This window comes from Achroia grisella, unplaced genomic scaffold, assembly GCF_030625045.1.
Source record: "Achroia grisella isolate CSIRO2021 unplaced genomic scaffold, CSIRO_AGI_Agris_v1 utg2946, whole genome shotgun sequence".
Taxonomy (NCBI): Eukaryota; Metazoa; Arthropoda; class Insecta; order Lepidoptera; family Pyralidae; genus Achroia; species Achroia grisella.
Window position 1 is genome coordinate 505,983 of NW_026712782.1, and position 54,729 is coordinate 560,711.

General features: G+C 33.2%; 2 protein-coding genes across 18 annotated transcripts; both read left to right on the top strand.

Moving 5' to 3' along the window:
- The first annotated feature begins 753 nt into the window (after nucleotides 1-753).
- LOC131843280 (mortality factor 4-like protein 1) lies at nucleotides 754-4,267 on the top strand. The gene is made up of 6 exons (XM_059191915.1): nucleotides 754-781; nucleotides 877-994; nucleotides 1,763-1,875; nucleotides 2,337-2,411; nucleotides 3,403-3,493; nucleotides 3,631-4,267. Exons 1-6 carry the CDS (start codon nucleotides 754-756, stop codon nucleotides 4,202-4,204), a joined length of 999 nt encoding a protein of 332 aa, XP_059047898.1. The 3' UTR covers nucleotides 4,205-4,267.
- A 7,154-nt stretch (nucleotides 4,268-11,421) lies between these two features.
- Nucleotides 11,422-46,973, top strand: LOC131843250 (tropomyosin-2). Of its 17 annotated transcripts, none has more exons than XM_059191863.1 (10): nucleotides 11,422-11,526; nucleotides 16,708-16,859; nucleotides 18,293-18,418; nucleotides 30,349-30,482; nucleotides 32,108-32,225; nucleotides 34,160-34,230; nucleotides 37,877-37,952; nucleotides 38,338-38,400; nucleotides 40,963-41,032; nucleotides 46,655-46,973. In XM_059191863.1, the coding sequence occupies exons 2-10, from the start codon at nucleotides 16,746-16,748 to the stop codon at nucleotides 46,738-46,740; spliced, it is 858 nt and encodes a 285-aa protein (XP_059047846.1). In that variant the 5' UTR covers nucleotides 11,422-11,526; nucleotides 16,708-16,745; the 3' UTR covers nucleotides 46,741-46,973. The 17 variants fall into 17 exon arrangements, with proteins under 17 accessions (XP_059047846.1, XP_059047847.1, XP_059047848.1 ...); XM_059191864.1 differs by lacking the exon at nucleotides 34,160-34,230 and adding an exon at nucleotides 35,558-35,628; XM_059191865.1 differs by lacking the exons at nucleotides 34,160-34,230; nucleotides 38,338-38,400 and adding exons at nucleotides 35,558-35,628; nucleotides 38,821-38,883.
- Nucleotides 46,974-54,729: the final 7,756 nt, after the last annotated feature.

Sequence of the window (54,729 nt, forward strand, 5' to 3'; positions counted from 1 at the left end):
AGCGACTTGTTATGAACTGTTTTTATACATGACCATAATTATTTAATATGTATAAGGTAAGCGAATACGATAAAAATGCAAATAATAGTGAAGTTCTCTCAGTTCTCTGTCTAAGCCAGGAAGTAAAGGAAATAGTCTAATCCTATACAGCCGTAAAGTTTAGCGTCAGACGTTGGTTGACAGTTCTATCAGCCTGTACTGTCACTAATGTCAGTTATGAAAATCAAATACATAGATCTGTTCATGACACGAAAGCACAGAATAAACCGTACAATATTTTTCTCTCCTGTGTTGCCAGAACTCCATATTTACAGGAGTTATTTCATAAATTTTTTAAATTTTGTAAACCCATTATAAAGAAATTGTGCATTATGGCGGTTTTTATGATGATCGGGATAAGAACATTTTGAGCTAATATGTGAAACAAAGAAATTAAAGTTTCGATATTTTTTGCAGAACACATTACTTTGTACTACACATGCGGATTAGAAGAACAATAACATGTCTTAGGACATCTGCTCATCTTTCTTATGGTCACGCTGTGTTTGGTATGCTAGTGGTACTAGAACAGACTTTTGGGATATTTAAATACAAAAATGTACTTTGGACAAAATTTGGGGAGAAAGAAAACTGTCACTTGGCTACACTAACGTAGTCTCTATTTTCATATTTCTTATTGTAATCTGTGCTGTCCCTCCATCGATGTATTAATTATTTATCATTTTGTTTTGTATCAATATCTAAATAAAAATAATGCCGCCGAAATTAAAGTTTGCTGAAGGTAAATTGTTATTATTATGCAATTATTTATGGGAAGGAATTTCACGTATGAAATTGTAACACTTGTGTAATAAATTATATTAAATCTGTTTACAGGTGAAAAAGTTCTATGCTTCCATGGGCCGTTGATTTATGAGGCAAAATGTCTCAAAAGTTCTGTAACTAAGGATGACCACGTTAGATACCTGATACATTACGCAGGATGGAATAAGAAGTGAGTTTATCGAGATTTTCTAAGCATAATAAACATTTTTTGAGTTAATCCATACAAACACACAATAAATTCAATCTTATTTAAATCTCAAATTCAGGTGTTCATGTAGGACCTTTCGGCGTCTTATGCACGACTTATATTTTATCATTATCCCTATTATCCAGATTGGTTAGCTAGTAATATTAGTGTACATGAGTAATTGAGTAGCTAACATTCTTATCTTTATCGTGTTAAATTCCTGGTGAATTTATCACGATGGGTTAATAATTAGCGCAAAAAAAACAAAAAAAAAAACATTCTTATCTTTATCATAATTATTATATGAGGTATACCACTGGAACCTAATGTAAAGACCACTTTATTTATTATACTTAAGTCATAGGTCAGTCAATAATGAATATACATACAAGCTTATAAGCTATACATATGTCAGTCAATAATGAACATACATATAAGCTTTAATGTGTCATGTTAACTTATTAACATGACACATTAAGCTTTTTGTAGATGATATTTAATATTGTAATCTTGTCGTTATAAAACAACTATACTTTGTAAGTTTTTGCAGTAAAATTAATTTCTTGGAATTTATTCAAAATTGCTTCTGTAAAATATAGTCAGACTTAGTAAATGAATATGTTTTAGTTATTTCTTATTACATTCATAATGCTATGATATGTGGAAAATAATCATGCTAAGATTATAGTCCTCTTGTCATAGTACAATAAAATGATTTGTTGTTATAAGTATTTGTTTGAATCCTTTCAGTTGGGATGAGTGGGTGCCTGAGAGTCGAGTTCTAAAGTACAATGAAGCTAATGTGCAGCGACAGAAGAAAGTGCAAAGGGCACACTCTGCACAGCCTGTTAAAACCAAGAAAAGTAAGTTTAGTTTAATTTTTAATTATTAGTACATCCACAAGAGTCAAAATCTATTTTGACATAACCCTTTATGTCTGGGGGAAGGGGATTGTTAACCCCATTGCTAGCAATGGGGTTATGTCGCATGGAGGTCGACCTGACATGGTATCAGGTCAACCTCCATGTGGTTCCCCTTGGAAACCATAGTGTTAAATTCCTGGCGAATTTGTCACGATGGGCTAACTGACCTGACCTCAAGCTCATCTTATCATCATCCACTGGTGCCCCGCCAGCATAAACCGTTAGCGCAGCCGGGTGCACTACAATTTTTTTTTGAGGGTTGATAATGGAACCTTTATCAACCTTAAAAAAAACCCTTTATGTCTTCTTGCTGCACTGTTTTGCCATTCATGTTATGGTCTGTAGTATGAAAATAATTTCATGACAATTTTAATTCTGATAATATAATATTCTTTTTTCAGCACCTGCTAAAGGGAGAAAGTCAGAGGCAAGCTCAACACCAGCCCGAGAAGAGTCCAGGGCCTCCACACCTGCTGGTAAAACTATTAATCCTTTATGATATTTTTATACTTTGCATACATAATATAATAGTCATGGTTGTAGAATACTCTTTAAGATTATTAGCATTAATAAGAAAAAATTACTTCAATTTGTTATTAACACATATATAACACTGTTCCTGTGTTTAAAAATAAATGACTTTGGACAAACATGTACTTATGGTTAAAGTTGTATGATATTATGCAATTAAAGCAGTCCTTAGGCTGCTGTCTGTTGAAAAAAGAACAAATATATAATTGTCGAAATGTCTTACATCTGTTACATATCTAATTTGTATCATTATTTTGAATATGTGACATCATTGTTGTTGTTCATCTCAATGATATTAAAGTCACTATGTACAAATGTTAGTATGTGCACTGAATTTGCATCAATGCAACAAATATTATTTGCTGCATTGAAGCAAAATTATGATTAGCAAAATGAATATCAACAAAACTAAAAGAAAAAGACAGTAATGAGGATATATTTTTTAAGATAAATAAATGGTTCTAGTCATAAACTTGTCATTTAAAAACCAACTTATTTATATAGAAACTAAATTATTAAATGATAATATATTAGTGTTTTTAAATATGATCTTGGGATCACATTACAACATTGGGATGGTAAGAGTAAAAGATGAAATTATGATGTATGAAGTTATTGCAGATGAGATAGATGGGAGACATTGTCAATTATTAATGTCAATAGTGGACATAACTCTTGATATGCCTATACTTTACTGTATATTTATTAATTGATTCAACACACAGTTATTGTGACTGCTAAAGAACAAATGGCCTTTTGGATGAAATTGTAAAAACGTCATATAATTTAATATTTCATGACCATCTAGATAGATCTAGTGACAAATGCCAGTTAAATATGTATTTTATTATTTATTTGATCTGACTAATTATAATTATGTCTGTCTCATGTCTTAAGTTCTATCTACGCACTTAATGTTGTAATTGATGTTTTTAGGTAAAGAAGCAGATAGTACGCCTGCACCGGCAAAAACTGCAAAGACTCAGAGCAAAGACACGCCAGCTGATTCGGGATCCGATCAACCTAAGTAAGATGATATTTTTATATATATTATACATATTGGTAGTACTTTTTTATATATGAAGTATTATTCTATGTAATGCTTTTAGATATATCCTCCTATGTAGTATAAGAATGTCAGTAAAATTTTATTCTTATTTTCAGGAAAAAACGCGGTCGGCTAGATTTGTCAATAGAGTCGGAAGAACAATACCTAGCAAAGGTAGAAGTTAAAATTAAAATCCCAGAGGAATTGAAAGTATGGTTGGTGGACGACTGGGATGTGATAACGAGACAACAGAAACTCGCCATGCTACCAGCTAAATTGACGGTGGAACAAATTGTAGATAATTATTTAGCATTCAAAAAATCAAGCAAGTCACATAATCAAGCAAAGGAGTCGGTCCTAGTGGACATTACAGAGGGCATAAAAGAGTATTTCAATGCCACATTAGGGTCACAACTGCTGTATAAGTTTGAGAGACCACAGTATAGCGAAATTTTGCAAGACTACCCAGATAAGCCAATGTCTCAAATATATGGTTCAATACATTTATTAAGATTGTTTGCCAAAATGGGCCCAATGTTAGCATACACAGCACTCGATGAGAGATCACTACAGCATGTGTTATCACACATACAAGATTTTCTTAAATATATGGTGACTAATAGATCCACCTTATTCAACCTGCAAGATTATGGGAATGCTACCCCTGAATATCATAGAAAAGTACAATAGAATAAGGTTTTAGGTTTAGGTTTAATTAATTGACTAATTATTGAATAAACATGACTATTACTATGTCTGATTTTTATTTAAATATAAACCTATTATGAAAAGAATAAAACCTTACACAAAGAGGTATAAACACGCTAATATCCGCACTGTTACGTCTTGAAACGCGTACTATTGAGATGGGTGATATGGTTTGTGCTATTAGCAGTAGCTGTGCAAATATTTAGGTACTGATTCGCAGATATACCTTTACCTGGAAATTTACGAAATACGCCTAATTGTCAATCTTCATTCGATTCGAGTTTAAAACTCTTTAAATCGCTCAATTATTTACTTTTTGTTAATGTGCTTTTATAACTATTAAAAACTTATTACCACCTATTTTTTTAAATATATTGAATATGTAGGATTGTAACAATTTCTGTAAAAAATCTACTGGAATGACAGTTAAAAACAGAGACAAAAATGCAATCAAAACGAAAATATATCATATGGTGTATTGGAATATGTTAGTTTAAACTCATCTATAAATAAATCTTTAATAATATAGGCACTTAAATGACAAACAGCAATGAATATAATCCATGTTTATTTCCATCGAAATTGAGTTCTGTTGCAGGTTCGTGCGGATAAAACTGCTGAATAAATTAGTTCCTTCATATCGGATACATTACTAGATGGATGAATAATTGTGTAATTGTAGTCCATAAATATTACTGAACTAGTAGCTTCAAGCTTGGTTGCGCTATTATTATATTATTATATTACCAAGGTATATCTATTTGTCTCTGACTCATACCTACATTATGCGGTACAAACACGACCGCTCCCCGTACATGGGCAATATGGTCACTGCTCAAATACGGAGAGCTCATGATTAACTGTACTCATGAAGCTGTACTGTAGTAACCAAGTAGGCAAATACTATAAATAAGCACTTACTAAAATTATTGTCATCACGCCATTGATTTCTTAATAATTATAGTCATACACTAATTTCCATAATAGAGTGATTGAATGTCACTAAATATGGAAATTACTATATACCTTGATCATGCTTAGTTAGTTATTACTAGTATTTTTTTATGGAAGGTAACGGCATGATGCACCCGCCTGCACTAACGGTTTACGCTGGCGGGGCACCAGTGGAGTATGATAAGATGAACATGACGTCAGGTCAGTTAGCTCATCGTGACAAATTCATTAACAATTTATCACGATGGTTTCCAGGGGGAACCGGGTGGAGGTTAACCTAACATGGTACATTGCTAGCAATAAGATCATTAGTCCACATTACTAACAATCCCTCCAATTACTAGTATTATTTTTAATGAAATGTTGCACCCTCCTGCGCTAACGGTGTACGCCGGCAGGGCACCAGTGGAGGATGATAAGATGAGTATGAAGGTCAGGTCTGTTAGCCCATCGTGACAAATTCACTAGGAATTTATCACGATGGTTTGCAGGGGGAACCGCGTGGAGGTCGACCTAACATGGTACATTGCTAGCAATGGGAATTACTAGTTCCCATTACTAGCAATCCCCTTCCCCCCTATTACTAGTATTTTTTTTTTGTGGATGATAATGGAATGGTGCACCCGACTGCGCTAACGGTTTACGCTGGCGGGGCACCAGTGGAGGATGATAAGATGAGCATGAGGTCAGGTCAGTTAGCCCATCGTGACTAATTCACCATGAATTAAACACGATGGTTTCCAGGGGGAACCGCGTGGAGGTCGACCTGACAAGGTATATTGCTAGCAATGGGGTTATCAATCCACATTACTAACAATCCCCTTCCCTCCCTATTACTAGTATTATGTGGATGATAATGGAATAGTGCACCCGCCTGCGCTAACGGTTTACGCTGGCGGGGCACCAGTGGAGGATGATAAGATGATCATGAGGTCAGGTCAGTTGGCCCATCGTGACAGTATTGCACACTGGCAGTATCCCACTGCTCAGCCTGCGATAAATATACCCTATGTTACACATTGAAAATGTTGCTACCTTGATAGGTGCAAGAATTTTAAAAATGAGTCTAGTATTTTTCCTGCGTTCAGTATATAAATCTAAAAGTAGGACATGTTTTTTTTATTTTTTACTTTGCTAAGCATTGGCAATTCTGTTTTATTTTAGTAACTCGTACAATACTTTCTATCTTGTTTTCTTCTCAGCATGGCGTTATTTTATAATGGATATTAATGTCTCAGATTATAAAAAAACATCAAGTTTTTTTTATAATCTGAGAGATTTTGAGGAATATAATATCCAATTCAAAATCAAAGAAGACGTTTCGGTTACAACTTCCCCGAACATACGTAATATACCCGAAATTATTAAGTTTATTTTGCAGTTGAGTAGGTACTCAGTAAAGTGCATGTAGATAAGTGTTGTGTTCACCATGACATCAACACTTGACAATGCCTCTGTCTACTCTATCTGAAATTACAGTCGCGATGTTTTTTAATAAAATACGTGTACCGTATTTTATAAAAAAACATTGCGATTCCTACGAAATCGTTTTTTCTTGTTATAGTAAGGAAATTTCCTGGAATTGTCTAATCACTTGCTGTCTACCTACGTCATACTAACCACAAACTGTTTAAATCCATAGTTGCTTTAATATTAGCAATTCAATGTTAATATATATATACCATATATAGGCCTATATGTAAATAAAAAAAAACATATTGAGCAGGAATAGATTACTGTTGATGATAAATTGAATTATCCATAAAAAAAGCTTTAGGTTTTTTAAATTCAATGGGAGTAAACATATTAGATATATATATAGGTACCAATATATATATCTTTATGTGACGAAAAATTGTTAGCAAAGTTAATTTAGTTGTTGTATACTAATATTTATGTCGTAGACATTGGTATGTTGTAACCGTTGTCTATGACCATGATTTGCGTCACTCTTCTCCCTAACCAAATCTTACAAAGCAATCTATCTCATGAATTGCCATTCTACTGCAAGCAGATGCTTGGGACACCCATCTGGGTGTGAAACTTTCATACATGTAAGATTGTAATGATTTCGTAAGACACATTTTTTACAAGGAGGTTTCCTAAATAAAGGAAGAATAGAGTTAATAATGAACAGTGCGGTGTAAATATGGAAACGTAATCAGGGTCCACTGGTGCCTTATAAGGTTGGATATTCGCAAGTTGGTGCCGAGGTCGGCGGCGCGCCGGCGCTGCCCTGATGGACTGTAGTTACAACATTACGAGTTATTGTCGAGGTCTGGCGACTGCTGACAGTTGGACCAGCTCAAAGGTGAACAGGTTAATAAAGCAGCGTAATAATAGCATATGTACGTAGTCTGTATCAACTACATTTACCACTAGATATAAAGCTGCACGTCTATCTTGGCATAACGATAGAAAATTAAATATATTGGTAGAGGACTTGAATTGGGTCAACTTTGATTCAACTAACTTCAATTAGGTGTAAAATGCTCTCAACAGGTAAAGTTTGTGAATTTGGATGGTCAGAGTATCTATGTATCTTCCTATCATAAATTAAAACGACTATATGAGTTTTATTGAAAATCCATATAGTCGTTTTAATTTATGAAAAGCCTGTCTGACTGTTTGTGTAAAATATTTGCATTCATGGTATGAAAGTGTCTATTAGTCTTGGTGTTTTCTTTGTATATTGTGTACTTACAATAAAAAAAAAAGTATTTCTATCAGTTGTTACTATCTACCTACTTAAATATATTTAGAGAATCAAACTCGAGATCTACTTAATTTAGCACTAGATGGGATTGTGTAAATGATACTGGTTTATTATTGTTGTAGAAACACTTTATTTGTAAATATAACAAATGTTTCCAATTAATATCTACCTATTATCTGATTTTTACGTTTATTTAATAATTTACTGTATTAATTACAGTCGGTTGCCTATAGACCCTGTAGTAAGATAAACGATTATAACAAGATACGCAGATTACGTATGTCGTTAGTGTGATGAAACGAAACGTTGAAAAAAGTTATTTTGGACACACGAGAATGCCGTTGCGTTGTACTGAAATAGTTCATGCGTCCACTATGCGATTCCCGGAGTTCACGACGTAATGTGGTTATCGTCTTAGATTATTCTAATTTATTATTAAGATTATTATTATTTACTACATTAGCCCGCGGTTTCTCCAGCGTTAAATTTCAATAAAAAATATAACCTATGTGTTATTCTGATGCCTATTACTGCATAGTTTCATCAAAATCCGTTTAGTTAGTTAGTTTTAGATAGTTAGTTAGTTTTTGCGTGAAAGAGTAACAAACGTCCATCCTTACAAACTTTCGTGTTTATCATCATCACTACGTAGCATAAAACAATGTCGCTGTTGCTGTCTTTATGTATGCTTAAACCTTTAAAGCTACGCAACGGATTTTGAAGCGGTTTTTTTAAATAGATAGATTGATTCAAAAGTAAGGTTTATATATATATAGTACAGGTACACCCGTGCGAAGCCGGGGAGAGTAGCTCGTACTGTTAAGTATACCACACAACACACATGGGTTCTATAGGCGCTATTCTCATTAAACCTATTGTCTATTTATAGAAATTCGACATGCTGTTGTGTTTATGTTAAATTCAAATATAGTACTGAAAATAAAATTAGAAATAAATATAATACGTAGTTAACATAGTCTTTATGATATTGAGTTGATTGAATTTACGCTAGCATTATATACACTGACATGAAATTAGGTATCAGAGAATGATTTATAAAAATACGAACACTTGCCTGAATTCACCAGGAAATAATAATTATTTTTCTAGGGAAGACCACATGGTAGGCGACTTAATATAGTAATTACTAGCAGTACTTCCAATTATTCTCATTACTAACATATTAATCCCCCAAAAAGTATGTTATGTAGATACTTACTAAAATGTTCTGAAAAGTTTAATATTGGATCCATTAGTCTATTTCAGTCGCCAAACAGCTTTCTTTGTAAGCTTACGGTTGTAGGGTATAAATTAGGTATTGATTTCTCTGCCAAACCAAGATGTCATGCTTTTATCCTACAATTTTAGAGATTAGCCATGACGTCTTGGTCTTCTGGAATGGCAACGCATGAAAGATATCAGCGGTCCCTAATTGAAATAATTAGAACCGTATCCAAAATAATATGTATTTAGGTACGTTAGAGATAAACTTGTTTGTAATTTTATTTACTTTTTTTGTACAAATGTATGGTACAACTTTATAAAGTAATAATCACGTACTATTTACTTTTGTCGGTGTTGTCACGTTACTCATGTATTTTTATATACATAAAAGTTATATTACTGTCACACAGCAGCTGATTAAATAATGAAGATATTAGTCACCATCAAGCACAAATTTGTTGCGGAATTAAAAGAAAAACGGTAATGTTTTCACGTTTAGTCCTTTGACTGCGACAAGGCAATGTTAAAATAACGACAAGGTAAACGTGATACGATAACAAAAAATATGTAGGTGAGTGCAATAATTCTTTTGGGTTGTATGGAACTTTCCCAAGATAACAATAGTTTAATTCTCACTGCAACATGTATTGCGCGGAACCTAATACGCAATATTATATTGTAATAAGTAATATAATTAAAGTAATTTTTGTTAAAAGATCCGACTTTAAATTCTGATCTGGATTGTTTAATAAAGGTAACAATTGGGTGTAACTCATTCTATTGACAAAGACACATCTAAATGCAATTTATTTTGTCAAAAATTTGCGTACTTAACGCTCGCATACAAAAAGTGGAATTTCATTCCATATTACTTATTCTTGTATATAGGTATTGCAATTATACCTTATTAGAATAAAAGTGTTAATCGCCAGCTATTTATATGAAGGGCACTATAAACATCAACCTCGTTTAATGTGACGGTCATGATATCCCTCTTGCGTTGGTATTCTGGAGGACTAAGGTGTCTTGTTTGGTTATTGTGTAATTTCAATATTGCATCTCACTCTTCAACCGAAATATATTACGTCGCAGCTGAAATAGTAGATAAAGAACTCCTTGCGACTTTGTACCAAATAAGCTCAGCACAGTACAGCTTTATCAACTGTAATATGAAAATGTATTCTGTTAAAGTTACCGTTTTTAGTTTCTTCTTTTTGTTGATAGCGTTGATGTGTTGCATCAAGGAGGCTTGACAAGCCGTTGATTAGACTGGGCAAGGCATTACAGAAGGCCTTAAAATAAATTGTAGGTTAATGTTTTGTTCGACTCATATTGGTCCAAGTGAAATGTGTTGTTTCATTGGCAGTTGAATATCTTTAAGAGGTAAATAGTACAATCAATACGATTGTAGTAATTCTATGGTTGTAGTCTTTGACAGCATATCATACATATCATGTAATCTTCTCTGCGATCCTTCATGGAAACCATGAAATGTAGCGGGACATTTTCCTGGTGACAGATCTGTTCTGAACTTTATTCTCACCCCATCATCAACGGTAGTACTAGACACTAATGTTGATATCATCGACACTGGTGTCTGGTACTACCGTTAGCGCACAAAGGCGGTTGCAACAAGTTGTTAAGTTTAATTTACCTAAAAGGAGGCGTCTTAATCAATTACCATCATATTAGTTTGATAAAAATAACACTACCCAACTAAAATTATGATGCAATGGCCATAAAAACACGAATTAAAAAATGTTGCCATTTATGTGTTTTTATAATATAGACGACTACCTTTCCAAATAGTGACTGATTTATCAGTAAATTTATGATTATAATTATTATCAATAACAAAATACCATCACATTATATACAATAAAAATTCACTTAATTTCCGCCTTGCAATTTAGTTTTAATTTACTTGCATTGTGTTCCAGTTTGAAGTGTGAAATTATGCTATTTTGCTATTCGTACATAGGCATAATACCTATATTAGTTCTTAAGACTATTAATAAGTACCATGGATGGCGCAGTGTATAGTGACGTAGTTGCATACTGCTATTCAAAACAATATTCAAGGGTTACCATTTCTATGGGGTAAACCGTCAGCTTCTTTATCATAGCCTGTTGTGTGTGGTCAGTATACAATTTCATTTTATTTCAAGTAAACTAAATTGAACCGGACTCTTTAACTTAACCTACTTAACAAACGAACAGTCATACATATGGTATGTCTGTCCCATCCTAAAGTTTATACTTCGAAGGCTTTCCCCATGAACTGGTGTGCTATATTCTTGGAGCGGGGTGCGATGACGATGGCCTCATCTCCTTTCGCGGCGGTAAGGCGACACCGAGGCAACTCGCCCGCTGAACGCCAGTCGCACCACAGCACGCGTCGACTCGACATGTAAGTACGACTTGCTCTACCAGTGCTTCAGTGTGTATCAGTGAAATTAAAAAATAAAGTGTTTTTTGTTTGAATTGTATAAGGTGCATTGATCAAAAGTCTTTTCCTTAATCGATCAATTCGGTGAGTAGGTTACAGTGCAGTGATCGCATACGTTATGTGGAATTATGTTGGAAGAAAATAGTTCTTACGACTTTGTAAATAAAGCCTTGACATTAATCGAACATTTCAGTTAATATATAAAATAATTAGCTACATAATTAATTGCTTACATCTATATTTTTTATCAACAATTAGTATAATTCTTTCTTTGTGTTATCTAAAGATTATTTTCATATATCTATACCTAAGCAAATTGGAGACCAATTACAGTTTTAGATTGCCCCTAATTTGTTTATGTATTTATTTATACAAATATTTAAGCTGTATATGTATTATTATCTCTGTACTAATTCATACGGGAGAGATGCCAGCGATTTGTAATAGATGAGTATGCCCTATTTCTATTTTTGAATAACGCGGTGCTCGGTTACGTTTTGTGCCGACCAATAGAGACGGTTCATGTCAAAGTTTTCCCGCGCTTTTGGCAGCTTGCCAGCTCATGACCAATGGCGTTAGAGCAGGAGGCGGGGGCGAGACTTGCGCATCTGAATCTTACTGTCAAAGTTAAACTATTTTTTCAGGGGATTTTAAGTTTAGAATAGACATCTAGAATGAATATAAAGTTTATTGCTCATAGTTAAGTAGAAATAAATATATTTTGACTTTTTGTCAAATTTCAGACATGCAGGAATTAAAACAGATATAATTTCATTAACAATACATTACAATTTTAAAAAGTACTCAAGTAGTTTTAATACTTAATATTTATGTACTTATAAGTAGCAATAAGCACCTTAATAAGTTAAAGTTAGTTAAAAGGAATGTCTATATTTTAAATACCGACTTTGCTTTTAACTAACAACTAAAGTTTTGCTAATTCAGTAATGAAAGGTTTCAATAAAAAAAATTATAATGAAAGTTGATACACATCAGCAAAAATGTCCTTGAAATAAATACGATGAAACTAACATCTCTTAGGTTATGACATGATCTTCTATTGTGCTCCATATTCATCGGGATGGATTAATTAGTTTTTTCAATAATATAGCTGAATTAATACTGAGACTAGTTACTACTACTTACTAGCGGCCTATTTGATTAAAAGTCTTAACCAAATCTTAGTTACAGTCATTTATTAATATTGGGTTGACCATGATTGAGAGCGATAGATATATATATATATATATAGTGTATAAAACTGTATGGTACCTTAGCACCTTAGTCCGCGTGGAATTTAACTTTTTTATTAGGTATCTGCGAGTGAAAGTTCCTTCAAAATCGGTTTCGTCGTTTCAGAAGTTAGCAAGAATATAGTTGTAATAATATATTGTAAGTAGGTCTGAGCCCGGTTAATGAAACATTCCAATCGCTTAAAACAGTGTTTGCTGTTTTATTTTAAGCGATTGGAATGGTTTTACTTGCCCAGAAATCTTGTCTGTACAAAATCTCCGTCTGGTGATCTGCTGTAGGTATAAGTGTTTTCATACTGTATATAGTTGTCTACATATAGTAAATGTATAGTATAGTTACTATACTAGTATACTTATATACAATGAGTATAGCGTATATTTTTGGTGTAGTGCCAAAAACTAAGGGAACGTTTAAAGACATTTGCTCCATATATAGGCATGCAAACAAACCAGTGAAGTTTTAGTAAATTAAAATTTCTACCATATTTTATCATTTAATATGATATCCAATAATGATATATATTTTTTATAATATCTATAAACTATATCTGTAGGTAACTCACGACTCTACAGCTGTACCCTGTGTATTCAAATATAATAAATAAAAATATATATACCCTTACTAATAAAATTTTTAGTTAATAAAACCTTGCTAGTTTCATATTAAATGTGAGAGTACGATATTATCGTACAGATGATAGGCTTATAATAAATGATGTCAGTCATAATCTGACATAATTTATTAAGACATTAAAATGTAACAAAAAAAATTGATCGAATTTAACAGTCCAATTAGTTACTCTCAATATTTTTCAATATATAAAAAATTAGACAGTGAGAGAATCATACATTCCAAATTGTAAACATTGCGTACCTACTCATAAAATATTTAGGGTTAATAAACTCTGAAATTTTAATGAAATCAACATAATTAGTGAATACGACGACGTATACGCATAATAAAATAAAAATATTATTTATTTTTATGCCAGACTCGGAGGATGTAGTCGCGTGACTCGCCAAGTCGCGAATAAGCACTTCATTGGAATCCTGTCCGATGACCATAACTCTTCAGGTTATCGCATTTGCTGATTCAATATAATACAATGGAATGCCTATATTTTGAATCACTCGTGGCTTGTTATTGTATTTACCTAAAGCCGAGAAAGGCAGAATAAGTGCTCGCGTAAAAAGAAATAATAAGATGATTTTGTACTTACATCAAATTTTTTACTAGACTTACATAAACATAAGCGTGTAAATATTTTACGCAATTCAAAAGATTATAGAAATGGATTTGGGTATAAATCAGCTAACCAAATTGGTTTAAAAACACAATTGTATCCATAACTTACAATTGTTTTTTTATTAGCGTTTCATAGAGCGATAATTATTTATAATTGTAATTTATAAATAATTATTTTATTTTACTCAAGTCTTTTCTCTATCGTCTATAAAATGAAGTTGTCTTGTTTTCTTTATGACTTGTAAAACATGATACGCATTTAAATTTTATCAATAAGCAACAATTATACCTTATATATAAGATATTGTATTCACTTTATAGAAAATTCAATAAAAGAGATATCCATTTAACTGTTTATACGTGATATACAAATTAGGCATTCGCTAAAACTAAATCGATTCTCAATAAACTTCTTCAATAGGCTTCTTAATTCGACAGTATTTTTATGTATATGTCCCACAATACGTATCCTCACAATAATTTAATAGGATCATTTTGCTCATGATACAGGTTTTTTCTGTATTGTTTACATATTAATTTTGTAACAATTGAACTTAGGCATTGATTTCTTTAGGCATCAAAATAAAAAACTATTCGTAATAATTCTTTTTTATAATCAATAACGTACATTTCTCTCCGATCTTATTGAAAGATTAATGTGCAAAAAAATTATCCACTTGCTTCTTGATTCTGAAGAGGATTGATGAACATATTATTAAATTGTACGTGATGTCTAAATGAACGAGCTCTACAAGCGAACGGCAGGTAATTGTATGGGAGTAGCCATTACAAATGTAAAACATTATTACTGTTGTTTACTAGTCAGTAGACCACACGAGGTTAGGTTTTTAACATTTAAATTGTCCCTTATAGGAGGTATATGGTGTAGGTTTGGTTTTAGCACCAATTCCGTATGCACCATAGATTCAGGTTAGAACCTAGTATGCATAGATAATATATGGGCAAGTACTTCAAAATTTAACTGTTCATGAAATTCCATTCGGTTTGCTTTATCGTGTGATTGGAATTTTGATCAAATTTATAAAGAAAAGCTTTGTTTTTTCGCTCATTTAATAAGAGAAAGTTCCCTATTAGTTAGCCTGTTTTTTGTTCGATAATATGTAGGTACCTACAGCGATATTGTATCCAATTGTGCGAATATTTTGAAGACTCTTTTTATATTTATTAGAATATATACCTATATGTATAATATAAGTAATATTGCAACATTCGGTTTAATAAAACAACTTATAGTTAGGCTAGTTTATAAAATTGCCGTGAAGTATTACGAGTATAATGTAGAGACACGATTCCAACTACTTTACAAAACTAAACATTTTTCGACCAATGAGGTTATTAACCCATACCCATGTAATTGTTAATAATAACAATTTATTTATTTGCTTGCTAAATGGTACAGCTTTGGATGTCACTGAATGTATAAAAGTAGGTACATGACATACCCCGTAGATGTATACAAGTATTGACGATGAGATCATAATTAATTCAAAATATTATGTCACATGTAATATTTATTTCCATTAAAATATTATAAGTACTAGATACGGTAAGTCAAAATATTGTAAAAAGTCAATCTTGGCTAGCTTTTTATTTTAGTATATAGGCAAGTAGTTTAATTTAGTTCCGACTTTTTTTTAAATAGCAATTTACGTCATATTTAACAATGGAACTGCAAAATGGTTTTAAGTTTACTATCATGAATAACTATTATGGTATTTACATTATTTTTCTTTGTATGTAAATTATGATACGAAACATCATTGTATTTTAAACTAAAAGGAAATACGTACTAAATAAGTTACTATACTAAGCTCACTTAGAAACATGTAAGTTACGCCACGACTGGAACCCAGAAATTCTCCCGCATGCAAGATCAATGCACCTTGACTTCTATAAATAGCGGACATCGTAAGATATTTCAAACATTTCACTTTTTTGAATGACGACATCTACAAACTAAGATTAAGTCGGAGTATTAGAAGTTTGTAATTTGTAAATTATATCAATTTATACCTACTTACATCATACAAATTATTGAGATATATATATATATATTTGTTTTATCTTAATTTTGGTTATCCATAAAAAATGTTAACAAGAATCAGAAATTGCAACTAATACACTGGTAAACACATTCATCAATTCCTTTTTATAAGAGTTGGCACTGCTCCTTATGAGGTTTGAACCATAATTGAATCTATATAACAATCTGTAATTATTCTAAAATACATATAAAAATACTTATTTACAGTTTCCCCACAAAAAAAAAATACGAATTAATTGAGGCCAGGTGCATATGCATAATTTATCAATGCAAACAATATGTTTTTTTTTCAAGAAAACATAGGTATTATTACGTACATACGTAGAGTCATAAAATAATTAATTCGGGTAATTTTGGAAGTGGTGGTAACTCAAAAATACATAACAGAATTTAAAAATTCATACGCCACATTATGAACCAATAAAATGTATATCAAAACACATATTTTGTAAGCCGAAATAATACATTTTTAATTATAAAATAGATATTTTATTATCTTCAGAAATGTTGTATAGTATATTTTTGTTATATTCTAGATAAAAAAAAATTAAAATATTAATTTTGGAATTTCGTTACAGCTTTTCATTAGCGGAGTAGTAACAAAAAAACCGCCAAAATGGACGCGATCAAGAAGAAGATGCAGGCGATGAAGCTGGAGAAGGACAACGCCCTTGACCGCGCCGCTATGTGCGAGCAGCAGGCCAAGGACGCCAACCTTCGTGCTGAGAAGGTATATGATTATAAATTATTCGATTAGATAGTCATAGTCAATTATGAATGATCACATATGTATATCGATGTATAGGATGAGAATACAATGCAAGTTTCAGGCTTACAAGTGATTTACATGATCATACTGATTTTAACGAAGAAAGATTCCTCGTTCAAGTTCTTCAATGTTAGATTTGTAAATCTCATCATCATCACAAGTTATTAATCTACATGATGATAATGAGAAATATGTTAAGGATATATTTTTGTTTTATATTAAATAATTCTCTGTTAAACAATTTTTTATAGTAATTAATGTAATCTACTCGTAGGTACCACTTAATTATTTTTCTATTGTAGATATGTTTTAGTCTAAATCTACCTTATTATTATTATGGACTATTTTACAAGGAACTGAATCATCGATTTACAGTAGGTACTCTTAATCCCACACTTGAGTTATGCATATTGTTAAATATCTCGTACTTTATAAATCGCTATTGGTATCATTGTTTAAGTAAAAGGTATGCACCTGTTATTTTATACAACAATTATTTTCACAACAACCTCATTGTCGTTTAATAACATCTGTGGCAAGGTTACATTTACCATTCCTCATCAGAACAAAACTGTCTTGACTTATCTCTATATTACTGTTTAGTAGTTTAAATGTGCAAACAGATAAACTGAGGTCAAAATCAATGGACAAGTACGTGCACTTTATAATTTCCATTGAAGTCCTATCTATAGATGTCGAATTGTTATTGAATCGAGATATTGCATATGCATTTAATACATATATGTAGATACCTGCCTATGTACCAGTAGGTATATACCTAAAGTGATCCAAGAAATAATGAGATAAATTAATTTACACATACCTATTTTTTTGTCACATAAAAGTGAAAAGTTACTTAAATTGGTTTAAACTAGTTAATAAATTAGTAAAAAACAAATAATATTTTTATACCATTAATTTTATAATTTATTTTTAAATTAAATTGGTATGGTCAATTTAATAATAATAAAAATATTGTTTCAACGTTTGAAGTACAGTCGGAGTTCCCATTTCTATGTCAATTAAGAGAATATAGTTAAAGTTGTATTTCAAATAAGAATAGAAAGGCAAAACAGACCTTAGCTTGAAGACTCATCATTGCTTTGCGTTCATCCCATTATTTGGGGTTCGTCGAAGTATGTTTCCCTCTTGTACTGATTCCTATTGGCCGTCATAACTGAGCTAAGCTTCTTTATGAATATCACCCTTTACATTCATCCGCATTAATATTAAATACTTTCTTTAAGACATGGTCCTTGGTTCCTAGCGGCTCCTCCACATGTCATGCCCATACCAAAACTAAAACATTGGAGATCTAAGTATTTAAAAAGAAAGTCAATTTCAACTTTTAGCAATATATTTTTTGCAATGCTTATATTTTTGTATTCTTCAAGGCTGAAGAGGAAGCCAGACAGCTCCAGAAGAAGATCCAGACCATTGAGAATGATCTCGACCAGACACAAGAGTCCCTGATGCAGGTCAACGGCAAACTGGAAGAAAAGGAGAAGGCTCTTCAGAATGTGAGTACATAGTGCTTACTTATAATGATTATATTATTTATATTAAGTACGTACGTAGGTAGATCTTGTATGACCTGAATTCATAAGGAAAAGCGTTAAGATCAACTCAATACATTTTTATGGCCTTATAAAATGTAAGGACCTTATAAGAGCAGTAAATAAAAAAGTACTTTTCTTTAATAAAAAATATTACTATCTTGGAGTTAACGTTCATCTCACAACTTGCGACTTCGTTTTCCTTTTTTCAGATATAACATAGCTAATGTGTAAGTTGTCGTCATACAATCTACATATCAAATTTCATTAAAATCCGATCTATCATTTCAATCGAACACACTTTCGCATTTATAATTAATTATAAACGTGAACTGTTTACTCCGTTTATTATATATATTATATATACGTTTATTTACGTATACTGTTATACCTATACAAGAGTAAGAATTATTATACGATAATAAAGAGTTATAATTTTTATCCTTTAATAGACCATTAAGTATTTTGAATTAAAAGCAGCTTAATTTTGTGATGTTCAATATTTTAAGGAGTACAGCAAGAGAGTTTCTTATCATTCTCTACTGAGACTAGAGACTACGGTAAATGTGATGATATTATAAAAAAAATACTATTCAAAATAGCATATAATAGGATTATTTAAATGAAGATTATTTCTATTCTATTGTATTTTTATGGATCGCCATTACTAATTAACATATAAATGTTGGATAGGAGTTGAAAGTATCATAAGCTGGTTTGGTATTTTTATGTTGGATATCAATTGATATTTTTAAGTTTAACTTTTACTCTTTTATTATTACTGTACATATCAAAAGTTTCATTGTCATTATGATCTTCCAATTCTTCCAATTCATGCTTGTTGACGTCAAGTCATTTCACCGATGATGCTTTGTTGTGAATTTATTTTTAATTATTTTAAGTTTAATGATCACATGCCGACTAAAGGTTTATAACAATGGGGGTGTAGACACAAATCAAATCATATTTTGTGTGTTTAGATTTAAAGTTCCTTAACAATATTATTCAATATGGATATTAAAAAACTTGCATTTGATTCGCTTATAGCAATGTATATCCTAAATAGATGGGACTGATTTCAATATATCTTTGTTATGTACGGTGGAAACTCGATCTGTTAAATAGATATAGGTAATTATACTTCTAGAAAAAACGTTTTTTTTTCTTATCCTAACAATAATTTATATCTACGTTGTTTAATGTAATTTACCGCATTTCAACAGAGTTCTTTTAGAGAGTTTCATATTTATTGTAATTATTCTTTTTTATCATTTCAACCATCAATTAACATTAATATTTCTGGGACTAGCTTGTTCAACCAAACCAACTCTTCAGCCTTAAAATATTAGTGTAGATTACATCGAATCTATCCTTAGACATAAATTTGACTTACTATAGGTATATAAGTAAGTAGGTAAATGTCCTGTAATCCGTATAGAAATAAACTATACTTACTATGACGTTACGAATACATACCTACGTCAAATATTTTAAGGAACAAGTAATAAACGTAAACACGTCAGTCACATTCTTGAATATTCGTTTTACGTCATACTATGACGACAATTTTTGTGAAGAGAATTACTGAGAGCGGACACACATACGTATGAAAATGCATTAATTCTGTGGCAAGTAGGTATAATGGATTCTTGCGCTCAGGGGGGCTGCGATGTTTAGTTTGCGCCGCTGTGCTATTTTCGACGCTCGACACCTAATATGGGCTCGATGCCCGGTGTTTCAGTAAAAATAGACGGAGTATTCGCCCGCTCGCGTTAGTAGTTTACGCTTTACATACGATTCCATTTGACTGAAGCCATTCTATTATTAAACGATCTGTCAATAAGTTAATATAATAAATCAATACATTTATTTTTTATTACAAAGGAATGTTTTTTAAGATAATTTTAATTAAAACTGATTTAAATTATTTCGATCAAAATTATTTGTAGAACTCAAATATGAAATAACGCACCAAAGTTCAAAAAGTTTTGAATTATCCGCGTTATTAGCATTAAACTAATTGGTTAGAGTGTTGTCGGTAAAACAGTTCGATGAAAACAAAACATGGCAGACGTAAGGTGCTGCGATAGCAGCGCCCTCCTGTTGTTTTTACAAAGCGACAGTCAGTCAACATGGCGGCCGCCGCTGCGCGGCCGGACCGACCGCGCCGCAAGTAGTAATGTCCGCGCCCGCGCCCCACGCCCACGGGCGCACCCCCGTGCGGCGCAGGGGGCATCAACACCACCCGCGACTGAGGGGCGAACGCGTTCCCGCCCCCAGCACCACACCAAACACTGATCCGTCCAAACAAGTGACCTCAGACAATCGAACAAACGATGTTGTGCCTTGTGTCAATAGTGTTAGTGAATCTCGAGAAGTGACAAGGACGAATAGTGACGATGCACTTTCGAATCGAAATACAGAGGACTATGTAAATATCGATGATGAAATTGATTTTGATGATATTAGAATAACGGGAACGGAATCACGCGGAAGTTCAGATGATGATTTCTCGTTTAGAGAAGAACGGTCCGCTGGAGATGGAGCCGAGGCAGCTCCAGTGGCTTCTGATATTTCCGATGAAGATCCCGAAACAGTAGAGCTTGCAAAGTTACGATGCACTAGTGAGTGTACAGAGGTTTTAGCTGAAAGAGAAAGCAGAAGGAGGAGAAGATGTGCAGATTATCCTGGCCTGGCGTTTGGCAGTTCAATTTTCTCTTCGGATACAATGATGAAATTTTCTATAATTAAGAATGAGTTGCAGAATATCAAGAACACTGCATTAAAAAGGGTAATGTCCTATATTATTTGAATGATCTTTTAAACGTGCGAGCCTGGCGTTCTACGAGCGTGGGCTAAATGCGCACAGAACTATTTTTAACACGTTTAGGTTGGGATGATGTGTGTTGTTGGGTCATAGAAAGGGGCAGAAAAAAGGCACATTTCAGTCACCGTGATCAGCTGAGCCATTGTCATTTTAGTTTGACATGTTTACTTGCATGATTGCATTCCTTGTCACTAGATGTCGTTGCGATCGGTAACCTCACGTGGACACTATAGCCTTAATAGATTTTTTGGTTCTATGAAACAAAATTATTTATAATTCCATTACATAGTACTTTCATTTACTTAGTAAAGTAGTTTTGTTGACTTGCACATTTACAAATATCGTTAACTAGATATTATTATCAGCGAGCAAATCAATAGTAGTAGTTCTGATAAGACTAGCCATGTAAATCTAGGTCACTGTACCTACTGATGATATATTTACATTCTAAGTAAATGTTTGCAAAATTCTATTCATTAGTATGGGTGTTTGCATTCGATACGTAAGTTTGAAGTTACCCAAAAACTTTCTAAATTGTTCATTAGGTATGTAAATAGTAAGTACGTAGGTACTATATTAGAGCAATTGAAAGTGAACATGAGCACATTATAACGATTGCGTGCGTTGGTACAGCAACATTTACCAAACAATGTTAAAATAAAGAATTAGAGATTATTCAGTAATTCGAAACGTTTGATAAGAATAGGTGTATATATTTGTTTTACATGTTATACTATAAATATTAGACCAATTGCCTCGGAAAGTAAAGATTACCCAACTATAATTCAGCAATTTACAATTACAACGCTGCACTTATGAATTGAATTCCATGCATGCACACTTTCATGTCCTAGTTTAATAATCAATCGACGTGTTACATAAATTACATTTACAATAAAGAATATACCTATATGTTATAATTTGTATAATACATTCACGTATGTAGGTACATAAATATGCATTCCTTTGCATTTCCGTATCAGAAACGGTAATTATTATACGAAATTCTTATTCTTCTTATTATACGAAATTTAATGCATACGTTCTAAATAAGATCATATTTATTCAATATCATTAAGTAAATACCATTTGGCTATAAACTGTTCTTTTAATTATTTATATTTTGTAGCTACTTACAAGAAAGAAAATCCTTCGCCCTTCGCGTCTAGTAAAATCTATTCATCGTCTATAAAAAAATTCTAACCTTGTTGTTGAGAGATATGATAAAACTTTATTTTTTCAGTACAAATTAGAAGTTGTCTACTATATATGTAGTAGGTATATTATACTTAATAAGGAGGAGGTTGCCGACACTTAACGAAAATTTTATACACAAATGTATTATTCTTATAAGCGTTTTCTCGCAATTTCATCTGCTATAATGGATTTTAAAAGATTCAGCCAATTTTGTTCTTTACATGACATAGTGACCCTTTAGCATTAGTAATTAAATTATCTGTTTTTGTAATAGGTATGATGTCGGTGTCACTCATCTCACTCGTCATTGAAATTATGATTGCATTGAAATGTCTTCATGGTGTGTATTCATTTCATACGCGCAAGTAAGGTCATCTCAAATTTTGATTAATGATCACTGACCATATGGCTTTGAAAGATAATATTATATGTAATCAAGATATATTTATCTGGAATAGAAACTATGCATAGGACAATTAAGAGCGGCAACCATCTTAGTTCAAATGCTTGCATTAAAATACGATTAAACATTCTACAATATTATTGCTAATTATGCCAAACGTATAATTAGCAATAATATTGCAATATATTAGTAAACTACCATGGAATGTTGGATTTGATGGTAAAAACTATACTGAAATTTTAAATTTGATCGTGCGTTCGCATATTATGTGCAACATATTGTGTTATTTTTTTTTAATAATTACTTATAAACATTAATAATATTTATGAACATTGCATGTTATTTGTTTTTGCAAACCGATAAACCAAATATTGCAAGACTTTGGTATGAACGCTCTTGAATAGGTAAGACATACTGATAAAACACAGGATGTACATAGCTGACCTGATAAAGTATAACATATCTGTTTTTTTAACTTTGGATAATAAACATTCCGCTGTTTATTTTGCTCTCACATGCTAGCTGAAGGTCAATAAAATTAGACCTACATGACTATTTCACATTGTATCCGCTTTAAATTTGAATTTGGATATAATAATTTAGTTTTAATATAGGCGACTAAACTTTAAAATAAATTTAGAGTTTATTACTTGTTATAGGAAAGTTTCATACAAACACTTATTGCAAACCGCAGTTTACTTCATATAGGGACAAACGATGGTTCTGTTTACTCACTTACAAATTGCCTGCAAAAAAAGTAGTCAAAACAATATATTTTGACTACTATTGTGTATTGAAAATTTCAGAACCAATTTTAAATCCGACATCACCACCTGACTATCAGTAGAAATACTGGCGCCGATATCTGAATTGAAGTGAACCTAAATCGTTTCATATATTAAACTGTCAATTTCAAAAACTAATCATCATAATCTTAAATAAATTAAATCGTACTCATACTCGTACATCGTACCTAATTTGATTAGATATTTTTCTTCCTATTTATTCGGGTCTTATTCTGTTTTACCAACATCGACTCCATTATCTGCTTCGTCATGTACCTAACGGAATTTTAAATCAGCCACATACTTTCCAAATGACGTCACATGAATTTCGGCTCACTGTATAACGTGTCATGTTGAACATCAAAGAATCAAACTTAAATTTAAAGTGATTTTTAGAATTCACACTAGATGGCGCTGTTAATGGCGTCCTTTTGTATGAATAAAAACAGTAGAATTCCAGCGTATCTCAAATAAAAAATATATTATACATTAATAAATTTTAAATCTAATATCATTTAGTACATATTCTTAATAGTATTACTAGTTTTTAGATTATTAGGTACAGTTTTTGCAGCAAGCAACATTTTTCCCATGACTGATTTCCTATTTACATGTTACTTTTCTATAGCCCTTCATGGCACTGTAATTATCTGTACTTCCGTAATTATTGTTGTGTAGTTGGTCAGGCGTTGCACCTATCCCATATTTTGGCTTTCCCTACCTGTTGTATCGTTTCCTCGCGTAGGGCTTTATTCTCTCACCATTCGTCAACAGGTGGCGCTACTTGTCATTCCACTAACAGTGCGGTTTGGGTCGATCAAGGTGTAATAAAGTGACGTCCAGTCATCATACTGTCAAACTCGTTCCAAGGATGTGTGATTGCTTCAGTTATTGTTGTATTTCAATTAGTTAATAATAGTAGAATTGTGATTTACTAATTGGACATAATTATTAATTTTTACAAACGAACCCCTATTAGTAAAGTGACGATAACGTTGCGGCGTATAGGTTGTTGGCGGCCATTTTATTCGCCGGCTGTGTTCATTCGTGCCGAGCCCATCTCGGCGATACGGGGCATAACGAACGAGGCAGTCGGTTGGCATTTTCGCGAGTAGAGCGGAGGTGTCTTTAGTTTTATAGCTTTTAGGCGTTTAATCAAAACACAAAAGTGCATCAAAATGACGACAAACATGCAGCAAGGAACAATTCTCGACGTTTTAAAGAAGAAAATGCGCCAGACAAAAGAGGAAATGGAGAAATATAAGGACGAATGTGAAGAGTACCACAAAAGACTACAAGTGGAAATAATGCGGAGAGAAGAAGTAAGCAATGTGATATTATATTGTGCGGTGTATCATGTGTATTTTGAGTTTTAGTGTGAAATGAAGTCAAGAACTATTTTTGAGAAAATATGGAAGTTATCAGTATAGTCTTTACCATCTACCTATAGTGAGTAATGTCCGGCCATACATAGGTATATAGGCGACGTACGCATATTTGCTTCTCTTTCAGATTCATCCCAATATTATCATTTAGAAAGAGATAGCATTATAATAATTCTTTTTATCAAGTATGTATTTCTTTCGGTAATTTAGGGCCGTACCGCAGTATAGAATGATTCAGATTTTGGGATTTTTTCTAATTGTAGTTTAAAATTAGGCAATATAATTTTATTGGTACGCGGTTGGGTGTCCTCGGTTTCTGTTACACGTAACAGGTTTGGTGCGTTGGAGGTCGTATACCGGTCTATTGTGGCACATGTAGAGCAAGCCGGCTGGATTAGTGAGGGCTTAGCACCCTGTAAAGCATTCCTGTTCGAACGTCCTCGAAGGACCGCTGACACCGTAAAGGCGTGTCCGAGCTCCTCGCTGTTATCGTTGTAATGACGTAACTCATTATGATTACGATGTTCATATCGATTCTCATGCATATTAGAAACGTTCATCGTTTTTAATACTTTTTCTAATCCACAGAACAACGTTGTTAATTCTTACTAAATTTATAATGTAATTGAAATTCTAACTAAATACACTTCACTTGCTATTTAAATACCACGTGCCTTATCGCTGCTTGTATCAAAGATGATAAGGAATGCAAGAATAAGAAAAAACATGATAAGTACTTACCTAGATTTTTTTTTCATATAGTTACAGATAATTTTCTTATTGGTAAATTAATTACAAAATTTTGTAATTTACATAATATTATACTCATCAAATGTAAGTTTTGTCTCGTTTTCTGTTACTGTAAAGCTGTAGGCGTGTACTAACATTTGAAATAAACCTAAGGCACTTTAAACTGAGGTCAACATTTCGTTTTAAAGGAACAGTTAGAAAGAAATGTGCATCAGTGCCTATTGAGCAGCACACTTAGATGTATGAGTTAGTTTTCATATTTTACTTTACTGAATCTCTTACATATAAGCATAACAATAAGCTTTAGTGTTTTATACTCGTTACTATTTGCCCAGAATGAAAATAGCTTCAAAATAATAACATAATAGCGATATTGCCTGAGTACTTGAAATTTGTTTTTTTATCATAATTCGGAAACGGCTATCCACTTACGTAATATAATAAACAAAAAGCTATCAGTCTTGGCTTAAATACAATATCAGTTCTAATTTTTAAAATATTTTTGTGATCATTCATCTGGCGGCTTTATGGCGTCGGAATTCGACTCTTTTTTTTCACTGGTCGTTTACGTGACCGTGCTGCATTACAATTTATTGGTGTGGCCATTGTAGGTGGTCATTACAATGGATGCACCGTTGACTAACCTAACCGATCCCACATTTTAAACAATATGTTTTGACTACTTTGGGTATTCATAAAGTTACAACATTACTCGACTGAGTGTGACCTATACAGCGTTTCATTGATTGTTCACAACACCAGTGCACATAAATTGTGGAATTTTTTCGGTGTAAATCTTAATCATATTTAAATGTTAGTCATCAACTGGAGGTCTTTGGCCTTTGATATGAGATGAGGCTACTACTTTGTAGTTACGTAGGTACAAAGCAAATAGCTGTAGATGTCGATTTAGGCAGACATGTTTTTCTATTTCAAGGTGACCAAACCGAAGCACTAGTGATATAATTCTACTTAGCATGAGCTAATAAAGTTTAGTGTGAATTATATATAAAATATCTAATATAATAACGTAATGAGTATTTTTGAAAATGTCCGTAGCAACAAGCCAATTAGTACTAATTATGTAGATATCTATTAGTAATATTATATATTCGGAAATGTGTCTGTCTGTATATCTGTTTGTTATATACTTAAACAGCTGAATGAATCTTATTTAAATTTCGTATGAATGGTAGTGTTTTGAAGTTCATATGCTATCTTTTATCTCGAATAAAAATCAGACAGAGTCGCCGGTAACAGCTAGTATTTTATAATTACAATAAACGTTACTTATTGGTGGAAATTAAAAATAAAAATAAAAGTTAATTGCCGAATTTATATACACAAAGAACGCATTAAGCTTAAGGCGATGCTATTACGATAATATAGTAGTATAAATAGGTCCCGTCACTACTATTATTAGCACAGATGACGACACAGGATAATAGGAGTAGAAACTGGGACTCGTTCTAGCTTCCTCGCGACAAGGACACGTGATGTCATGAGCATGTGGAACTCGTTGAATATAAATAAAGCGACGCGAAATGCCGAGCACGTAATTCTTGTTTTAAACGTTGAACAATGTTACTTATATGTTCTTACAGAAATTGTATTTGGAATACGTAGGTAATTATTATAATATAAACTTAAAGCATATAGTGAGTCTATTTTATATATTTTTTTGGTCTTTTTTGTAAGTAATATACCTAAGTACAGATATAGGTCACATTATGTTGTAATTCGTTGAAAGGTATTATTATATTGTAAGCTGTTGCTGTCAGGTGAAGCAGTCTAGTGTATGATTAGTACAGATGCAGTACAACTGGTAATGCTGCAAACTTTATTGTTATGGCACTATCTTTGAAATCAAAACTGAATTCATTTCGAAGTAACCACAAATATTGCCTGCAGTCGCATTTGCTGCTGGCGTTATATAGCACCCTAGCCGTAATTATGATTATGATTGATGTAATTATGATTGACACACAAGGCGATGAAATGATTCAGATTTTAGAGCCATGTGTAGACGCTTTATTGTGTGTTGCCAAAATAGCTCTTTAAAACGTAATTTCAATTTTTTAAATGCAATATTTCAGTGAATAGATATGTAAAGGTAAAGATTACTCACACTTGAATAAAATTGTCAGTAGAAGTGGATCTTCTCACTTCCTATTGTTGATTATGGTATAATCGTGGTAAACATTTATTCACTTTATCGGTGGTAGAAGTTATCTTTTAAGGTTATATTATACTTATTATCAAATAAAATATACTTTGGTTCGATAAACAGACCAGAGAATGCATAATTATTCTTTTTAGAAATATAAAATATAGGTTTTAATTAAGATATGTACTTATACCCTGATAACTATATAATTAAACATATTATCTATATGTCGTCATGCCAGGTTTTTTCGAGGTAGACAGTAAGAATCAGTTGCCATTCATTGCAACAAGCTCATCTCTTGGTTAATTTGACTTTTAACTGCATTCTTTCACTATCACATTATATGTGTTTCGTGAAATTAAATCGCTAAGTTTAAAATAGGTAGATACTTTGTAGTTAAAAATTCAATTGTTCTATGAATATAAGAATCTTATAAATATAACCAGCAAAAAGTATTATACCTCAACAAATAACATTAACATTTCTATACTTAATCATTGGTCTTTAATACAAAAATCAATGTAAAATATTAATAGCTTGCAGGAAGTTTTATATTCATCCTGTTTCAATTTCATAAAAGTTTGCAACCTAGATAGTATATCAGTGTTGGAACATTTAATTTTGTTGTCTATATTTAAATGAGGCTAAAGTGTATAACACAATTAATATTAATTCACGGGATTAATTCTATACGTCATTACAATATGTCGCTGAGGTCACATTAATTTGCAGAGAGGTATTTATTATTTTCATATCGTATCCACTTGACAGGTGAACTTTTAAAAGCATTTCTCACTGCGGAATATTTTAAAAATGATACTTAGTTATTTTTATAATGATTCAAAACATCGTTCAACATTTACCAAATGTTATTTCAAGCAAGCAGTATATCCTGTCTCTGTGATACCGTGTCACTTCCATGACAGACTTTACTTCTGTATTGTTATTAAAAAGAGTTGCCATCTCCTTGAAAAGTCGCAAGTCGCAGATATTTTTCTATCAGTATATTAAGTTTTGTGTACGTCAATTTTTACTTTTCCAAACTTTGACTAAAATAGGCTATCACTAGCCTTAAATCAACCCAAATTGAAGTGGTTATATGCATTTTTTAAAGTTCTTTTATGATTTAGTACTTGGGATGCGCATCTAAATTTTTATTACCGTAGTTTTTTACGAAATAACATTGTCAACAGCCGTAACTCGACAACATTTACTTCAGTGAGCCTAGGTTGTTGTATTTGCTCAGATGTTACGACATTAACTTTCTTTTTGAGTGCTTCAGTGCAAAAACATTTATTTTTTATGTCTGTAATAAACTGTTGATACTTTGTTTTGCTTTACTTAAGCTGATATTAGTCTAGCGTATGTGTAGTCCTATATTTAATATTTAACTATAGCTACCATAGATATAAGTTTACACTACTGTGAAGCTTCATTTTGCTATTCCTCGTGTAGTTATTCTGTATAGTGACTAAATATAGAATCAGTTTCATTTATTAAAATGGTGTAGAAAAATATTTAGACAATTTATATACACAGCACAACAATTAGCAGTTTTGAAAGAACATTTTATGGAAGGTCTGCTGAAAGTCTCATGACTTTGTGCAAGTAAAACAATACAGTACGTATATTAAAGTATGTATATTAAATGACGACGGTACTATTTCAATATTATCACGTGCGTGTATAACTGGATTTACATCAATATTTAAACTCTGTATAGCTAATTCTAAGTTACGCCATGACCGTTGTAATCACCTACCTGCAACTGTTTGGTGTTTTGAATAGGGCACCGTTAAAATGTAGTACGTTTTAGAATTGTGAAGGATATGGTACTTTTAAACATATTGTTATGAAATATTAGTAGTAGTAATTTTGCGAAATAAAGAAATGATTGAAACGAAGTTACACAAACATGTATTGTACTCTAATAATAATATAATTTTGTATTTTTGTAAGAGTTGTCTAATCCTTAAATTTGATAAGTATATAATTTCATTCTATGTATGGACGTACTAACTAATCTGTTTCGTTAAGTATTCAATATTTTTTAAAATTTGTTTCGAATACCATTCAAACTTTCTTCAGAATTTCTATTTGTTTTGTATTGTTAATATAGGTAATTACGTAGACATCTAATTTTAATTTTTGTTTACTATTAGTCTGTCTGTGTGCACTTTACGCAAAAAGTGTTGATTACTTTTTAAATTGAATGAGAACTGTAGTATTAAATTTTTCCAAGGCGCGAATAGGAAATAGTTGTCATTGGAAAATAATGAAAGTAGTTCATGTTAGATTTAGAACAACGCAATGAATGAAGTCGAGGCTGAGCATTAAATAAAATAGTGTAAATATTGACTGGACTTTATGTTCTGTTCAGGCGGAATCCGAAGTGGCTGCACTCAACCGACGTATCCAACTGCTGGAGGAGGATTTGGAGAGGTCCGAGGAGCGTCTTGCCACCGCCACAGCCAAATTGGCTGAGGCTAGCCAAGCTGCTGATGAGTCTGAACGGTGAGTTCAAGCCAGTACTGCACACTACACATATGGAATAAGTGTAGTTTTCAAATCTACAATATTGTTTAAATTCATTATTGTGAAGGTGAAGTTAAACCAAACGAACATTTATTTACTCCCTATAGTATACCCATTAGTTTAGAATAAAGAGTAATGATTTAAAACTTTGGCTAAAAATATTCTGATCTTACTCAAAGGTACGCTACCTTTGATATCAACTTTAATGTTAAAATTGTTAAGCCGGAGGCCCTTTCTTGTGTTAATTAATTTGATTATCTGATGATATGTTCTTGTACGATTATAGATTATATTCTGTTCTCTTGAGTTGAGTTCTTTTTGTTCTAACTTCACCAATCATAATATATAATAATAAATACCGCATTCGAAGGTTGACTGGCTTAGAATGCTATTGTCATTAAAAATACGTCTTTTTGTAAACAAACTAAAATTAGTTAACATTAGAATATATTTATGATGTGGATACTTACATGAAAAATATAGTATTTTATCATTTATAAGTAGTTTTTTATAACATGAAGCTGTTTTCAATTTTTATTAAAGTAATAGAAAATTCACGTCAATTTATGAATATATGGCAGTGGACTTTACCTGACTGGTCCTAAAGTGCTGTAAATAGATAAAGAATATGTTCACGTAATTTTAGTGCTATTGAGCAAATAGACTCTTATCGGACTTCAAGATACTGCCCTGTATGATGTGTGAGTCTGGTTGAATTAGACCGAGATCTTATCTCTAAATATTCTATATCTACAGAGTTATAGGTACCTTTACGTGGTCTTACGATACGCAAGGGAACAAATACATCACACAGAAAATAGCTTGTACATTGTGTAAATATTTTTATACGCCAGTCAACCATCTCATACGAATGTGATTACGATAACGCTGAGACAGAATAATATGGTTTTACATAATTTATTGCATTACGAAAAGTATTATTAAACGGTTTCCACACGACCCTAAAATAAGGAGCACTATCGGAGCCTCGTGTGTAGCGAAATTGTCGTATAGTGGACACACTGAGTCTTCACCCCCTGCTACGAAATTGCCTTAGATTTTAGTGCCGTGTGTAGATCATTTTATAAGCAGTTGAAAATAAAACTGGTATTATATATGTAACTATAGTTAGTATATAATTTAGTATATTTACGATGTTTTATACTTGTATGCATGAGTGTTCTTTTTATTTTTGCCCTTAACCACACCATTCTTATTTCCTTGAGCGTGTCGAACTGCCACCTAAATTTTATTTGAATTTTAATAATTTGTCGACTATTTAGAGTTTATAAACTAGCACAATGTGTGATTAATATTAAGAATCATTATTAATAAAGTTTATATCATTGACCAAATATTTTAAATTTACATAATGTTTATTAAATGATTTAATAATAGTTGATCACATCTGTGCGTATTTAAGGGAGATAGCTTAACAGAATTTGTATATTTATAACGTTATCTGTTAATAGTTATACCGTTTTTCAATTTAGACTAGAGTAACAATAATAATTGTGTCACCATCAATTTTCAAAACAAATTCCGTAATCTATTTAACAATGATCCATGTTGTAACATGCATGTGTTTGGCCCGCACTAACTAGAATACGCAAGGCGCTAGAGAACCGAACCAACATGGAGGACGACCGTGTGGCCATCCTGGAGACACAGCTCTCACAAGCCAAGCTCATCGCCGAGGAGTCTGACAAGAAATACGAGGAGGTGAACTCTTCACTATGATTTTTGTCATTCGTAAGAAATAGCTAAAACTATTCAACGATTGAAGTAATAATATGAGCCACTTTGGTATGTAATGCGGCTGGCTGCTAACAAAAAATTGTGGCAATTGAAACATAAAATGTACAGTTGTTGTTTTCTATTTGAATTATTTTTATGTTACAGTTAAGAAACATTACATACAAAAACGCAAATGTATAAGTCTGAAATCTATTACAATAGAGAATTCTTTGCAACTGCGTTACATAATAAATCGTCATGTCTTAATGAAATTTGAATATTACGACGGTTGGAAACTTGGAAAAACACTTCATCGATCGTTGAAAGTTTTGGAACATCCCGACTACGAACCAGTCGGCTTGTAACGTTCGGAAACTTGATAATCCAGTTTGTTAATTTTTATTGCAGACTTACTGTTGTCCATAATATAATTTTATACACCTCCTATAGATTTACTTAGAACTGGATTGTTACATCTCCGACGTACATAATATAAGTAATATTGCACATTGATTACTTAATAAGCACCTTTTCATTCATGATTTCAGGTTCATTAGAATCATGGATACATGAACTATATCGATATTTGTAATGAATTTTGGAACCTAATTTGAATTCATATCATGTTTAATTTTCATTATTTTTATACAATGTAATGCAATAATGTGCAATATTCCTTTGTTAAAATGTTTACAATCATTAAATAACAATAATATTTGAATGCAAATTAGAATGCTATTGTAATAGCATTATAGTTTGTTTTATAACAGTAATAATTTACATTTAAAACGAGAATATCTAAAGCCAAACATTGTCTTATTTAATATATCACAGTATAATGAGTTTAGGTTATTATTATATGTTTTTAGTGGTTTATTTCTCGTTTTGAATGCGTTCTCTCCACAGTATTCCAGTGCTGCAGACTGTCTTGCTTTTTATGTTCCTCTTAAAATGCTATCGTTATCGTTTTTGCATGACACCTAATTTTTGGGTTACCCTTGATAATCTAGACATATTCAGTAGGCAAATAAATATCCATGTACTGTTGATGCTGACGGTTTTTGTTATGGGATCCAGTGCCCGAAAGGTCCTCGAGAACAGGTCGTTGGCCGATGAGGAGCGTATGGACGCCCTGGAGAATCAGCTGAAGGAGGCCAGGTTCCTCGCTGAAGAAGCCGACAAGAAATACGATGAGGTCTTTAAATAGGAATTTCGATGTCGTTTGGTTGGTTTGGCTTGTCTTGTTTGCTGCAGTGCAATTGTTATAACACAAGTTCATAAGAATATAATATATTTAGATCCCTCTAAATGAAATATGCACATTACATTCAATATGTGTAATCATAACTGAAAATAAACTAGCGTGTTCATCTCATTTTACAGTTCTAGTGTAAAGTTTTTGTTGTATTTCCTATACTGACCAAAATATAGTCACATTCTTAAAATACTATATGATGTGGCACTAATTCTAGAGTGAAGAATATTTTTAACTAACATTTTATCCATGCATTAACACGTCTCAGCTTAAACAGAGATTTTTATTATAGAACATTAATGTACATTTGACTTGAATATTTAACTTATTTTACAACTGGATAATTTAAAGTTGTAAAAATCTAAACATCTGCTGCCAACAGATGGCGTAGTATATTAATGTCCTAATTCCCCTGACATATGACCCTGCACGGAGAAGGCAGCCGTAAAAGTCAGCGCCCAACATGGAGCCGTGCCTGATCTTGGTTTGTTTACCTTTTATGGGTAGAACAAGCTCCGTCGTATGTCGTTACATAAGCATTACTTCCATATACGAAGGGTGTGCTTACTCAAGACTCACGCTACCTTAGTAATACCTTGATTTTATTCTCTGACATTTGTATGACAGATAAATTGTGATTGTTAATGTGGTATGGTGTGTTCAGGTGGCTCGTAAGCTGGCCATGGTCGAGGCTGACTTGGAGCGCGCGGAGGAGCGTGCCGAATCCGGTGAATCGTAGGTTTCATTCGCTATCGTTGGATGATCATTGCTTCTCTCAAAATTGCCTTTAACTTTATTAAATTAGTGTGACATACTAAATCGCACAAAGACTGATTTACTTATAATTTGAGTGTGTCGGGCAATTTTGAGCATAATGCAAGTGGTCCTACGGCCTTATTTTGTAACTTTCTCCACCGATTTGCATGGTTGTTCATTTGCATTCGTAACATAGCTGCACCGTAACCCGATTTACCTACTTTGGTATTTTTAACATTGGTTCTCGCTGTTTTATTGCATGTCCGATTCTAGGTCGTCCGGCCGACGCGAGCCGAGGAGGAGATAACATTTATTAATTACTTATAATTTTGCATCAACCATAACATTAATTTAGTCAGTGTTACCGGTTCTGTAGATTCTTGAAACGGTATCACCACCTAATTTTAAGGACATACCGGTCGGCGGAGCTTATGCACCGCTGCACGGTCAATAAGCGCCGCTGTCCATTTAAAATCAGACTAAAACAAGGGTTGCCCCATTTCATGGATATTTCTTATTTAAATGTATAACTATCACGTCCATGTGTCGACTAAACTTCTGTCTTCAATGTGTGTATCTCTTAAACGTGGCTATAAGTTAGGAGTTAGGCTCTCAGGAAATATGTGTGGTATAGGGCAATTTTCGTTTTCAGATATGCACCGCATTACACCAGAATTACTGGCCGTATGCGTGCCGCACATATGCAAGCGCACACATCACATAACGATTACGATAATGCACTAGATAGCACTTAGATTTTTAAATATTTTCAAAAAAGTTAATGTAAGAACTAAATGTTTTGGGACAACCCTCGTTTATTATTTTTATTAATATGAGTACTGACGCCGCTCTTGACTCCCCGCTTTGTTAATCTTTATTTCTTCTAGTTTATATCCATTTATCAATATAATTCCTTCGCTTTTGCTTTTGATTTGATATTTCTAGCGATAACATTTAATAAAAAATTTTTTTTTTTCGAAATTAAATCTAAATCGCAATTGTTTCCATTAATGGACTCAATTATCTCTTCAAAAATACTAATGACGTCCACTTTTTTGAACCCGGATATAAATTATGATTTCTTCTTTAAACCTTGCCTACGACTTCGATCACTGCACATTTTACTTTCCACAATCTGGCCGGGTGAACGAAGTGGCTGGGTACATCCAGATGTCAATAAGCAAATATCAAAGTAAGTTGCACTGCACCAGCGAAGCGGCAGTCGAGAGCGGCGCCCGACTATGTAGACTAGTGTGTGTTGTGTGTGTGTGCGTGTGGGCGTGTACTAACGCTCGGCCGGCGGTAGGTGGCGCGCAAGCTCGTGTTGATGGAGCACGACCTAGAGAGGGCCGAGGAACGCGCTGAACAGAGCGACTGGTGAGTTCTACGACCAACACTCACATGACAAGCCGGCGTCAAATACAGCTTCAAATATGCAAATGCTTACAATGTCACTATAGATGGCATTATGGTCAAAGGTTGGAGTAAACATTTCCGCTTTGTCTCTCCGTGTCGGTTTTGTAATTAATATCAATTACTTCAAAGTTTAAATAATATATACCGTGCTCCACTTAGGTACACTTGTTTCACAAAGTCTTTTATTACCTCTGTATTATAAGTGCACATTTTTGCAAAACATTTGTAGTAGGTACATTTTTATTTGCACGACCAATTTTCCAACGTGTCCTGAAAGATTTTAATATTAGTTTAAAAACTTTGAAGCTATGGATGGCGCCGGGTCTAGAATTCTCTTGACACTTACACTGTCTGTAGTTAACGTAGACATAAAATAGTAAAGGTTTCGTAGTCATTAAATTAAGTAGTAGTTATTTCACTGAATTTGTATGCGGTGTCGTTTGCGATTATCTTTTGCATATTACGCGAGCAGTATTCTATTGCAGTTGACTCGGATTGTGATTGTCGAAATACACAAATTTATGACTTTATAACGTTTTATACTTTTTAAAGATATATTTAGCAATGAAATAAAATTTATATCTTATCATTAGAATACGCATTGATCTATAGTAATGTAAATACTTGGAATGTAATTCAGTAAAGTCAGCCATGTTATGATCAATAAAAAATTAGGAACTTACTTACGATTTTAGCGAAGCTAGTATTCTATATTCAGTTTTATACCACATTTTAAAAAAAATGTGGTATAAAACTCTCTGGTCAGCGTGTTTACAGTAGATTCTGTTATAAAACGATGCACAATTAACCATTTATATTATTACCAGGCTTCTAATGATTTCACTTTGTTCAAAGGATATATCTATTAGATTGATTATGATTAGCATTGGTTATTTATTTTTTCTGTTTTATTACTATATGAAATAATAAAATAAGTGAAAGCAGTTAATGCAGGCTAAGAAAGTTTGCAATACCAGAGGCACCACTTACTCTGGCTAGAGTTACAGTAAATTAGTATTTCGCTGCATATGCAGTGAAATACTAATTTACTGTAACTCTAGCCAGAGTGTGTATGCATTTCACGTCATATTTTTTTCAAACCGGAACACAGCATGCAGGTAATCAAGCTGTAGAAGTGGCTCTTAAAAGAAAGCTGTGCCTAATTGAAATACGAGATCATAAGTAATATATTTTTAAAAGTACATACTATATTTCTGGACACAATTTATAATATGTCTGACTAAAACTTAACCAAATGTAAGCCATTCACACGCCACAGACGTGACTGTTTCAATTATGCTGCAAATATGCAGAAAATATCCGGCATTTGCATTTAATCACATGTTTCAATATAGATTAGCGCATTAGGGCCAACTGAGCAACAAAAGACACTATTCATCATAGCCACTCGTGTTGAATACAAATTAATCCGATATTCATGGACGGTGTGAATTCTCGATTGGAATATTTTAGAATAACCAACTGTTTTACCGGCGTCAAAAGGACTATTATAATTGCCGTTGGAACTTCGCGTACAATTGATATTAACAAGTAAATTAATGAAACAAATTTGTCGGTTTCACGCACAACGTATATTTATTTTCTAAAAGTGAAAACGAGAACCAATATGCAATGATCGATTTTTATCAATCTGACTCATGCTTATTCGTAGATTTTAGGTACATAACACATCTCCGTGTCGAAAATATTCTATTAATAATGTTGATTACGTAAGAGTGTACCTAATTGTTCACTTACAAAATTTAATGATTATTTTCGCCACAAGTAATATTTGCATGACTGTTGATAGTTGCTCAATATTTTTCTTCCAAATTATATATACTTTTTCATATTTACCAATTTGTTCACTTTCTATATCAATTGATGCAACCATCGACTCAATGATTTAACATTTACTGACTGTGAAGGCACGCGCTTCATTTTTATTAATATTGCACGATGAATAGTTCAAATGTGTATGATTGGTTAAATTAACAAATATGCAGGTCACCCATTTAAATTATTTGAAATATTGAGAACCTTTAAAATTGGAAGGTTTGTTTATTAATTTGTGGAAATTATTTTTCTAAAATATAACCTTATTACTCTTTAATATATTGTACCATCAGTACTGTGATCAAATAAAGGAACTTACAGATATTGGAATTGATTTTCAGTGGGAATTGATTGTTTTAATGTTACTTTTCAGCAAAATCGTCGAGCTTGAGGAAGAGCTCCGCGTCGTTGGCAACAACTTGAAGTCCCTTGAGGTCTCGGAGGAGAAGGTATGCTGGTTGCCTTTTGTATTATTTATCTTATAAATATTTTTTTGAGCTAAACAAAGTTAAGCTAAGAAATTTTTAAAGATTTCTTTAGTTCAGTAATAAATACAAAATTGTAGTTCTTTTTTAAACAAGATAGCAATAGCCTCAGTGTATGATGCACCAACCAAATACCGAAGTTACTTATTAGATTACATGACATCCAATGGTTTGGTATAAAAAATCCTTGAAAAACTATTATCACAATTCAATGAGACTAGTAAGTCATTGTTCCCTGTATATGCTAATTAAGAATTCGGTTATGGTAGATACGCGGTCGTAATTTTTATAGAGTGAATTGCCAACGATATAAATAGAAGAGTAATCAAGTGTGTACCATTTTGTACAGGCCAACCAACGTGAGGAGGAGTACAAAAATCAGATCAAAACCCTCACCACTCGCCTAAAGGAGGTGTGAATGCGAGAGAGATCGGTTTTAATATGCGAGTGTTTTAGTACGCTTGCCTAACTGTATACCTACTGATACGCACACCCTGTAGTGTAGTATCTATGTTTGATTCACCGTCCTTCATATTTTGTTGAGTAACAGCTACTTTCTATAAAATATTTAATTAGTTATCGGTGATGATGACATAGAAGTAGTGCGTTTACATGAGTGTTGCGTTTTTCATACCTTAATACTCGCTCTTTCTTTATTTTGGCTGCGACATGAATGAATGCATTTCTTTACAGTTATTGTCAGTGTACCCTAGTGAAATAGCCGTTTGGTGTGTCATAGCGTTAATGAATTATTAATGAGCAACGCTGTGAGATACTGCATGGATTTTCGTTTCGTTGTTTTGTGTTTTTCGTTAACATATAATAATCACAGGCGACGCAAAGGGAAGAATCATACGAGGGTCAAGTCAAACTGCTGGATGCGCAACTGAAAGAGGTAAAACGAACAGTCACAGATGGATAAAGTAGACAGTGTTCGTTACCGCAGTAGTTCGGTTCATGATCATCGCCATTATGTGTTGGGGTACTTATATATATAGACTGTAGCGTTGGCTATATAAACGGTTGCTACTTATATTGTCCATAATCCTCCATTATATGTTTATCTTCACTTCTTATAAGCAGTTACGGTTGTATCGTTGGTGTAGGTATGTGTAGTCTACTGGCAGAGGTTGGTGCTTCATTTATGTATCTACTTATAAGGTCTGTCTTCTCTCTTAATACCTGTTTATTATTGTTTCCATATCTATGTATGTTCTTTGTGCCTTTATTGTGATTGTACGCTACTGTTTAAAAACCGTAAATGTTATAATGCTTCTATTCAGTAACAATAGTTTATACTGCTGCTTTTAAGTCTTTATAATAAATCCAGTATAATTATGTTTATAATTTCCGAAGACATGAATTGCTGTCAACAAATTCTAGTACATAGAGTTTCATGAGTTTAATTCTTATTATTTCCGTAAGAGATTAATCTTCGTACTGCATAGCGCCCATTATTTTCTAAAAATTTCGTTCTAAATATAACTTCAAATAATAAAAACACGTAGCGATGATTTCATTCATGTATTTGTAAATATTACAAGCTATATGATACTCGCTAGATCAGCGCTGTCCCTTGTCCGCCCGATTATTTGTAATTATTATTACGATCTATTCCCCTATCCCACATCAGACATGTGATTTAGCTTGCAATGTTATTTATCTATATAAAATAAAATAAATTTTATTTGCTTATTTCGTTTTTATAAAACAGATATGGCTGACATTTTAAAACAATCTACAGTATGAATGTGTTTTTATTTAAATTAATTATGTTGTATGTATATAATAGTATGTATATTATACGACATACTCGTATGTATTTATTGGGAAGTTTTCAATACACAACTGTCCTTAAGCGGAAGTTTTAATTCCAAAAGCAGTAGTTTATTTCAAACTAGAAATGGCCGCAAGTGGTTGATTCGGTTCGAATAGTCGTACAGTCACAATTGGGGTGGCGGCATGTCGGTGGTTTGCCGTTAGTAATACGTCCTATGTGGATAGGCAATGGCGTCCCGCGAACACGTCGAGGATAAGATCCACAGCCTCTCGCAGAAACTGACGCAAGTAAGTTGTGCTCACATCGTGCCACTCTGGTCGCTTTTAGACAAGTACTATTTATTATGAAAAAAGTCTACGTCATATTTTCGCGTTAAATTTCATTCAATTTCAGATCCTGGTAAAATAGTCTTTTAGTCGTAAAAATATAACAAACATACAGACCACTGTCTTCCAAACATTTTCTCATATATGTACATTAGTACCGTTAACATACATGTATTTTAAAGTGACTTCTACATTAGTACCTAGTATGTATTGATATATACGCTTGAGAGTATAAACATTAATTATATTTCAATGGTGCCTTCGGATGACTGATGATGGATAGATATTTTTAATGAATTGTCCTGCATTTTAATTGATTGTCATAATTAAAATATTACCTACTCAATTCGATTTAAATTATCCATTGTGTCTATAGCAAGACAATGAATTATATGCAATTATGTTTCCAAATAAAGCAACCAGGGTGGTCATGCTTACTATTTATATACGTTCACATTCATATGGTAGTTATTAAATGGGTAATGGTATATATTATATTATTAGTGTTGTAGCGGCGGCACTCGCTGCATATCAGCTTATGGTAAAGGTAAATTTGCATGATTTTGGAGAGAGCTTTTGTTGTCTAACAAAATGTTTTCGTTTCTTAGACTAAGAATTTAATGATTCAGTATTTTTATTTCTTAATAAAATTACAAAAAAACATGATTAATATATTGTTTTTTAATGTTACTAAAGATTTATGATTGAGTTTTCTTGAAAATAAAAAAAAATATAATTAAGTTCAATGCATGCATCAATATTACAACAGTTTATTTTCTGACGTGTTAATCAATGTAGTTACTTGAGTAACAGAAAATAGACTGTTTTAAAAGAATTACTTTTAAAGCAATAAATGTTAAATTTACAGGCTGAGGCGCGCGCCGAGTTCGCCGAGCGTTCGGTGCAGAAACTGCAGAAGGAGGTCGACAGGCTTGAAGGTAATATAGCACTGATGATTATATATTATATATAAGGGTATATTACAACTGTTATCTCGGTATTCACGTTGGATACATATTAAATATTAGATAAGTTTTATATTTTCTAGATACATATACTTTTATAATAGGAACGTAATTTAAATAAATTTTATATAATTTTATGTTTTATAATAGTTTTCAAGGTTCTTCAGATATATTATTGCACCATATTCTACGTACAGCAGATCGGTTAAGTTACAAAATTGATATATCTCTGAAGTCAAGTTAATAATAACCATCGTTTGAGTAATAACCAAAGCTTTCAACATTAAAATTGCACTTATATCCATCACAGCCGTCATTAGAGCTGGCTTATTGAGTTTGATGCTGTACAATAGACTTGAAAGCTTATATTTTACTGTCATACTCGCTCTAGTTACAAAGCTTAATATTTTCTTTTTCATTGTAACTGATTTATATTTTTTATCAAACTAAATGCACAGAATTGTCAAACAGTGAGTGTCGCTTCTGTTGCGTAATATTGTTACGTGTCAGATATACACTTGACAAATCTGTGCATATACTTAAACTGTTTACGCAAGGTACAATTTAGCAGGCGATAGGTCGGGCCGATGTCAGTCAAATTAACAGAAGGAAAAATGTACCAAATTGGCCCGACGCGTATCGGATGTCAAATCGTGTTGAGCGTAATTTTTAGAGCATGTATGTATGTTGTCCTACTAGATGCTCGGAATTCCCAACAGTTTTTTTAATATCCTGTGATTTTTCGCATGGTTTTAATTTGATGTTGTCTTTGCCTGTACTCCTTGGTTCAAATTTTCATCAAACAAATTAATTATCTTAATTTTTATAAATATAGGATTTTTAAATAAAAATATAGGAAGAAAAATAATACATCTTTTGCCTCTTTTTTTTACAACAAAAAAAGAGGCAAATCTTTTCATTCACGCAGCCTTTTGCAATTGATGTTTTTATTGATTTTCATTAATTGAAATTGTGATAGTTTGAACCAAGTGTGAACATGTACGATGTTGTGTGCGCGACTGACCGTGGCCACGTGTCCGCCCTTGCAGACGACCTGGTAGCCGAGCGCGAAAAGAGCAAAATCCTTCAAGAGGAGATGGAGGCCACGCTCCACGACATCCAGAACATGTGAACACCTCACTCCCCCTCCGCCCCACTCACACGCCCGACCCCCTTGCTACACTACGTCCTTATCACACTAAACAATATTGAGCCATCGAAATAATACCGTTTAGTACCAAATGTATTGACATAAAAGCTAAATGTTTTTGAAATTAATTTATTTATTAATACTGACGATCGTCTAGCGAGGAGGGCGGGCGACTAGATGTTATTAGATATAGTGTAATTGCCAGCCGCTTTTTTTATAATGTAACGACAACTACGGTTCGCCACAACACTGCCATGTGCAATTTTTTTATTTGATACACAAATTACTAATATTTTCCCGATTAAATGTTGAAGGTGTATTTTGTTTTTAGTCATTATATTACGAGCGTGTCTGTTAATGAACGATTTTTGCAATGTATGCCGCTGAAGTAATGCTTCTTTGGCGCTTTCTATATTTATAGTTACGACAAAACGTCGACATTCCAAAATGGGGACCAAAATTACCATTTATTTACAATTGCACATTATTTGTATATTACGTGTTTAGAAAAATGATTCTCTAATTTTTCATTCTCTCTATTCACTTATTTTTTATGGGATAAATACATTATTCACAAAACGATTTGCAATTTGCACTATTTACACATTCTACCTTATGAACTCTTTATTTACTTAATATTAAAAAGAGATTAGATATTTTTATTTAATGAGTGATGGTAACACGTAAATATGATATTTAATTTTGTAAGTATAATGTACTTTGCTATGAAGTATTCGATATTCTATTTGTTTCGAGTATGTTTTCTTGTGTCATAAAGAGTTTGTTGTTATTTATTTAAATTAATCGATGAATAAGCGTCCATTTTATTTCAATATTGAATGCAAATTACTTTAATGCAGTTTCATTAAACAAGCTGGCAATTTTATGTCGAGTACATTGCTGCGAAACGCGTTGGATTATCGAGAACAATCCGTATTTTTAATGTTATCGATTAATGAATGAATTGATAGATTAGGTCGTGAAAAATAAATTAATGATTTTTAAGAGTATTTTAACACAAGTGTTTATAAATATATATTATTATTTTTAGATTGTGTTTTTTTTACTAATCTGTGTGCCCTATCATTTTTCTACCCGACTAACTCATATCGATTCTATCAGCTATAATCATTAAATGCGAAAACATCGTCATTGAAATACCCGCTCGCGCATCTTCGTCATCTTGAGTTTGCATTTTTGAAAGACTGCGAGAAGTAACTTACCTTCATAGAAACGGGGAAATCATATTGAGCACATTGAGAACGAACGACATTGTACATTATCATCGTCCGAAGCACGGGGCATGAAGAATCCTCCGAACCACTTCCTGTAGTGTAGCGAAGCATGGAGCGGCCCCGGTGTTAACGCATGCGTCCCGAGGGCGGCAAGCGGGCCCCGCTAACGCATTCGGTATCGCTCACCGTCGCCGCCTGCCGCAGATGACCTGATCAACGAGACGGAGAAGTTCAACGATATTGGGGACGACATCGACGACTCCTTCGTGGAGCTGATCCCTGGAGTGGATCCGACCACTCGCCAGATCGAGGAAGCACGTCGCGAGTACGAACGTCTGCATCCACCACCCAAAGAGCCTACACCACCACCGAAGGAGCCTACACCGCCACCCAAGGAGCCCACTCCGCCACCAGCACCCGAGGCTGCAGATGGTGCTGCTCCTCCGGCTGCAGATGGTGCTGCTCCTCCGGCTGACGGAACTGCTCCTCCTGCTGAAGGTGCTGCTCCTCCGGTTGATGGAGTAGTTCCTCCCGCTGAAGGCGCTGTTCCTCCAGCTGACGGGACTGCTACTCCTGCTGAAGGTGCTGCTCCTCCGGCTGATGGAGCAGTTCCTCCCGTTGAAGGCGCTGCTCCTCCGGCCGATGGTGCAGCTCCTCCGGCTGAAGGTGCAACCCCTACAGTTGATGGCGCAGCTCCACCGGCTGAAGGTGTCGCTGCACCAACTGGAACCGCTCCCCCGGCAGAAGGCACAGCTCCCCCGACTGAAGGGGCCGCTCCTCCAGCACCAGGCGCCGTACCTCCGGCTGAAGGTGCCGCTCCACCGGCAGAAGGAGCTGTACCTCCGACTGAAGGTGCTGCTCCTCCGGCCGTGGCGGTTGCACCTCCGGCCGAAGGTGCCGCCGCCCCCGTTGCAGCGGCTGCACCTGCGGCTGAAACAGCTGCTCCTACAGCTGAAGGAGCCGCTCCTCCAGCTGCTGCGCCGCCGTCTGAGGCAGCACCTACAGCTGCCGCCCCGGCGCCAGCTGAAGCGCCTGTTGAAGCAACACCGGCGTCTTAAAGTTATATAAAAAAATCAGATCCACTATCTCAAAAATCCGCCCACGACGCTTAAATGAGTTTTTATTTTTTATGTCACAATTAAAAAACAATTAAATATAGCTGATGGAATAGTTTTAATTTAACGCGCGTTGAAATATAAATACAACGGGAATAAATCTAATAAATTCCCCTGACTGTCGACGATGCATGCGTGTGTAGATAATAAATAACAAATGGCGTATCGTTTCGTAACCACTGACCGTGGTGGTATCTGCAGACGATCTGATCGCCGGCAAAGAGCTGTACCACGAGATTGGTGGCGAGTTGGACTGCGCGTTCAAGGACCTCGGGCTGCAGTCCCCGCCGTCTGCGCCCTCTATGCGCGCCTGCAACAGATGCACTTGCTGTCACTGAACAGTCACCATCGCGACTGCTTTACATCTTCGCTTTTCATGTGCATTTAACTGATAATAAAGTTTTGCCCCTAATTAGATATTTTGGTAATACCCTGTAATGAAATAATAATACCGACAGACGATCATATTAAGGTCAAAAACCCAACAAAATTTGCATGATGACGTTACTACATCAAGTAATAAAAGAAAAGCTTATGGTAACAACGACAAAAGCGCATGGCTTCGGAATAACAAGGACCACGCAAATGTAAGCATATTCATTTATATTAATTCTCTATCTTCTAAATCTAATCAAAATTCTACAGTACATAGTGGGTACGATGAATGTAGACGAGGTTAGTCAAATCTGAATATATTTTACCATCAAATATGTGTATATATGTGAAGACACTTTCAACGTTCAGGCATACTTTCATGCATTGTGTCCATTCTTTATAGTCATATTCAAATATTTTTTATGAAATGTAAGTTACTGCAAAAAATTAATGATAATTGTTATTTAAAAAAAATCTCTTTATTGTTATCTCGACTTATTAGTAATTGTATATGTGTCTAATATTAAATTATCTCGTCTACAAGCATTCCCTACCCTATTTGTATGCAATAATACAGGCTTCGTATTAAGTACTCACTACAGTACTCATTCACTAAATTAATACTAGTACATACTCTCAATTTTTTACTATTAGAAACATTGAAATAATAAAATAGTGAGACTATCACTTAGTACGAAGTCAATTTATGCTGACACTAATTTGCTGCAAAACTTGACTTGTCGGAGTTCAATATCATCATACGAGTATGAGACTATATAAGACTAATGAATGTAAATCATGAATGAACGAAACTAGCAGAAATATGAAAAAAAAGACAACATTACAACAAAGTGTCTGTAATTAAACTACATATGTAATTATTATACGTATATTTATTAGATACATATAGAAATTTTTGTAGTATTCTGTACAAAAATATATAATATATGTAATTGTTATTCTGCGTACAATTATTGTTACCGTCTAACTGTACAAAGCTGACTGAGTCAGCTTTGTACAGTTAGAGAGAGAGTCAGCTATGTACTTTTATGTGTGGCTCATTCGTAAAATTGGAATACAATAATACTGAAATGTATAAACAGGACGCGTTTCAAACAAAATATGAATGACTCACAATCTATTTTGTTTATGATCTTATATCAAAAAATTCAGTGGGCAATTTGTCACCACTGTTTCATTCGTACGATTAGGGAACCAAGACTATCATCTGTTCAAGTAAAGGAAAACATGATGTTAAATCTTTAGATACTCTTGGTCAGTGTAGTAGACTAAATCCTTCTTTTAAGAAAACACCCTCGGAGACGATAATGGACTGTTATGATGTTATGCCAGGTAGTAATAATTACTTCCATCATTAACGAAATGACAGACATTCGTATTTCAATTAGACTGTAACCGGTGTTGAGCATTCTCGTAGCAAAACGTATAAAGTGTAGCTTAGGGAACGACAAAAACTATGGATTTTTAATAAATAAAAATTGATTGTTTATTAATTTCTGGACTACCTGTTTGAATGTATTTACTCTCTTACTTCTAAACGATATAATATTAGATTGTTAATGTGAATATTGAGTATTTTTTGTATGGATTTAAATATCTGTCAAGTTAAGCATTGACCACGTAACATCATTTTATAAGTACGAGGGTTACATTTACGAAATGTGCTAATTATAATATTAAAATGTTGGCAAATGTACAGATGAACTTGTTGCTGAGAAAGAGAAGTACAAGGACATCGGAGACGACCTCGACACTGCGTTTGTGGAGCTTATCCTCAAGGAATAGTGCTGTCCTGGTCTCTGGCTCACTGGCTTGTTGGCTGGTGTCACCTCGGTGTCACCACGTGACACATTCCAACGTCACGATACGACAATTGCGACCAGCTGCGATTCATTTACTATCTATAAATTATGTATAGACGTATTTTATATTTTATACTCCTGATTTAAAGTATTACAATCCATAGCTGTACGACGGTATTTATTTTCGAGTAATATAATAAATAATTTATTACTTTACTTTTGTTTTTTTACCTTACACAGAACTGACAATATACGTATATTAATTATGTAGAGAAAGAAGTTCTCTACTTAATTAATATATACCGGAATATCAAACATTTTCTTGCATGATAAATTTTTAAACTACAATATTTTGTACTATTTAATTTCACAGTTATTATTACAATATTATACAACTAAAATTATATTATTGAAAAGTAGATCCCAGTAAATGATGAAATTTATTACCTAAATGGGCTGGTATATACTTGCATATAAAATGGAAAGGCAATGCTGCCTGGCCGCATTCTCAAGGAATGTATTGAATGAAATAACTTATTACGGTCTTGTAAAAACTTTATTAAGAAAAATAAATATTTGAAAATAATGCCGACTTCAATTGCAAATTCGTGCATTCAAGAATCAAACCTTTATGGAACTAGTAAACTAGGATGCAGTTTGTCGTAAACCCATTCTGTATTTGATCAAAGAGTATGTAAATTATATTCAAGATGACTAAGATTCAATTACTTTAAAATAATACTAGCTACTCGCCCCGGCTTCACACAGGTGTACATGTATTATATATATAAATCTTCCTTTTGAATCACTCGTATCTATTAAAAAAAACCTCTAGAATCCGTTGCGTACTTTTAAAGATTTAAGCATACATAAGGACGGACAGACAGCGACAGCGATTTAGTTTTTTACTATGTAATGATGATGATTAATACTTTATGCATACATAAATTTTCGATGCATGACTCGTATATAAAGCTATATCTGTTATAAAACAAAAATATATAGGGTATATGTATCTACATTCATGTAATACGGATGATACTAATTGACTATAATTATCATGTAATTAATTGATAACGTAAAAACCTTCCTAAGTTCACATATTACAATAATTATCAAGAATTTAACAAATATGTTTAATATGTGTTTATTTATGATATTACCACAGAGGACATACTACTCGTATATTATACAGTTGTAAGTATAATGTGGAAAATGGTATTAGCACAAATTACAAGTTAGGTAATTGTGGTCAGTTATTGTAATTAGTTTAAATATATCTACTAACTAGTTATCGTGTTATGTAATTATTACTACATACCGGACATGGGCTTTCCTCTGTAATATGTACGTACTTTACATTGATTTTAGTTTTTATATACATACACTAGTGCCTACGCTGAAATGTCTATATGTGAGGGGTACCACGAGCTTCGCACGATAACGTGGTGGTGGTATTGTTCATATAAGTTGTGGTTGACAGTTGCCATTAGGTGGGCCATCAGCTTGTATCCTGTTGCAGTTATATGAAAAATTACCATGAACCTATACCCAAGTCCTAAATAAGTTAGTAGCTAGTAAATATCTTGTGTCTGTATGCACTGCATAGATGTAACCTGCTTTGCTTGTTTTGGCTTAATTAGGTGTAATGGAAGAGCACACCAACTAAGTAGAGTATTTAGGAATACGTAAATAGTGTCACATGCATACGGTCAGCAAGTACCATTAAAAAAAAATAGCGACGCGTAATATATTAGTATAATAAATACTCGGCCCAAACTGTGCAATATGTTGAAACAAAAAAATACGAGATGACTAGTGTCTATTTGTCACAATATAACTTCTTAAGCAATTTAAGAAGCAAAATAGATAGCTAAATTGTGTCTACAGTTGACCGGAATTAGTCTCGCATAAACCTCGTCGCAATGATTTTCTAAAAACCACACATGACACATGCTCAAGTGTAAGTATACCAAACACTGTCACAAGCGTTAAAAATGTTAGACTGGCACATCTTATGCATCCAGGGGTTGGCGTGATACTAGAGTTTACTAGACAGATAGGCAGTATACACTGAAAATGTTAATTCTATAGCATGACAATATTTTATATCAAAATCTTATATCGGTATCACGTCAAAGTCACGTCATACAATTATTTTTAACAATAATTTGATAAAGAAATTCATAGGAATATTCCGCTGCCAAGTAGCTTGCTTTATAAGCTGTTACCCTTGAAGCGTGAGGTATAGGTATAACTATATCTTAGTCCTCCGGAATGGCAAACTATAAGTGAAGAGCTGTTCGTGTAGGTAGGTACCTATATGGGCGACGGTGACCACTTACTATTAAGTGGTATGTAAGTTTTCCACTCCAGGAATAAAAATTAACTTTCATCATTTCATTGATTATGATCATAAAATAATAACGAATTCTTAACACTTGACTGATTCTCTATTAATACTAATAATAATCCTCTAATTGCTACTAATTTATAATACTGACACTAACAATATTCTTATGTTACTTATTAGATGAGGTGATAGAAGAACGCAGTAAGTATAAGGCGATCGCAGAAGAGGTGGATCAAACGTTCGCTGACCTGTCCGGATATTAAGGAGTTCAAGTCCGCCGCCATGTTGTTTGAAACGGATGGCGGGGGCAACTGCAGGCTTGGGCATCGTTGGTTCAAAGAGTGTTTGTTGCTTAATGACTATACTTTGCACTGTGCATAATGACTATGCGTTGAGAGACAGGACTATCAGGTTGTATACTTAATTAATTACATAGGATGTTATGTCAGAATGTCAGATTGTATGTAGTTTTAGCGATTGTCAATTAGACTTTACTCTAAAACAAATCAGTTCTATTGCGATGACAACTATATGATATTAACCTTTTATATGCAGATATGGTGATTGGTATCAAAGTCATATATATCTACTGTTTTTTATTAGTACCTATGTCTTGAATCTGAAAATAAAAATTAGAAATTGATGTATTAGTAAAGTAAAAATTAATGTATCTACCAATCTCAATCTCAATTCAAATGTCTTTATCCATATATAATATTATAAACTTAAACGTTTCAACGATCGCTCAACCGGGAAACCCTAAGTATGTTTGAGGACTGAATATTTGAATAAAGATATAAATGGAAAAGAAGAACAACAATGTTAAAGTACTTTTAGTACCTAAAATAAAGGTTGAATTTGAATCAGACAAAGTCGGCTTCAGCTTGGATTAGTCAACTTTGCTGCAAAAACTTTTTAGGCGTTGAAATAAACATTATCATCAAACTTATTCCGGAACTATTTTTATTTGTAAATAGCATTTTGCTTAAAATAAAACTTTAATTGAAGTTATGACTTTGCCTAGATTATGCGATTTTACTCGCATGAACTGAGTTTGTATGCCAAAACTTATGACTAATTAGGTTACCAATGTTGCGTTGATGATGTTGTCTCACAATCTGATAGTCTTGTCTGCAATAGTATATTAGAAAAAGGGTAGGATGCCATTTGGTTATCTTATGAAGTGCCTACTTTAATCGCTGTTGTAGTCACATTTCAAACTTTTTTTATACTGTAACATTCTTATTTTACGCGGCCTCACTACTACGTACCACGTACTCACTAATACGTGGAAACTTCATTTCTGGCCTATTCGGAATGTGCATAACTACTGCGCTGCTCTCAATACTGTACCTATATATATGTTCTTCCTTGCTTCAAGACATACCTAGATAGACTCTTGTTATCAGCAAGCAGATATGGTGGTCTACCCATAGCAAAGCGTAGTGGCTAAGGCACCGTCCGAAGTACCCGGGTTTTCGTGTCGTCGCTAGCCTTTGGCAAGTAAAAGTGTCTAACTAATTCGCGATTAGTGAGGTCGTAACAATAAGAATATTGCTACCAAGTTCTACCTACTATATTGTAAGTTGCTATTTCTTTAAATTTCCTAACATACTGCGTCGATTGTTTCAACGGAACATGTCCTGTTGTGTTCGGGTCTTGAATGATATAAAAAAAGAGTTGTATCCAAACATGTTATTTACCTAAAGTTCATAAAATTATCCTTGTTAGAGTTCAAATATCATAGGAGAAAGTAATTTTTGAAATTTGTACAAAATGTTTAGCTATTTATCGTAATATGACAGACTAATACTACGTCATGCAAAACTTATCATATCTAAAGCGTATAAATTAAAGCCAATAAAATAACTTGTAATAAATACATAGGAGTATCGATTTTACTAATTTATTGCACATGTAAAAAATATGGTAATTACTGAAATGGAACTTACATATTGTAATTGGAAATTTTGTATGTTAATTTGTGTGTATTTATTAATTTCATAGCGATTATTTGAAGGAATGTTGATGGTAATACAGGAGCACGTGATTTCGAAGATTTTTTTATACAGGATTTTCTTTACTAGATAATCTTCCAACTATGAATTAACCACGCTTATTTGTTTTGAGATAAAAGGTAGTCTCTGTTTGTTCTCGTTTTATAATCTATACTTCCCTCACATTAGAATCATCCTTTTACCCGTTTAACAGTCAAAAGGTAACAAATAGACAGCTAGCCACGCATTCGCGTTTCTAATTAAATTCATAATAAGATAGTATTAGTATGAATTTCTACTATTAACCTTTCCTTTTTTTGCTTAAAGTAAGATAAGGGGTTATTCACGCAACTGCGAATTGATTTTGTGACGAACCATATCATATTTAGTGAGTACCATACACATATTTAGCTGTTTTGGAAAAAATGCATCTAATGGACATTTAGACTTATCGTTTTTATACGAAACACCCATACCTATGTACATACTTCAATACTATTATTATAAACGTAAAAGTTTGTCTGTTATCGCTTCACTTGTAAACACCTAAACGGATCTCAATTAAATTTGAATTGAATATATTGTAGATTGTATCACGAGAATTGTCATAAGCTATCTTTTATCTTAAAAAATAACTTAAAGAGAGTTAAAATATGAAAGTTTGTTATTTATAGTTACATTAGAATTTTTCAATGACTGATACGGTTATATTTGTGCGAACGGGCCGTAATGTAAGTTGCTACTGAACAATAAAACAGTCACTGCCGATTCATTTATTTGTATTCGTACATTAATTATATTATAATAAAAACCTCAGATATTGCTATTTTATATTAGTTAGTTAGATTTTTATATACTTTGAAAAATTTTTTATTAATAAAGGTAGTGGTTGTGGGGGTCAGACGTTGCCATTTTTATATAAATTCCATTAACATAAATGAATAAATTACATATAAACAATCTTATGAAGTTATGTAACGATTTATGTTTCTATACGGCACTATTAAATAGATTTTGTACTTGTTTAGCCATAGATTTTGTATTTTAATTGTACGAATTAAAGCTAATTTATATTATATCACTGACCAGCTCTCCAAATCCCAAATTAGCTACTTATAACCACTTAATTACTTTTTACTAATTAATTGGTTAACCTAACGACTCTTCTAATGAAGTATGCTGGGCGAAATTGATTTCTGAATGTATAAAACACAGAGTATAAGAACAATAACTAAAGCTATTGTAGTTAGTATGTAAAAGCTATGTTATTTACTTTTACAGCCATATTACAATTAAATGTATTAAATTAAAAGACTCAGGAATCGAGTTCTTTTCTCCACTTGTGAATGCTTTAAGTGACTGTCACTCTATAATAAAACACATTTTATATTATAATTCTTTTATTTTATAACATTACAGCCTTTATTTCCTTACTCAAGATGCGTGGACAGATGATATGAAAGTAAACAACAGGGAGTAAACAGATTATTATTCACCTGCTAATGACCTACATTGGACATGACACTTGCAAAAGATCAATTAGGTACAGGACTTGCATCCGCTCATACATAAAGCGGTTGAAAAAACTGAAATGGCGAACTTACACACGACATTAAAATCTCGTTAATCTAGAGGGGCGCGCCCTTCAATCGATCCCTCGTCCAATTCAACGTCGAGCCGAGATTGGGACCCCTAGCGGTGCCCTCAGACTGAAGTCGTATCCGTCAGCCGGGAGTTGGCCTACAACCGCTCCATAAGTCCTCCCGCTTGTTTCGAGTACCACCTGCACTCTTCTCTTACCGTTGAAGATGTAAATGCCAGCTGCGGCCAACAGCATTAGAGTAGTCTGGAAAAAAAATGTAGATCGCCTCCTCTGTAACAAAATCAGGGCTGATTTTTAATTAAAAGTTTACCCGTGGGTCGATTTTACCCTACTGCAAATGTTCTAATATTTCCTCCGAGTAGTGTCGTGTGTAAACTGTTTTAAAGTAGGCACCTACTATCCCTTACCGTCGGTATTTTGTAGAGATGGTGTATTTACTGGGTCAAACGGGTCCATTTGTATAGTAATCATGCGTGGTTGCACAGCGTGACTCTTCCACGAGTAGGTAATACATCGTACGTATAGTATCACACTGTAAACTGAACGGAGAAGGTGATAGAGTCTGATATTGTCAGTTTTGTGATGCTACTCATAACATATTTTATTAAATTGGTATGCGTATTAAATACCTAGTAGTAATTATTAGATCAAGGATTTGTGATTTGTATTATTGGAACACAATGTATAAGTATTATTGGAAGTCGTCCAAAATAGGTACCTATATGATTCACTCATCCTATCTGTTATCAGTTGAGAAGTTAGGTATCATTTGCTATTAAGAATTATATTATCAGACAGTTTATTTTAAGAAAAATCATCACTACAGAACTAATAAAATAATATTTATGTTACACGACTTTTCCTTAATTTTAAACGGATTTATGATTTTTTTCAAATTAAAATTTCTAACTAATATTCACTTAGATACTACCATTTTGAAAATTACTTCAAATAATAATTAATATAATTATTTAATACTTTTATTTGAATTAGTATTTAATATACTAGTCCCAAAAACACATCTGGTTCATTGCCAACAACGTTACATTTCTATACACTAAAGTATATATAATTCATAATCAACAACTACCATATTTCATATCTGAAGTATTGAAATTTTAAACAGCTTCATGCGATCTAAAAGTGTACGGAAAAATCCAAATTCCTAAGTACACAAAAATTAAATTCATAAACATTCTTTCATTTTTATACAACAAAACGAAATACTTCTTTTATAAACATTCTTGGGTAAGCCTTTAAATGAAATATGTATCATAACGTCGAAAAGACAGACAGACGCTATAACTATTTTTAGTTATACAGATATATGAATAAAAAAAATTCACAGTAGCTACAATTAATTACTAATTATTTATCTGAACAAAACATTGTTAAAAAACGGATTTTTATTATATTTTATGCAAAGGGTAAACAAGCTGTCGCCCTATCTGATAGTCAGTGGTACCCGTCACCTATAAATAAATATAAACAGTACTATACACATCACATTAGTATATTATGTTAAACACAATACCATGGATGCGTTGCCATTCCGGAGAACAGAATCTCATGCCCCTTATCCTGTAGTTTCACTGCCTTAACTAACCCTACATCCGAAATAGAGCTTACAGGCTACTTGTCGGTTGAATTAGGTAGACAGACTTTTCTTTTTCTACCACCTGTAGCTATTTCATACATTGGTATGAGATTGTTTAAAAAAATATATTCAAATATTTTTGAATATCTTTAATAGATATCATGATATTTTTAATATCTATGAATACAGTAGGTATATCTAGTGTACCCACCTGCGCTAAGGGTATATGCTGGCGGGGCACCTGTAGAGGATTATAGAATGGTAATGAAGTCAGGTCAATTAACCCATTGTGACAAAAATAAACCTACGTTCTAAATTTTAGCATACCAGATTTTGTTATGTTAGCTTTGTCTTGTTGTGTTATTTTGTAATGCTACTTTATCTCTTTTTAAAATATCGCCTATGCCCATTTTAAGTTACAA

Excerpts from the sequence above, each read along its gene's own strand:
- LOC131843280 (XM_059191915.1), top strand. The coding sequence starts at position 754 with ATGCCGCCGAAATTAAAGTTTGCTGAAG. Across the intron at positions 782-876 it reads GAAATTAAAGTTTGCTGAAG|GTGAAAAAGTTCTATGCTTC; the intron begins GTAAATTGTTAT and ends ATCTGTTTACAG. Across the intron at positions 2,412-3,402 it reads CAGGGCCTCCACACCTGCTG|GTAAAGAAGCAGATAGTACG; the intron begins GTAAAACTATTA and ends TGATGTTTTTAG.
- LOC131843250 (XM_059191857.1), top strand. The coding sequence starts at position 20,634 with ATGTCCGCGCCCGCGCCCCACGCCCACGGGCGCACCCCCGTGCGGCGC. Across the intron at positions 33,436-34,159 it reads CCGACAAGAAATACGATGAG|GTGGCTCGTAAGCTGGCCAT; the intron begins GTCTTTAAATAG and ends TGGTGTGTTCAG. Across the intron at positions 37,953-38,820 it reads TTGAGGTCTCGGAGGAGAAG|GCGACGCAAAGGGAAGAATC; the intron begins GTATGCTGGTTG and ends TAATAATCACAG.